Source organism: Alligator mississippiensis, chromosome 6 (assembly GCF_030867095.1).
Source record: "Alligator mississippiensis isolate rAllMis1 chromosome 6, rAllMis1, whole genome shotgun sequence".
In the NCBI taxonomy this organism is placed as follows: domain Eukaryota; kingdom Metazoa; phylum Chordata; order Crocodylia; family Alligatoridae; genus Alligator; species Alligator mississippiensis.
The window spans coordinates 12,242,205-12,303,152 of NC_081829.1; the positions used below are offsets into that span (position 1 = coordinate 12,242,205).

A 60,948-nucleotide genomic window follows, 5' to 3' on the forward strand; every position below is an offset into this window, starting at 1 on the left:
GACATGAAGAGGAAAAATTCCCTTGTCCATTATATTCTCTCCAACAATATTATCTCTCTGCTCAGATGTTATTGGAGATGACCCCTGTACTAGGTAATTGCCTAGCATGTTAACAAAGTTAGTCCACAATTCCAGGTGTGCTTTCAGTCCTTATATCTCTCTTGACTCTATTTCCAGTAAAATCAGGGGAAAAAAATCCTTTTCCCTTGGTCCTGTTGCTATCACATACACACACTTTTATTTATTTATTTATTTATTTATTTTATATAAATAAAATAGTGTGTGTGTGTGCACGCGCACATGCGCGTGTGTTTTAATTAATTCTTTCTTTCCCAAAATAGCCCTTGCTATCAGCACTATTGGTAGTTCACCTAATTGCTTACTTTCTCTTAACTGGTGTGACACCACGGCTAATTTGTAGGTACACTGATAAAAAATAATAGAAGTGCCTGGTGATTAAATTGAAGTTTGACTGCCTGAAAGGTCAGAATGTGATTTCCCTTTGCTGCTGGTTTATTAATATTATGCCTGCTTAAATGGCCTAGTAGCAGAATCCGTGAGTTTTCAAAGAGCACTGAAACACTTTTAGATTGTGCTACCCCCTGGTGCACATCCATGGGTAGATATAAGATTTGAAAAGCAGGGGGGTGCAGATGGCATAACTCATCATTGCATACAACACAACTCACATTTTTCTCTAGTTAAAAAGAAATTAGATACTTTGCTACCATGCTAGGTTTTCACTACATTAGACAGTGTAAGGTCAAAACAAAAACAAATATAACTACTGCAGGTGTGTTAAATTCATCTAGGCCTATAGGCCAAATGAGTGGCATGGAGCTATGAGGTGGGTGAGATCATGGCCACAGACTGGTCCCGCATGCCAGATCCAGAGGAGCTGGAGTGGCGCGTGTCGTGGATCAGCCATTCCTATCTACGCTGCATGTGGTGCTTGCTGTGGCCACTCCAGGACTGTGCTGCATGCAGCACCTGTTCCAGTGCATGTCTGTTCTATTCAAGATCCAGCGTATGCCCTGGGGTGACTCCAGCCACTCTGAGGCCACACGGCACCCTGCTCTGACCACTCTAGGACACATGCTGGATTCAGCATGGAGCAGGAGCATGCCGAAGCAGGTGCCATGGTCCCAGAAGAACTGAACTGTATGCCACATGAAGTGGAAGGAGCCATCTGGTACACTCCAGAGTCTACTCAAGACCCACAGGCAGGCCAGGGGGATGGGTGATAAGTGGCCCACAAGCTTTACCTTTGACACCGTAAACTATGGGAAAGTGCACTTATTTGTTAGATTATATATAAATAAAAAACAGAAGACAAAAATAGTCAAAATAGTCAAAAAATATTGTGCCAGTAGTCCTGTAGTCATATAGTTAGATGTACATCTCTAATTCAGATTCGTAAAACAACATCTAGGTGTCTTGACAGTGGTTCCAATACTTTACTGTCAGTCATTTCTACATCTGAGTTAATATTACCATACCTGAGTTTTTTAGCTAGAGATAAAAACAGTCAGCAGGGCTGTGAAATAGAAGAAAACATTACCTGGAATGGCTGACTGACAGCAAAATTACAGAAGGAAGGGTAGATTGAATAGTGAAACAACAAGGCTATTAAAAAAGATAGGGAGTTGTGAACACCTGTGGAGAGGAGAGAGATTAGCAGGAATCAAGGGGATGATAATGAGCCATGAAGTCAATTGATTCTCTCAGCACTGCCTGAAAAGGAATGTTGCTGCCCCTTCTAGGCAGTTGGTTTTAAAGTTTGGATGGAGCATAAATCGAAGTGCGTGTGCAACTGCTACTCTGCCTCTCCTGGATTTGTCCCTGTGCAAGTTCACCTTTATGTCCAGGTAATTGTGCACACTAATGCCCCATATGCACTGGTGCAGCAAGCATGGGTCATATGTGTGACATGTCTACAGAATGTGTCACATGTCACTCCAATAAAAAGCCTACGTGGAGGACAGAAGCTGACTATGCATCCTAGTATTATTGATATTATAATGGCATCTATTGAGATCACAGCTCCATTGTGTTACACAGTGGACAAAGCCTGGTGCAAAAGGTAGTTCCTGCTCCAATCTAAATGGAGAAGGGGCATGGGGGGAAAGAGATGCAGAAGGAGGTGGACCTGTTATCAAAACTCATGGGTCAGGCCAGCAGCCAAGCCCATAATAGGACCCTTTTTGCCCAACTAAGAGAGCTGTATCTTACAATTTATGCCATTACACTATCAGTTCTCACTCCAGTTGCTATAGGGCTGAGCTCTTGGGTGGAAATGTTGTTTAAAAGTCTATTGGAAGGGTGCAGAGATGTTATCGCAACACTAGTTTTCCAAGGGACAAAGTTTTGGAACAAGGATTCCACTGTTTCTTTGCATGTTCTGGGCATACGAACTAGAGGCAGGGCAGAGCTGCAGAATTCAGATCCAGTTTCGATTCTCCATTTCTATTTCTTCACTGGTTTTAAAGTCAAACAGTTTCTGATGTTGGCCTGAATTGCAGCTCATTCCAGAAAGTGCAATTTAACTCTGGAATTTAGGGTACTTCTATTCTGTCTCTAAAATGAGATAACAACTTATCCTTTGTCAGGCTTGTCTACTTAGTCTGTAAGGGTATAGACTCTCTCTTATTACATCTCTCTACAGCAGTGGTTTTCAACCTGTTGTCCACAGATCCTTGGGGGTCTACCTTGGGGGTCCACAGACTATGTCTAAGGGGTCCATGAAAGAAGATTATGATCAACCAAAAGTATGGTAATACCTACATTTTTTAAGGGTTCTGCACATGAAAAAAGGTTGAAAACCAGTGCTCTACAGGATCTCGTGCAATGAAATATGCTGTCTCCATGTTTCACTTTTACTACAGTATAACCTCATAAATCTGGCAAGCTCAGGACCAAACATCTGCTGGAAATGTCAAAATTCCAGATTTTTTAAACCGGGGTGGCAACCAATCATGGAGTGGAGGGGGTAGTGGTGGCTGGTCCCAGAGCAGCAGCTGCATGTGGAGCAGCAGCACGGGATAGTGGATGGCAGCGTCAGCTGCTGTGTGCAAGCTTCCCCCTCCGCTGCTCCGGGATTGGCCACCACTGGTCCCCGAGCAGCGTATTTAGTATGTGTAGTGTACCTTTCTAGCATAGCGTAGTGTACGTAATCCAGTATAGTATATTTTTTTTAAGTACCAGATTTTTGAGAATCCTGGATTTTTGATATCTGGATTTATGAGGTTATACTGTATTTGTAAAATAGAGCTAACAACATGACCGTTTTGTAAAGTGATTGATATCTACTGATAAATAGAGTACTACAAAGATATGATATAGAAGTAAGGTATTATCATCATCATAGAAGCCAAAGCCTTGAGGGAAGTGGGGAAGTGGGTGACCTAAAGGAAGTAAAGCAGGAAGGGGCAACAGGGGAGGCCTTCTCATTCTTCCTAAGAAAGCAGGGCAATTGGCAAGTTACCCCAGGTGTCTGTCTGGACACAAATGCATGGAGTGGGAATGGCATACTGTTCTCAGTGGTGGCAGATAACTAGAGACCTACCAAATTCATGGCAGAAGTGGGCTGCTTGGAAGCTCCTTTAATCTTGCAGGTCCTCCTCTATCCCTGTCCCCCACAGCTCCATGCCGCCTGGCAGATGGGCCCCACCTCTCACTCCTGTTTGGCAGAGGTGAAAACCATAGTTTTAAATATGGTGCCATTTTTGCTTCCTGACCAGTCAGCAACAAGCAGCAGGGCCCCTGAGCCAATCAGCAGTGGGAGGAAGTGAGCGCAGGAGAACCTGCAAAATTAAACTGGCTGTCGTGCAGTCCACTTCCACTGTGAATTTGGTAGGTCCCTACAAATGACAGAACAAGTAGCAATGGTCTCAAGTTGCAGCAAGGGAAGTTTAGGTTAGATAGTAGGACAAACTTTCTCACCAGGAGGGTGGTAAAGCACTGGAACAGGTTACCCAGAAAGGTTGTGGAATCTCTATCCAGTTTTTAAGACCTGGATAGACAAAGCCTTGGCTGGGATGATATAGGTTGGGATGGTCCTGCTATGAGCAGGAGGCCTAAATGACCTCCTTAGGTCCCTTCCAACTCTAATTTTCTATGATTCTATCATCATCATCATCTCTATTTCCAGCCTAATATACATAATAAATGAAAAAGTGTCACAGAAAATATTCTTCCCCAATATATTTTGTCATTGGCAGAACAATAAAATGCCAGAACTGTTATAACATTTACACAAGAGTTCCCAACTTTACTGTCAATTAAAAACAATTCTAAATAACTTGAGTGAAAGATAAAGCTATTCTAATTTTATCATTAGAGCTCTGACCTGTACAAAGTTCATCATTAAGATAATTACTCATGGCAAAAGAGGGCAATGCAGATGAACTCCCTGTACCATGTGTGGGCTGTTGAATCATTTTTTTTTTCCAGCTAGCCAATCAACGCTAAAACGACAAATAGTAATTTGCACAATCTAAATTTATTAGCGCCTCAAACTGTCCATTTGGTAAATTACCACTGAGAACTGGGACAGGTGAAATATGCTGCTTTTTATAAGGAACAGTGAATTAATGCCAGGCTTGAGACAGGATAAAGTGCATGACATTGGCTGGAGAAAATGATTCTAATGCCTAACCATTCATTAGCAGCAATTATGAAGTGTTAGTGTTACAAGTTGCTATTAAAATCTATTCCCTTGCCAAAAGACTTTGGCTTTAGTTGTAAGTGGTTTTTATTCGATCACAAATGGCCTTTTGTTATAATAGAAATGACTCAAATGAGATAAGCACCTTCCTGCAGGGCATCTGATTGGTGACAGTAACTTTGTTAACACTTGGCTCTTTTACCTAATTTTTGGAGAATGGTGGGATTTTCTCTCTGGGTTGATTTGTCCACATTGTAAGTCAAATCATGAGGGGGTGGAATGATAGGAGTTCCCCCCCTTCATCCCAAGTATGAGGTTAGTATAGAATGCCACAGGTGTTCCTGACTTTTATGATTTTATTGCAAATCTCAATATATTTAATGCTGTATTTAAATCTCCATCTCCTGCAGTCATCTCATTACACAAGAATTTCAGCTTCTAGTCTTTGTGGTTGTAGAAGAAAAGGTTGAAATCAAGTTTTCAGAGTTCCTTATAGGCTTAGAGACTGGAAGGCAAATAAGAAAACCCCTGTAGTATCTAGGAATTCTTTTTTAATCTTACTACTTTAAAGTCAATGTCAGTCTCAATTTGGGGGGCTTGGAGAGGGTAGGTATTGGCTATAATGTATTCCCAAAGTGTTTGCATCAGAGTTCAGTAGAGTTGAATTTATTTCTAAAAGACATGGGGCCAGATTCTTTACTGATCCAAATCCTGCTTGCTTCTTTCCACCAATACAGAGTGTACTCAAGAGGCTACAAGAGGCAGAGCAATAGGAAATCTGACCAGTAGACTAAGGGGACTCACTCTGATTTATTGTAAGGCCCATTTTCTACCACTCATGGGATGTAAAAAAGGCTCTTAGAATCATATACTGTAGTCATAGAAAAGTATGGTTGGAGGGGACCTCAGGAGATCAACTAATGCAACCCTCTATACAAGTGTTTGTCTCCTTTCCTCCAGTACTGAAAAGTTGCACTCCCTTCCTTTGGCCCAACCAACATCCCATGCTGGGTAATGGCTTCTTTACATCCAGGGCAAGCAGAATTGAGGGGGGGAGGGGGGCAGGTCCCTGCACAAACTGATTTGCCCTGGGCCCCACACACTCCTCAGGTCAAGGGTGCGGGGCCCAGGGCTCAGGGCAAATCAGCATACCAAAACAGATATAGCTTTTTCATTATGTTCATTGATCACAGAATTAATTTTCAAAATCTTTCAAGCTCCCTCGTTTTGTTTCGAAGCTGTTTCAAAGGCTTTTGTTTCATTTTGATTTCGCTGTCGAAACACAGTGAAACAGTGTTGAAACTAAATGCCAGGCGAAATTTTGCCCAGCACTAGTATTTATATTTTGCTCATATGTTGATCCAGCCTGCTCTTTGGCTATGCTGGCCAGCCCTGACGCTGGCTCTGATGGTATGGTATGATTTTCAAGACACATAAACTCATTGGCACAGTTTAAGCAAGGCTTTAGCCTGTTGCCTGATCAGGCTGACACATGCATTTCATAAAAGCAAGGATTTTCAAAAGTATTTAGCAATTTGGTGTTCCCAGCATGGACCAGTTTTTTTCATCCTGTGAAAATTCCATTCTGTGAAAATAATCCTCTTTTCCCACTGGATCTCAAACTGCGTGTCTAAAACTGAGTTATTTGAAGGCACTAGTTGCTCTTGATAAACTCTTACTTCAGCCCTTCTTGTCTGCTTTTATGGGCAAATCCATCTTATGGTCTAACAAGTCCTGGAAATCTGAAGGCAAAGTGGGAGCATAGTTAGTTACAGATATCCTTGTATTTAAGCCATGTGGCCAAAATCTCAGGGGCACATGCTCCATTGTGTTTTAGTGGTTTGAGGGAGTGGGCTAGATTACACCCCTATGAGATGATCTGGAGAAAGATTTCAGTAACGCCATTCTTATTACCAGCAGACTGTGAATCCTAGTGGAACAAGGGCTCTTTATACCAAAATGGATATAGCTTTGTCATTGTGTTCATTGATTACAGAATTAAGGCCATGGTGTAAGGATATGGGAGATGCTCTGTCATTTAGAAGGCTCTTTTCTTTAGAGTTCCTCACAGAGGGTTTGATGGTGAATTAGCTGCAGAGCTACCTTCACCTTTAAAGTGAATAGAGACTTCTTGTGAAAGCAAACTATAAGAAGTTTTTTCAGTGGCTTTGATTTTATATTGTACTGCTCATAGCTCTGCTGTTCAATTTTTGCACTGTGCGAGGCTCCCAGAATATGTTCCCCACATAGGAGAAGGAACAGGCAGTCAATCAGAGGGTCTCTACCAGGCAAAGCTGATCATTTTCAGAGGGTCAAATTGCCAAGATAACCCAGAGTAGTACGCATTGTACTGTGGGAGTGTCTGTGGGAAAAGCAATGTTGGCAAGATTTGGGTTGGGGATTGATTTTGGAGGTGGAATTTGATACAAGGAACAGAATTAATGGGGGGCGGGGGGGGGGGGGGAGGGCTAAGGAAACAGAACTCATATCAGATCCTGAGCTCATATTAAGCAAGGCAAACCAGACATGGGTGGATTGACATCAGTTGGATGTAGAAGCTATATCAATGCTGAAGGATTGCAAAGAGGTGGCAGAATTGTCAGGTTCAGTATTAATTGCAGAAATGCAGTATTCATTTGGGAAAGTCTAAAGGGGCAAAACAGACTCCAACACAGCCCCTGCAGCTCTCCTGGGGGTGCGGTCAAGCCCCCGATCTGCCTGCCAGATGAGAGGAGCTGGGTGCTGCCAGCTGGGACCAGCACCAGGAAGATCGCTGCTGTCACTGGTCCCAGGAGGTATCACCCAGCTCCTGTCATCCCACGTGCAGATGGGGGGCCCGCCAGCACCCCCAGGAGGGCTGCAGGGACTGTGATGGAGTCCTCCCAGAGGTGTGTGCCACTGATCTGTACATGGGATGACAGGAGCCACGTGCTGCCATCCGGGGTCAGCGGCAGCAGCAATCTTTCTGGTGCTGGGTGTGGGCTGTCATTTGGCAAGCAGATCAGGGGCCCACACCCCTGGGAGGACTCCGACACAGCTCCCACAGCCCTCCCGGGGGCGCGGGTGAGCCCCCAATCTGCCTGCCTGCTGCATTTTATGTTTCCCCATAATATTACCTATGGGCACAGGAATGAAACAGCAAAACAGGTTCGACTAACGAAACAGAACAGTGCTTTTGAAATGAAACAAAACTCGAAACGAAACACTGTTCTGTCGAATCATCAAAACAGAGCTCGAATTGGAACGGTGCTGTTTCACACACCCCTAAGAAATACATTGGCACCAAACCAGAAGACCAGTAGTACCCAAAGACTTTCTGCTCCCTGTCGGGCTATCACTGTGTACAGACACGGACCTCTGCATCACATTGACATTCACTTGCTGTTCTTATACTGGACAGATGCCAGTCAGCCAGTTAGGTCAGTGCTCCTCTCAGTTCTCACCTGCCACAACTTGATGAATTGGTTGAATTGGGGAGGGATGATGACTCCCTGACCCGGAACTGACTGCCGCCCGTCAGAACGTAAGGATGGGCAAAAGAAAAACAAACAAACCCTCCTTGCAAAACAAAGAAACAACAAAAAAAGACCTGACATGTCTGTTTATCCACCTTTCCCCATGGTGCCAGGGTTCATAGTGGTTGCTATCCCTCCTCTTCTCATTCAGTCTACAAGTTCCTGATCACCGAAGCCGCGATCGGGTATTTTTTTCCTTCGATAATTAGCATCTCGCCAGCTCAATTAACCGCCTACTGCAGTCAGTTAACGCGGAAATGTTTTTTTTGAGATCCTCTAAGCTCTATAGACCCTGTTGGTCTGCTGCCCCATTCCCGGGGACTTCAGTCCTGACCAGCAGGCAGGCACTTGCCTCTCTGCCGGCCCCTTCTTTTTCTCTTTACCTTTCTCCTTGCTGCTGGCATATAGGGCCGGAAATAGCTCCTGGAGACTTAATTAAACCAATCCGGTTCACCTGGCAAGTGTCATAACCCAAAGGTATGATTTTGTGTGTGCTTCGGCACTAGAATTATCCCCGTGGGATTACAGCTTCATTGCACGGTGGAGTTTTGCTGCATAGAGAACCCGCGTGCAAGGGAAAAGTTCCCGCCACTTTGCAGCTGTCTTTGCAGGGTGCATTTTCTTTGCAGCACAGAAATGCACGGTGCAAAGAGTTCCCGCTCTTCGTATGCAAATTTGTTTCCTGCTATTGGCTAGTTCTAAATTATTCCCACGTGGCGGCTAGCGATTGGCCTGCTAGCCGTATAAGAGGCTTGAGCGGTTTCCGCCCAAGCCGAAGAGGACTCCACATCCATCTCGTGGGAACTCTGGGTACACGGCAGGGTAATAGAAACCCTGTGTGAGACTCAGAGGAGTTTGGCGGCCTGATCCACCGCCCACCTCTTCCCGTCTTCATGCGGTAACCTCTCTTAAGATGTATCTACGAGTTTTCTGCTTTGTGGCACGCTTGTCCAGGACATCCGGAGTTCTGTTTGCGTGGAGCCTAGCAAACTCCACGTGATTGTTCACGTTCTTTTGTTTGTAACTGCAACTCAAGCAAGTTTTCCAGCCTGCACCGCGACCATCTCGGTGTAAGTAAACAATCTTAAAATCTACCATTACGCGTCTGTGCCTAATTCTAGCTCGGCGCCCGCCCTCTCCGACCCGGCATGCCCGGGCTGCCGGCCACAGCCCGCGTGCAGCGCGACCAGGGCTGCGGATTCACGCCCGGCCCGCACAGCAAGATGATAAGGCTACGCCTGGGCAGATCAGAAGCTCCCTCTAGAACATGGCCATGCCGCTACTGCTGGACGGGCCCCTTGAGCCAGGGAGTTTCTCTGTACAAGTATCCTCAGTCTTCTCACACTCCCCTAGTCCTTAAATAGGGAAAATGGTCTGTCTGGCATTGCTGGACAGCAGCCAAGCACATCTCAGGGAGGGTGCACCTCATGCATTCTGCTGGTCTTGGGCAAGTCCTGTCCATTTATTAGTAGGTGTGCTGGGAATAGCAGGCCTGGGTAAGCTACTGTGCTGGGATTGTCCATGTCCTGAGTTCAAGGTTATAGGTCTGATGGACCCCTATTGCCAACTCTGGCATAATTGTCTATGTAGGCTTGTGTAGTCTCTGTCTCAGTTCTTTCTTCTGTAAGGAAAAAAAAAGAATCTGTTGTGGGACACAGGAACATGATGACTTGTACGATCATTACATAACCAATGTTTGCAGATGACTGTATATTGCCCCACTGTTCACTCAAACCATCACAACTGAGAAATTTAGTGTTCTTTAAGCTCTTGAATGAGCTCATTGTGGGCGTGTCCACACATACAAGCACATGCACTTGCAGCAGCTCAAATAGAAGCAGTGCAAATTTGGGCTGGGGCTTTTTGCCTCAGCGCACATGCTCGGACATGCTCTTTATTGTGGAGCAAATTGTGCCACTTGGGGCAAAATAACCCTGCCTGGCTCCTCCCGGATCTGCAGCCAGGGGGAGCTAGAGCCTGGGGCCAGCACCTGTGCTGTCCCCGAGTATAAAAAGCTCCCCTGTCCTGGCCCTATCCGTACAAAAAGCTGTCCTGGCAAGCAGATCAGGGCTACTTGCTCTCAGGAGCTTCTGGGGCCCAGGCAATTGGTACCTGGGGACACTGCCCCTTGTGCCAGCCAGACTGCTTTAGCAGCATCCCAAATCCATTTTTAAAAATACCCCAAAATCCATGTTCTTCCATAGTTAAAACAAAAAACCAGTCTACGCACACACACACACACACACACACACACACACACACACACACACACACCTAGAGACAGACAGAGAGAGAGATCAGTTGGGTAATGCTTTATTGGTATATTTACAATGTTCAAGCACTTTGGAAGTCTACCAGTGTCTCTATCATCATGAAAAAATAAATTCTAAATACCTATATGTGTTGATGTGTGCTTTTGGTGTTCTTCACACATGATGGGTTTGTGATGGGGGGATGTGGTGTTTGCAGGAAGGGGGTGAGAAGGGGGAAGATGGGTGGGTGTGTGTGGAGGGATGTGGGTTGGTCTGTGGGTAGGTGTGGGGCAATTGCTGGGGGGACTGTGGGTGTGTGGGACCTTGTGGGGGGCTTTCTCAGGAGGGGTGGGTCCCCCATACAGCACATGGAATTCCCCCCCCCCCCACAGGGCCCCAGCTCCCCCTGGAGGGCCACAGCCCCTATCCCCCACAAGTCTCCAGGCACCCTGGAGGACCCCCCACCCCAGGGTCCCAGCTTCGCCCTGGAGGGCCCCTGCCCCCCTGCCCATGGCTCATAACTTCACAGCAGCAGCAGGGGAACCATGCACGGAGCCCAGCCGGGTCCTGCCAGCCCTGGGGCTGCTCCTGCCACCAAGCTGGCCCAACCAGGTGGCATGAGCAGCCCCAGGGCCAGCAGGACCCAGCTCGGCTCCACACGGTCCCTGCGTCCTGGGCCAGGTCCTGCTGCTATAGGAAGGACCTGGCCAGGTGGCAGGAGACCAAAATTAATCGATGGAATTTTAACATGAACTGGTCAGAACAGTTGTGTAAGTATCTCGTTTCATCAAGGCTGAACTGTTTCATTGAAACATTTCTCATTTTCAATGAAGATTTCTTGAAAAGATTTTGTAAGAGAGACCATTGTCCCATGGTTTATCTGTGGCAGGTTAGGTTGTATGACAGGGTTGATTGTGTAGTTTTAGTAATGGGTTAGATAATATTGTGCACGGGATAGTTTAGATAGAGATAATCCTGCAGGATTTGAACTAAATGGCCTCCAGAGGTCCCTCCAGCCTCTTCTTTAGGATTCTCATCCCTCTGGGATTCTGTGGGCTGAATTGAAGCGATTTGGGATAAAAATATCTCATCTGAACTAGGCACTGCATGGATGAGACTCTCATATCCTAGGCCACTATTTGTTTCTCCTCCCAAAAAATGTTTGAAAATTTGTTTTGTTTCTGAGGTTGCAGCTCTGAAAGTTGTTGAAAAACAGAACAATCTCATTCATGTGAGCGTACACGTGCATACGCCGTGTGGATCTTCAGCCATCCGTAGATAGATAGAAGCTGACTCTGGGCAATCTCTGTAGCAGATGTGGCTTGGGTGATGCCGCCTGGGACCTTTTTGGCTGATATGCCATAAGCCCCAGCTGTCCCTGAGGGCTACTCTGGTCCCTGACCCCAGGCTTGTACCTGATAGAGTTTGCATCCTGGGGCACTAGAATGGAGATGCGGGGGATCAAGCTTTTGGGCCAGACAGACTGGGGACTTGATGCAGTTGCAAGAGAGGTATCACTGTAAAGAAAGAACTAGGTTAATCCTTTCCTAGTCCCACAACCACCAGTTTTGTATGATGGGCAAGGATGCAAAGCTGTGAATTTGGTGGCAGCTGCAGGGTCAAGAAAGGTGTAACTTGGCTCTTGGTGGTAAGACATGAGACTTCTTCTCACAGTCGTGTCATGCCCATGCTCTGCTCCACACAGACAGAGGCTCAAGGCTCCCTGCTTCCATCCCAGAGCCTCCTTTTACTGAGTGCCCAGGTTTCACATGCCACACATAGCAGCTGCCCATGCCACTTTTGGCACCCATACCTCAGGAGGTTCAGTAGTGCACCATTGGCAGAGCACAGCTAGGGCAAAGTTGCCTGTATGCCATCTTTTTACCTCCTCGGTTCTTGGACAAAATGAATCAGAGCTGCATAAGTTAAGAGTGGCTCTGGGAACTATAGGGCACATCTACGTGAGACACTACTGCACAGTCATTACTGCACATTTATTTAGTACTTGTATTAGCAAATACTAAATAAATGTGCAGTAACTGGAGTTACTAATAATAATGCATCCAATAGTAGCCTAATAATACTGAGCAGTAGTGTATTGGTGCTGTCCATGCTGTGATGCACTACTGCATGGCATTTTTCAATTACTGCACAGCCTCATGTAGATGCGCCCACTGTCAGTAGCTTGATCACACCAGTGAGCAGGTATATCCTGCAGACTGGCATTCTGTATATCTAACAGCTTGACTTTTTTCAGAAGTGTATTTCTTCTCAAAATCTTTCACCCAGCCTCACCACTATTTCTGTAATGAATCCCTTTCCCACAATATCAGTTGACATGGCTGAGGATGGAGCTGTCAGGCTCCCCTGGCACTCTGCAGACTGAGAACAATCACAGATGTGTGATTTTCAAGATTTCTTCTTTTACTTCCACTGTTTGTGCAATCTGCTTTTTCTCTGTCTCCCAAAGATCCCTTGTTCCCTGGCATTTGTCTCTTGCCAAGAATTGATTTGCATCTTGAGAACTGGTTTTAGCTCTGTCAGCAAAACTCTGACGTAGCCTGCATGTAGCTGCTATAAAGAGATTATTTTCATTCAGTCCAGAAACCAGTAAAGGCAACAGGAACCTTGGTGACCACCACTGAATATTTGAGGACTTTTGGCCTAGCCTTCAGCCCACAAAAATATGCATTGCAATGCCTGCAAAACTGAACCCACTACTATAGGATGCATGGTTACACACATATGCCATGGATCTGCAGGTATACATACAATTTTGCAAGAACCTTCACATCTCTTTTTTGTGATTCCAGACTGCAGGCCGACTTTGAGGCTGAATGAATATACAGTCTTCCTTATATGATCTCATTTCTTATTTATGCTGTGCTTTAGAAAAAGTTCTAAACTCAATCTCATATCCAAGTGCATGTACACAGACATACAAAAGCTTACGTGGGAGTTTGAAGAAGGAGGAGTCAAACTTGAATCAAAGGTATGTGACAGGTATGAATACTTGGGATAATTAGGATCATTGGGATAAGACAGAATGGGGAAAATTATCTGTATATCAAGAAAATGTTTCTCGTGGCTTGGTTTATTAGGTTATGGAATAGTCTTTTAAGGGACACAGGGAAAATTATTTTCCTTGGGACATTTCTAACTAGATTGTTAAACAATAGGGCTGTGCGAAGCTTCAGGTGCTGATTCGATTCAGAGGAGATTCGGCCTGATTCAGCAGCTAAATCTCCAGATCTAAATCGAATCAGGAGACCAATATAAAGGTCCGAATCAATTTGAAGCTCTCTGAATCAATTTGGAAAAGATTCAGAGAGCTTCAGAGATTCCGGCAGTCCCCACTCGCTACCTCAGGGAGCTGGACCTGGACTCCATGCTGGTAAGTAGGGGGTGGGGATGGAGGAGAAGGGAGGACCATGGGGGGGACCATGCCCTCCTGAGTGTCCCCTGGCCCCCGCTCACTCTCCCAGCCCTCTCAATGGCTGCCCCGCCTGGCTCCAGCTCCTGGCTCTTTAAAAAAAAAAAAAAGCCCCCATTCACCAGCTGCTGCAACAGCCATCAGGGCTTCTGGGGGCTTGTGGCAGAGCCCCCCATGCAGCTCAAGGCAGTGGGGGGCAGTGGGGATTGTCCTCCCCCTTCCCCTCCCCACCCTGACCTGGCAAGAGCCAGCGAGTGCAGGGCTTTTTAATTTTTTAAATTTTTTTTAAGAGCTGGGAGCTGGGACCTGGGGCCGGGCCGGGCAGCCATTGACGGGGCTGGGAGAGTGGACGGGGCATGTGGCCTGTCCAATTTAGAGATTCGGCCGATTCAGCAGCAGCTGAACCTCTGAATCATATTCAACCGAATCATTCAGGACAGTGATTCAAATCACCGAATTGGCCGTATCTGAAGTGAATACTAGCTGCTTTGCACAGGCCTAATAAGCAATGCTTTGTAGTATACAATCTTGCAAGAGGTAGAAAACACAACCTTAAAGGTCTTTCCCTTCTATTTGTAGCTTCAGGTACTTTTTTTCCACTCCTGTGAGTCAGGTTTTCTTTTGAACAATTGTTTGAATCACTTATTAATTGTATCTTTTTTGTCTTCCCAGTAATGCTTTTGCCTACAAAGTGCACGGAAGTCAATGGGTGCCCTTTTCTTTATGTACTAAAGAAATACACAGTAGTTTAAGTAATAAAATGAATATCAAATGCTTTTTCAAAGTTTTCAGAGAACTTTTAATGTTTTTCCTCCATCCAAAAACATCTTCTATGCTGACATTTTTGAATAGGCCAAGTTATTCTGAACAGGCTTTTACATACACTCAAGTATAAATATTCTGATACAAAAAAAAAAAAATATCCAAACCCAACCACTCATGCTCACATTTGGAGGGGCACAGTGGTGACACGCATAACACAGCATGCATCTTTATGACTGGCTGCTTAGCACCATCTTGCATGGAGACTAGGGCTCTTGGTGGCAAGCAGTATTACATGTCTCTCAACCATGCTGCTGCTTTGTATCGATTGGATTTTCATGACCAGGGAGGGTAAGAGTGATGGGTCTAAAGACTGGCATGATGAGATGAGCTGATCAGTTTAAGCAGTGCCTCCAGCTGAGGAGAAAGCCAGTGAGCTCTGTGCAGAGAAGGCACCACAACAATGATGCCACTAAATTTGTTGACAATGTCCCTGAAAGAAGCTTTCTGCACTTTGGGTTTATCTGAGCTTGTGATAAGGTTTCCTTTCAAAGTATAGTTTTGAGAACAATAATGGAGTGAACTATAGAGCTGAATAGTCAGGTAGCAGCAGGTACAAGTCAGTGCTGCTAGCATTGCCTTGTGTGAAGCCATGTAGGGGCAGGATCTCATTGTGCATATCAGGGTTTTGCCATGGATATTAAACATAGGACAAGTGCTGGCTAGCTGAAACATTGTGAGGCTATTGGCTGGCCAGAAGAACTGAGTTTCTTCTGCTGCTGTGGAGTAGCTGTATGAAATGGCCTGAAATGTCCTATTCTAGCACATCTCCAATGCCACACTCAGCGACCACTTCTTTGTTTCACCTGCTTAACAATATATGTATTTTATGTTTGCCAAGATATTTAGATCATCTGTTTTATGTTGTTTATACTCGGGATCTGATCTGTTTCAATCCTGTCTAATTCTTAAACTAAATTATCAAAAGCAGAGAAACAAAACTTGCAGAAGAACACAGTGAGGATTCACAGAACTCATAAAATCAAGTACATATTAACAAATATATATATATATATATATATATTAAGCTTTAGATTAAAAAAAAATCTTTCCAGGTTTTTATATATGCACACTATAGGATGCAAGGAGATAAACATGTTTTGCATACAGTGACTCTCAGTGCTTTGCCCGGTAATATGATGTCTGCTCTACCATTATAATCTTTCCTTTTTAGAAGAATGCAGCTAGACTTTTTTTTTTTTTTTTTTTTTTTAATATAGAAAGCTGGATGTAGCACTGCAACTGAGCTGTTCCTCCATATAAATGAAGGTTTCCTGGTACCATTACATTGTGTTAGGAAGGAGAAGAAGAAAAATAATAGTGCTTTGGGTTCTTAGACAATCTTGTTTTCCAGGGCTGCGATCCTTTTTGTCACAGCTTCCAGTGAATAAGAATTAAGGAAAATGAATGTCATGTTTCAGGGACGCAGGGGTCATATCTAAGCTATCAAAAATCAAAGACAATAGTGCTATCCCATCTGCTCAGGATCTGGCCCATAGACTTTAAGGACAGAAAGGACCACTGTGATAATCTAGCCCTGAATTTCTCACTCTTTCCAGATCAATGACTTCCTATTTGAAGTAAAAGACCAGCTCACAATCCCTCTTTCCCTTCACCATAAAGTAAGAGTAAAAATGTAGCCATGATTTGTGGTGTTTTTCAAGAGATTGATGGAGAATACTTGACCTTGAACTGTAAGGACGTGCAGAGTGTTGGAAAGAGATTTTCTTTGATTTAGATTGCAATGCAATTTTCAAAGCCACAAAATTTTCCTGATACTCTTTTATGACCTGCAGGGGGCTATGACCCACAGGTTCAGAAACACCGATTTAGTTTGACCCCCTGCATAATGTAAGCCATAAAATTTCAGCCACATTATACTAAAAGAAGAGACAGTTTACGTTGCAAGTGACATTGTGGAATCTAGTGTCTTGAGGTTATCCTGAAGTATTTTTTTAAAAGGGCATTCAATCCTGACAACCTAGTGAGTCCAAGTGATGGAGAATGTAACTCATTCTTTGGTGAGCTCTCCCAGTGGTTCATTAATTACCTTTACTTACTGTGAAAATGTTTTGTCTTATTTTCCACTTGACTTTTTCTTGCTTCTACTTTTGGTCATCGGCTCATTATGACCTTGCTGGGTATATTGAAGGACCTCTAAAGCACAACGCATAACACTTGTGCTCTCACAGATATTACCTGTAGCCTTGTCATTGGCTGAGCAGGTGCAGGAATCAATTACATGAGTAATTGAGTAATTACATGAGATCCTGATAGCATCTGGATCTTAAACAGACAGCAAATCTTACCTTACATACTTGGGGTAAACTCTTTGGCAATAACCACAAAGCTTCCGCTGTATCCTCCTTTAAATCCCACGTTAAAGCTTATCTATTTTGAAGTGCCTGCAAGTCATACCGGCTGACACTTGAACAGCAAATGCTACCATTGGCCTCACCCTTATCTGCCCAATAGTGTCTGGCTTGTTCTCTTCCCGTGTCCTGTCAGACATGCAGATGTTGAGCTATCTAGGGCAGGGATTGTCTCCTTTTGTTGCACATCTGTATAGAACTCAAGTGTGTTGAAGCCTACAGTCTCCCAGTTGAACCCGCTCTCTGGTCAGGAGGTTTGCTAATTTGCTATCTCCACAAACTGCAACCCAACCCTGTATGTTCTGGACATGTTCAGCTTCCAAAGGATATATTTCCGTTGCAATGACTTTATGAGATCTTCTACTTTTGTCTGGAACTTCACAATGGCTTTACATTCACATGGGTCTTCCTCTGTGGACCAGAGAACAAAAGTGAAGATGAATCAGACATAAGAGGGAACAACAAAGAATCAAAACTTAAATCATGGGGCAACTGAAATAAAGTAATGCCCATTTTCTTCAGCTACAAGCATGGAGGAAATCCAGATATCCTACTAGATTCTCTGAATGGCTATTGCTTTAAGCTTAAACAGAGGGTTACAGACTTTGCTGGCTCTATACATGCTGAACTGTGCATTATCCAGTTTTACTTATCAGATTAATGATTGTCCTATGTACTTCACAGATTCACAGAGGTTTAGGGCTGGAAGGGACCTCATGAGATCATCATGTCCAGGCCCCCTGCTTTGGGCAGGAATGATTTCTGGGGTCAAAGAATCCCAGCAAAGTATGCATCCAGTGTCCTTTTGAAAATCTCTAGGGTAGGAGCCTGCACCACCCCTGCTGGGAGTCTATTCCAGAGTCTAGTAACATGAACCATGAAGCTTTTCCCTATATCCAGTCTGAAATCTTCTTCTAGCAGTTTATGACCAATGCTCCTCGTTTCCCCCCTAGGGAGTTTTGGTGAAACTTTAGTGAAAGTTTTGGTGAAGCTTTGGTGAAAGTTTGGCTAGTTGCTCACCTAGCCCTGGATGTTCACCACTGATATATTTGTAAGCTTTTAAGAGTATGGTTAAGCAGAAAAGTCTTTTCTGATTTTCAGGAAAAAATAAACAGTGGGTTCTGCTCATGGATAACACAGACCATTCCCTGAGCTTTGGGCTTGATTCCATGCAGTATTTTAAAGCTGTTGTATTACAAAAAGAAAATCTACAGGCAGACAGTCAAATGGTGAGGTTGCATCGAGTTACTTCACTCAGACTACAAGGGGCTCATCCATACCACTTCAGTAGGCACGTTCCAGGAAGGGTAGGACACCCAGGCCTAGCCCATCTGTGTCTGCTGGCATGCTCCTAAGTTTGACATTCACCAGGATGGCCACTCTAGGCTTGCTCCTAGCACCTGCTCTCAAGCCCTTAGTCTTCAGGGGCTCTAAGAGTGGGCACTGGGAAGGAGGCTAGAGCAATCTCAATGATGATTTTCTCACTCTGCAACAGGTCAGCAGATGCAAATGGAAGGAATATCCTTGTTGATGCAGAACCAACAAGCCCTAGGAGAGATAGTGCCTCTGAGAGAGATATGACATGGTGAGGGACACAAAAATGATGTCTGCAGGGTTCCTGCGGGAAGTTGCATTGGGCACCTTCACCTAGGCCAGTGCTCTGTGCGTGTCAGGAGGCTTTTTGTTCTGTCAAACCTGGAGGATCTCACATGCACTCTTAGTCCTCCCTTTGTTAGGAAAATATAGACAGAACACAACCCTGGTAGGGACAAAGTGTGTGGGGAACTAAGTAAAATGGGATGCAAGATGGTGGCTTAGGCAAGGATCTCATGCTCTACCTCCTTTCAAATTTCTTCTCTCCATTCTCAAGGTGCCTGAAGACATGAGCCCCTTCTCCTCACAGCCCACTTCTCTGCTAGGTACATGAAATACTAGATGACTGGGAGGAGAGAGATGGAAGGAGCTGTGGAAGTGTCCCTCTCCTCTCTGTTTTCCCTCACCAGTGCTAATAGTGACACCATGGGGAAAATATGTAAAAAAAAAACCAAAACATTTAAATATTAGTTCACCCTGGGACCCCAAGAACTAATAGCTGTCCTTCATAACTGGATAGGAAATGTCTATTTTTCATTGTGCCATTTTCAGTCCCATAGTTAAAGCTGCAGTGAATTTTTCTCCATTAGTAATGTAGGCCAAGCTCTCCGTATTAGTGAACTTTTAATACTGCATTAATAATTTACCAACATACCTTTACAATTCTGATTAAGTGGAAGAGCCATTTCTATTTGAGAGAGATGAAATCAAACTGAATAACTGCAGAGGAGGGCTACTAGGAGGATCAGAGAAATGGAAAACTGATTGTATGGAAGAAGATTAAAAGAGCTTTACTTGTTTAGCCTGGCAAAACAAAGGCCCAGGGGGGATATGATTGCTGTCTATAAATACATCAGTGGAGTAAAATACAAAATAGAGCAAATGACTGTTCAAACTAGATGAGAATATTGACACAAAAGCAAAGAGGTATAAAGTAGCCATGAATACATGTAGGTTGGAAATGTGATGTCTCTAATCATCAGAGAAGTGCTGTTCTCAAACAAACTTCCATTAGGAATCAGAAGGTAGCTCAAAGGTCTGCCCATGGCTCCTGAAGGTGGTTCTTTCAGATTGCAAACTGGTGGCCCTAACCACTGGGCTATCCTGTTTCCATGAGGTAAAAAGGAAAATGAAACAGCTGCAGCTAATTTGTCAACATTAACAAGAGGAACTGCATTGCATTTTGGCAAAAAGGTGACAATGTTACTTGAATGGCTGCATTTTTGCATCTGCAACAATACTAAATGAATCCCTACAGGAAGAATGAGTCTGGACAGCCCGAGCAGTACATCATCTTTACAGCTACTGCATATTCCAAAAGCACATCACGTCTCACTCTGAGGCTCTGACTCTCCCAGGGCTTGCAGACCAAGGGTGGGCAAAATGCAGCCCGCGGGCTGGATGCAGCCCACCAGGCCATTCCATCAGGCCTGTGGGGCCCCTAAAACATTTAGAAAATGAATATTTATCTACCCCTGGCTCTGTCATGGTTTGCCAAAACTCAGTCAGCAGCCCTTCACCCGAAATAATTGCCTGCCCCTGTTGTAGACTGTACCTCGGTAGAGATCCCTGGGGTTTGAACCAGTTCATTTACGGCTTTGTGCTCACTAGGTCTCTATACCAATGAAAATATATTTTCCTAGTAGTAGTATAAATCAACACAGGCCTATACAACTGGTTTTGGAAAGAAAATGCCACATTGTTACAGTGTTAGGAAGAGCCTTTCATTGTAGCTTTCTAATATATTGAGAGCTAATACTATATTGCTCAAACATCTGGAAGCCCAGCCATTTGTTCACTGGGGTACAGTGGGGTCTGCTGAGTTGAAGGGATGATACCAAGTGCTATAGTCATTCTTCAGGAACCCCTGTTTATTCTTCCCTTCAAAGGCTCCATGTTTTGGACTGACTTATAATACCCCCCCCCCCCCCAAATAACTTGGATACAATTTTGCCCCAAAACCCCCTTTATTGGCTGGGAAAAGTCACTTATGATTATGAGAAACGGCCTCCTCAGAAGCACAAAATACTGAATCTTCCTGGTGCTTCTTTGAAGGAAAATGGCCTCCTTGGTTTTCAGGAGGCCCGGAAGATCAGGGAAAACACCTTACATGGAGCAAGGTGATATCTATATCTCCCAGTGCTTCTAGATACCTTCTGATGCATTCAGGGGAAGGAGTGCCATGGAGGAAAGAAAGAAAGAGAAGCACATTTGAAAGCACAAGAGAGAGGGTTGCTCTGGTTCAGATAAACTCAAGATCAACACAAAAAGTTTGGCTGCTGACATGACCAGTCTGGGGACTCTACAGAGCTGTAGGATACACACTTGGGGTAGAAAGCAAGGGAGAGAAGATTTCCAGCACTTTTTGCCTTAAGCAAAGCTAGATACCTCATGGACCAAGTGCATATTTGCTTCTCTGCTTGCAGAATGAGGGGGTTTTTTTGTGTCTAATTCCTATCATTGTAAATAGGCTCCCACATTCTTTCCTTACTCACCAACACAGATTTTCTTTTGCAGTTTCTTCCCAATCTTGTTGATGGCTTTGAAATCAGCAGTGTAGAAGTAGTGCTCTGCCACAGGCTCTGAAGCGATTTCCCTTAATTCGTCTTCCACAGCATTGCCCACTCCCACAGCGAACATCCTAAATCCTGCAGACAACAAGGATTGTTAACCCTGCTCCCATTTTCTGCCCTGGAACAGCTGCAGAAATGTAACCAACTTGTACATCCTTCCTTGCCTTTACCATAATCAACATATGCCTCACCCCTTGGATGTTCAGCATAGGTGTCCCCCAAGTGTATGGAGATGTGGCTGTAATAGTACCACATGTTCAAAGAAGATCATTTGAGAACACCCATGCTGTCTGGACATGCAGTTATAGTGCTGTCAAATTTCCCCGCTATAGGATCATCTGAAATGGAAGCTATTACAGCCTACTGAATAAAGAACACACATCCTGTAGACATGCCATGTAAACTATGAGAGCCCACCTTGAGCTGTCTCAGAAAGCCAAGAAAAAGATAAAATTAAAAACTAAATTCCCTGTAACTCTAGGAAAACTCAGCTCTGGATTTATAGCCGAGATTGCCTCTAGTGTATTTTTTCCCCTGTAAGTTCTTGTTTAACAACTGGTGATAGAGAGAAGAAAAAGAATGCAAATACAACATAAATCAATGCTCCACATACTACCATTATGTGGATGAGGCTTTTAAATACTAGCTTAATGCATTTTGTGCTTTACACCCCATGTGCATGATAAACATGCTTCTAAAATGTCAGTTATTTGTGCCCTTGTGTTTGATCTTTATTATTATACCCCAGCCCTCAAACAGGTCCAGTGGTCATAACAAATGATGAAAGGAGGTGAAAGATTTAGCAGTTCACAAGCAGATCCACAAGGGCTGCAACCATTTCATGCAGTAAAGAAGGGATACGAGGAACGTGTTCAGCAGTAGGCTAGCAAAGGGGCACCTCTCCAGACACTTAAGCTTCAAGATTCTTTAAAAATTTCTTTTTATTTTAGTTATAAACCCTCACTGGAAGTGGAAAAGGGGTCCCCTGCCTATCCCCCATCATATGTGTTGATAGCAAAGGTTTGTTGAGGTTAAGTGTATTCTACTGGATCTCGCCCATGTGGGAAGAGGCCAGAAAATAGCCCAACCATCACTTAAATTTTATTTCAGGTCAATTGGGGGTTTTAACTTGGATTAAGTGATGGTGCAAAGTCCTTGTACAGGGGTGTTTTGGTTTGTAACTATATAATTTGGTTGTATGCAAGGACTTGGGATAAAAGGTTGGGGTGTAAGAAAAAGCTTCCCTGTATCTTCTTGCAAAAACAGTTTGTCCCTTAATCTGTGATGCTATTTTGTAGGCCTGTGCAAAGCGGCTAGTATTCACTTCGGATTTAGCCGATTCAGGGGACAGTGATTCGTTTTGGTGATTCGAATCACTGTCCCAAGTCAATTCGGCCGAATCAGCCAGGCCCATCCCCCCAGCCTGGCAATGGCTGCCCTGCCAGCCACTGCTCCCGGCACTTGGAAAAAAAAAGTCCCGCCTAACTGGGTGCTGCCGGGAGGGGGGGTGATCCCCGCTGTCCCCCAATGCTGCATGGGGGGCTCTGCCATGAGCCCCCCCGAGCCTTCCCTCTGTCCCAGTCCCCCCCCATGGCTCCGGCCCTTTAAGAAAAAAAAAATGAGAAAACCCCCGCACTTACTGGTTCCTGCCTGGTGGGGGGTGATGCCCGCTGCCCCCCGCTGCCCCACGCCATGTGAGCAGCTCTTCCATGAACCTCCTGAAGCCCCAAGGCCACTGCACGAGTGGTGTATCCCTGGGCTTTTCTCCATTTTTTTTTCTTAAAGGGCTGGAGCTGCAGCAAGCAGGGCAGCCATGGGGGGGGGGGGATCTGGGGGGCTCATGTAGAGCCCTTCATGCAGCGTGGGGCAGTGGGGGGAAGCAGGGATGGACCCCCGCCCAGCAGCACCTGATGAGTCAAAGCTTTTTTTTCAGAGCTGGGGTGGGTGGGGCAGCCAGGGGGGGCTGTGGGAGCAGGCGGGGGTCGGGGGGACTGGAGAAGCATGGAGGGGCTGGAGGCTGGCAGGGTCCTCCCATGGTCCCCTTCCCTTTCCCTACTTACCAGCTCCAAGTCCGGCTGCAGCTCCCTGCTGCAGCCACCAGGGACTGCCCAAATTATCAAAGCTCTCCGAATCTTTTCTGAAGATTCGGAGAGCTTTGAATCAGTTCAAACCTTTTAATTGGTCCTCTGATTCAGTTAGAATTTGGAGATTCAGCCACTGAATCAGGCCGAATCTCCTCCATATCTAATCAGGACCCGAAGCTTCACACAGCCCTACTATTTTGTTTATTCCCTTGATGCTCTTTTCTTTTTATGGTCCTTAATGCTGAGATGCCATGATCCATAGTTCTATCGGACTGTGGAACCTGAGCCATGTTGCTCATCGCAAGCTCAGAGATGCTCTCTCTTTCCTTATCAGGAAGGGAAGTCATGATGAAAATTACTTTTATTACCAATAGAAGCCAGGCTACATTTGAACCACATAAACTATCCAAAGTGTGGGTATGTACGTGTGTAAATATGTATGTGTGTGTGTGTATGTATAGCATATCAGATGAAGTGAGCTTCATATATATATCTACTTTGGTTAGTTCATAAAATTCAAATCTACCCTGACTTCTACTTGACTCAGACTAAGATAGCTATCTATGTCTCTGTTTTATTACAAATATAAGGCTAGGACAGGAGAAGGAACAGGGTTGAAAAGGCTCACACACAATTGAAAAGGGTCACATGCAACATCTCCATCCTTGCATAAACTAATTGCCTCCTTTGTTGAAAGCCTCAGCTGAGAGACCAGTGTTTCACTTGGAAGAAAAACCATAGGGTGAGGTTTTTATGCCATGCATGGAATTAGACATTAGATGACATGTCCCTGTCCAACTCTCAGCCCGAACTACCCCATCGAATGTAGAAAACAGAAACCCCCTCAGCCAGTATAGAAACCTCTGGGTACAGTAGAAGTAATGTATGGGAAACTTGGTTCTATTGCTGCCCATGTTTTATAATGAATGAAGGACTTTGTCTTTTGGGATTATCAATCCAGTGGCATCACTTATGACTTCATCACAACTATAGATGAACCAGCACCAGATAGAGTATTTGACCCAAAGAAAAAACAATCACATGAATTTGGGGGGCCTACCTAGCTCCTTCGCTTTCTTGGAAGCATCAGTGATGTAATCTTGTGATCGCCCATCAGTGAAAACAATGCCCACCTTGGGGACACCAGGCCTTGCTCCATTAGAGACAGCAAAGGAATTGTCAACAAGGTATTTCAGAGCTTGGCCTGTCATGGTTCCTTTCTCCATGTAGGCCATCCTTTTCACTGCTGTCTTGATGTCCTTCTTGTTGTTGTATCGCCCCAGAGGGAACTCCTGCCTGACCGAACTAGAGTATTGAACCAGGCCAACATGGGCAAGTGTATCTGACACTTCCAATGAGTCCACAATCTGGTTGATGAACTTCTTCACCAGCTCAAAGTTTTCAGGTCGTACACTCTTCGAGCCATCAATCAGGAAAACAAGATCAAGGGCAGCTCCTCCACCCCCACTGCATGCTAGAGAGAAATAAGAGAGGGCAAAAGGTGAATGTGAAAAGCTCAGGTCCCAATTAACTAGACAGGAGGCTAGCTGCAGAGGGACTTTATTAATGGCAACATATAAAGGGTTGGTCAAAAGAAGACAACTGTTTTTAATGTTTTTATTTTTTCATTTTTTAAAAGTTGTTGTGGTTATTTTTACAAAATAAGTTTAAAAACCAGTTTTCAAAAATGAGAAGTGTGCGTTTCAAACAAGATTTGCTTTTATCAGCTGCTACCCCCTGCCTCATATTTTTTTATTAAATGATTTTAGATAGAAATGTGTGTGTGTGTGTGTGTGTGTGTGTGTGTGTGTGTGTGTGTGTAACCAGAAACTTTTAGCAAAAATGATGAGGGCAGGGGGTTTGGGTTGTAGCCGTGTTGGTTTAAGGACACAGGCAGGGGGTAGCAGCTGATAAAAGAAAATCTTGTTCACAAGCATTCAGTTAACACTAAAACTAACAGGGGTTGAATTTCATAGATGGACTCACAGGGCCATTCACCTCTATGTCACAAAATGTTGTTAAAATATCAATTCATTAATCCTCTCTAGGATCTTAGTGAGTGGTATTAACTGACCTTGGGAGGTGTTGTAAAGTGTCCTCCCAGGCTTTGCATGAGGTGGGTGATTTGAGTTTAGGGTAATGCATGGCACAAGAACATTTTAATTTGTAAGCACTAGGGAATTTTAATGATGGATGCCATAGGTTTAATTTCTATTGGTGCCATGGGACTTCCCCAAACCTTGACTCACAAAATGCATCTTTTGTGAGGGAGTGATTAGATCCCAGGAGCTCAGGGTTAGGCAGAATTCCTGTGGCCAAATGTTTTTTCCTCGGCTCGGCAATGACGGTTGCACTGATACAGCCAGAGGTAGGTTTAAGCAGCTGGGTTCTGTTGCCAGCTTGGCTACTGACTGTCTTCTTGTTTCAGCTGACTGAGTTCACAGCCCCCAGTTCATTTCAGTACATCTCTTGTTCCAGCAGGCAATGGCCAGGATAAAGAAAAAAAAAAGACAACTTTGGATATAGCCCAGATATCAAAATATTTTGCTCTGCTGGAAATCCTAAAGGCCATAAAGCAATTGAAACTGGTACAGAAAGTCTCTTTGTTTCCTGAATGGCAGAGACCCCCCCACAAAAATAATTGGAGCCTGTCCCACAAAATCTAATAGGAAGCAGTCCCTGAGGGACTCCTTCTCATGTTTCCTTGGCAGGTCATTTTAGACACCTCATCATGGCCACCCAAGCATGGGATAGGGCAGGGATGGACAAAATGCAGCCTGTGGGCCAGATGTGGCCCACCAAGCCATTCTATCAGGCCCGCGGGGCCCCTAAAAATTTAGAAAATTAATATTTATCTGCCCCTGGCTGCCTGTCATGCAGCTCTCAATGGCTTGCCAAAACTCAGTAAGTGGCCCACCCCCCAAAATAATTGCCTGCCCCTGGGATAGGATATGTGCTGAAAGGCAAAGAGATCAAATACTTGGAAGTGGAACGTGTAGGTAAGACGGTTCAGGTAGTTTGGGCAGAAGTCTGGAATAACATTACCCACCTGGTGGAATTCTCAATGCCACCTTAGAGAAGTTTATACCCTCAGCTACATCTGGAGAGAATTGTTAGCTCAACATTTACATTTTTTGGAAACTACAGATTTTGTGCCAGTGAGCAAAAATAAGAATATTTCCAAATATTTTAAATGGAAGCTTTTAATTTTAAAATTCAAAAAACCCTTTTGGTTTCAAAATTCCTTATATTTTATTTCAAAAGGAAAAATTAAACAACAGTCAAATCAGAATAACTTTTTAAAAAATCTGAAGCAATATTTTGGTTTGCTAACAATTTTGAAAAAGGTTTCCCTTTGAGTCAACCCAAAATTAATTTTAAAATTAGTTTTCAAAACTAAATGAATTGAAAAATCATTTATTCACACCATTCTGGAAACTCCCATTAGAACTTCAGTGGTATGGCTTATTGTGTGGCTGTCCTGTGCAGTGAGAAGAGCTGAACAGAGCAGGATTTTCCTCCATCAGAGGGAAGAGAAGGCAGTTTTACTGCAGCATTTCCTGTTTGGGCCTTTGGCCACAGTTCTTGGCTTGCTGCATCCTTCTGCCACTCACTACCTTTTATCTTTGAATTTGGTACAGTGTTTTTGACATCATGCCCCATACAAAGTGGAAGGCAGCCTGTTTAATTCAGAAGAGGCAAACAAATGCTTACCTAAATCTTGGACTCTTGCACCTCCCAATCCCATACATTTTCAGCAGAGAATCCCAAATGAGTCTCTTGCTTCATTAGTTCTGGCACCTAAAGCTAAGGCTCAGACCAACAGGCCAGTCAGACCTGAGATTTCATCTGTCCCATCTCGGGACCATCAGTCTAAGAGTCTAATCTTAGGAATTACTTCAATAATTTTAAATCTGGCTCTGCAATGGGAGACCTACTCTTCTGATTCTCAGTGGTGAGCAACCTGTAGTGTGAGATGTAGGTACCATCATTCTGCTATGCTTTCATCCTATCACTTTTCTGAGCAGGGCAGTGTTGCTGGTGGAATAATCCAGCACCCTGTCATCATGCTCACACTCAACTTCATGCCGGGCTTGAAAACATTATTTACCACTGCAGGTTTTCCCATCGCTGTTCAGGGTGAAGCCTTCTTTACAAGCACACTTGTAGGACCCGGGTGTGCTGACACAGATCTGCTCACAGTCGTGGTCTCCCGTGGCACACAGATCTGACACCACTGTAAGAAATGAGGTAGATTAACATTTTGTTGAATCTCAGTGTGGAAGTGTCAAAGGGAGCTCAAACCAAAGTCTGCACTAGGTTTGTGTTCCTCTGTCTGCAAGAACCGTGTAGAGCAAATATTCTTCAGTGTCTTCCCCCTCTATAAACTAAAAATGAATGAATAATAAAACTGGATTCTTTTCTTCTGCAGCCCTTAAAGCAAAATGGGATGTTTCAAGCCGAGCACCCAAAAAAGTAAGGTATCCCTGTTACCTTTGGAAATGTGTCTCTCTTACAAGACAGCCCTCTCTCTTATCCACTTAAATATAATCTTTCCAAAACAGTGTGCTTGGTTATCCTGTCCCTGATGAGCTACTGCTTTAACCATTACATTAATTGTCAGTCTGGATTAAAACATAGTATTTTCTAGATTGGGAAGTTGAAGCACTGAGGAAGAAGCAACATGAATAAGTCACATAACTCACTGGTAGGTCCTCAAATGCAGCCCAGATCTCCAAACTCAGGCTCCAGTACCCCAGCCCCTGGGACCAATACTGGCCCCTACTGTCTGTAGAAGGAGGCCAGTATTTACTTCATTATCTGAAGTTACTGACTGCTAGTTCTTGTACTTTTGTAACTCTTTAGATCATGAATGTCCTCCTGAGTCTAGCCAGCATTTGCTTTTCCAGTGTGTAGGTAAATTGTGATTAGTTAGAAGAATCACAAGGCATTGTTTCCATTGACAGATTAGTTTAGCATGCAGGCAAACATTAAATTCAGTTTACAGAAGTATGTACAGCACTCAGATTTGCTCTCTGCAAACATTTGAGCCATTTGAATTCAATCGGAGTCTGATGTTGAGCAAAAATATCTTGATCTGAAGTCAACATGCACTAGTGGAGCTTAGCCTCTCTTAAAACCAGGCCAAAGTGCATGAGTGGCAGCAAAAGCAAACTAAAAAGTAAGACAGACTTGCTAGAAACAAATTCATGCACAAAGAAAGTGAGTCTTAAGGGGAAAACAACGTCAGGATTTGCCTGGATATACTGCAAATATGGCTCTGGTTCAAAGTCCACTGAAGTTACCAGCAGTCTTTTTATTGACCTCACTGGATTTTGGAGCTGGTCTGGTTCATGTATACATGTAGATTTACATATGTGTGTGTATGTAAATATGAGTATACATACACATATGTACTGAGACAGAGACTATACTCAAGCTTTCTGATTGCTCTAAATAATATAGTGCTAACTCCTAGCAGTTGCGAGCAACACTAGAATAATAAATCAGTTGGCACATGCCCAATGTGGAAAAAGGTCTGCAAGAGTGAAACTGAGCCCTGTATGGATGTTACAGGCAATAATTGTGGGTTCAGACTGAAGTGCAGTTCCCTGCTGCAACACAGGAGGCTTCACAGGAAGTGATCTGAGTTACAACAACTCCCTGCACCAAACAGAAGTTCACTGTTAGGTCCAGGGAGGAGGGAAATCTAGCTGCTGGCTATGAGCTTGCAGCCAGCTTCCAGGAGCAATGACCCCCTCCTCCCTGCCTGCCCCTGCTGTTCTCAGAATGGGAGGGGGGAAAGGGAGCAGAGGGAGCTCATCCTAGGGGTTCCCCAGCCAGCGCTGGAGGGTGGGTGGGTGAATTGGATCCCCCCATCTTGGGGGGCTTTAATACCCCAGCCGCATCCTCCATCTCGATTGAAAAAACCCCAGATCAAACTCCCTCCACTCCCTTTCCCCACTCCCATTCTGAAAACAGCTCAGAGGCTGGCAGGTGGGCAGACACAAGTTACAGAAGACATTGTTTTGAAACATCTTCATCTGAAACCCTAATGCATTCAATGAGGGTTCAGATTTTCATGCAATCGGCCATTTTTGAAGCAGTATGCAGCCACGTGCTTCTGTTTGGTTATGGCTATAGACCACTTTCTGTGGCCATATCAGGCAAAAATTGCCACTTCTGTCTGCATCCATTTTATATGCCATTTAAGTCTCACTTGTGTGCTCAGAAGAGGTCCTAAGTGTTGTGTATGCCTTATGCCAGGTTATTATGCTAAGAATTCCATGGCTGGGAAAGTTTATAAAGACATTTGAGGGTTTACCACCTTCTCATAGGTGGGGTTTTTTGTTGATCGCTGATGTTCAGACATTGCTGAATATTTTTATCTGGTCTTATTAGCCATGCACCTGCTTTTCAGTGGATAATTTCATATACAGTTGCTGATGTGTTCATATGGCAGTTTTGCTTAATCACACTTATGATCCATTTGGCCAACTGATGATTGACCAGACATTGTTGCCATAAAGAAGGAAAAGTATCACCATCTGTGCATTACTAATGGAGAAAATGAGACTGAGAGAGGTGGAAATAAACCATGCCTGCTTTGTTTTGTTTTTTTTAACTTTTAATGGCTGTTGATATTCTGACTCCATTGAAGCCAATGTCAAAACCCCTCTTAACTAGAATGAACCAAGGATTTCACCTTAGCATTTCACTTTGGCACCCATTCTCTTTGTATGTTGCACGTCTCCCATGTGGGTATTTACACTGGAGCAGAAAATGTATGTCTCCTTCTCATCTCAGTACTGATTTGAGTCTTACACAGACTTCCTATCACATCACTCTTAGTTACCAACCAGCATTTTCAGTAGAAAAAAGTTAAATCATGAAAGTTTACACCTTCTAAAGGAATTGGTCTCAGTGAGCATATCTACACATGTACTTTACCATGCAGTAGATTAATTTGCTGAGCAGTAAAGCATCATCATGTACACATGGATGGCAATTAGGTTGTCGTAGATTAATTTACTGTGATGTCAGATAGTACAGTCAGACACAAGTACTATCCATGGCAAAGTGAATTACTGTGCTTAAATGCACATGCAGATGGTGATGTCTGGATTAGTTTAATTTGCATTAATTGCACATGTAGATGTACCTAGTGGATGTATCTACACATGCAATTAATGCAAAGCAATAAACTCTGGAGCTATCTTAGCTACAGCAAACTATTCCAGGGTGCAGCATCTATATGTGCACCTGGGATGGCAGCCATTTGAACTGGGGTAAAGCAGGCCCAGGTTGGCAAGAGGCGCCGGGAGTCAGCCCCAGGCTCTGGATGGCAGCATCGAGTAGCAGAGTGGCTGGGCTGGACATGAGGGTGCTGAAAGTGCAGAGCTTTATGGCTAGGCAGCAGGCAGAAGTCTGGCCCCACACTGGCTGGGCTGACTGGGCACAATTTACACGTGTGGCCAGCATCTACATGTGAGTTCATTAATTAGTTTACTGTGGCCTAACATCATTGCACATGTAAATGGTGATGCTTTACTCTGCAGCTAATTAGTCTTCTTTGCAGTTAAATATTTGTAGACATGGCCAGGTTCTCTCTCAATTCTCTGTCTACTAGTGTCTGTTGGGACTTTATTTTGTCACACCTCTTAAAAATTGTTGCTACACAGCTGTGTCTTAGCAAAATAGCATCTGAGGCCCCATGGCCCATTTATCTGACCTAGAAAACAAATATTTATGAGGTTCTTTCTTCAGTCTTGTCAGTTTAGTTTAAAATGGAAAAGCCCTTCTACTTGGTTCAGTGTTACTTGTAGGTGTGAACATGAGTTTGCAAGAGACTCAGAGTCTTATTAGGTGTATTACAGTTGCTCCAAGGGGCATCGATGTATTAGACACTGTAAAAACATGTGACAAACTCTGCTATAAAGTAGTTACGATTGAAGTAGACAAACATAGTAGAGGAAGGGGAAACAGAGCCTGAAAATGTCTTGCCCCAGGTTACTTGGTAGGTCAATAGCTTATCTGGGAATGGAAGCAATATCTCCACAAACCCATGTAGATCCCTAGGCTGTCTCCTTGTCTAAAGGCTTTTTTGGGGTCGGGGGAGAGAGAGGTATCTGAAGCACTTGAGGAATTGTGAAGTAACAATAGGCTATCATATAAATTGGGGTGGTGGTGGTGGGGGTGTTAGCTTCTCTCAAAGCAACAAGACCCGTTTTTGTTTCATCACGATTTTTGATTACAGTATTGCTAACACAAAGCTTGCATCAGGCTCCCTGAAGTCATGAGATTAGCTTAGAACTTATAATGATTTATTTTAATAATAAATTTAACTTTCATTTTCATTGCCTTCTGGTTTCTGAGCCACTATGGTGCACCTGGGTCACATTTTCAAGCCTCTCTCAGCCACTGTAAGGGCCAGAAATTTACTTGTTTTTATTTAACATAAACCAGAATCTAGTACATTGCACCTATGTAATCCATGGCTAAGTACAGACATTCAAAAAGCCGGAGGCAGAAGTGCTCTAAGTATCGCACTTTATTGAAAGTGCTCTAGATTAGGACAGGAGTGAACAGAACAGACATTTGCTGTTCAGTGGATGGGGCTCAGAGCCTGCCTGCACTGGCTGAGGCCAGCAGGCTGGGGACACTCCCTGCTTGCAGGCTCCCGAAGAAAGCAGAGTCCAGCCAACCCCAGCCAAGCAGCCAATCGCCCTTGATTGGCCAAAGTGGCCCTGCCCCCCCCCCAGCTGTTGGGGGATGGGGGCAGGGAACAGAGACCCCTTGACATGTGGGTTGCTGACTCAGGTCTTGGGGGTGAGGCTGGGGCAGGCCCATGTAGCAGGGGGCTCTGTTCCTCCCCCCCCCAGTTCTTGGCACAGTGAAAAGCAGTGCACAGCTCTGAGCTGCAACCATTAGGAGGCTGGGGAGCTGGTGCAGGGGGAACGAAGCCCCCTGCTACATGGACCTACGCCAGCCCTCACCCCCAAGACCTGAGCCAGTAACCTGGGAGGAACCCACATGTCAAGGGGGCTCTGTTCCCCGCCCTCATCCCCCAATCACCAGAACTGACAACAGCCAGTTGGTGGGGGCGGGGGGGGGGGCAGGGCCTCACTGGCCAATCAGGGCTGGCTGACTGTGCAACACCCCTGAGCTTGCTGGCTTGCATCTTGTGTGGGAGGCAGGCTGGGCCTGTGTGGCGGGTGGTGGGGAACTCTGTTCTCCCCAAACCTGTTCCAATCTCCCGACAGCTGTAGCTTGGATCACATGCAGCTTTTCACTGTGCAGGGAACTAGGGGCAGGTGGGTGGAGGAACAAAGCCCCCCCTGCCTTGCAGATCTCTGCCCCCTCCCTGGACCCAAGCCAGCAAGCAGTGGGTGGCCTAGACAGCAGGGAGGCCCCATTTCTACTACCCGCTCCCCACACCTGCCTGGCCACTCAGGGAGGAGACAGCCTATTCTGTCTCCTCTCTGGGACAGCACAGGGGCAGAGCTGGGCCAATGCTTGCCCAGAGCAGAAAAGCACTGGCCAAGACTAGCACACTGCCCTGCAAGGGGCCCCCTGGGATACCACCAGACTACAACCTGGTACAGATGTTACATAAAGCCCCCCCTAAAACCTAAAACACTTTAATCTGATACCACATCTACCCAGGGTTAACTTAGAGCAGGATCCACATTTTTAAGTGTTTTATGTGCCATAAACATCTGTTTGGTTATGGCTGTAGAGTACTTACAATTATTGTGCAATAAGTGTAACATCTGTACTCAGCTAATATGTCATGGTCCACTCCTTTGTTTTGCTGTTTCTGTTTTTTACACTGCTCTAAAAGCAATTTATACTGGTATACATGCGTTGTATGTTCGTGAGATCAAGCTTCCTAAACCAAATCTTTTTTTCATTCTTTGCTATATCTATATCTATTTGGGTTGGTCTAATAAAAGATATCAAATTCACCCAAGGAACCTTGTCTGCCTATGTCCTTAGACCAACACGGCTACAACCTAAAACCCTTGCTATATCTATAGCATTTTCCCTGGTTTGGCTTGCCTCAGACAGAAATGCATTTCATTAGGGGCATACGTTTGCCTGTTCCAGGAGCAACTTTCACTTGTTGCCACCTATTGCAGCTGGGGCTGCTTGGGGATTCTGGGGCTTTGCTCTTCCTTTCATGTTGTTTTCATCCCTGTGTCTAAGCATCTGCCCTAGAGAGACAGGGTTTCTCTGCTGCTGTCAATAAATGTCCATATGTATTTCAAAAGGGTATATTTCTGTTCATCTCTGTTTCTCTTCCTGGGCAGGGTCACAGTATCAGCTGTTTGTGGTGGGTGGTATAGTAAGAGGAAGAAAGATAACAGAGAAGAAGAAAATGAAAGAGGGAGAGATCCTCACAGAGATGAGCCGGGTTCACAGAGTCCTAATCTAAATAACAGATTCCCCAAGTCCTTGGGGCATTTGGAGTGGGTGTTTGTGTTGGCTCCACCACTAGAAAATATCTCTTTTGTGAGAGACAATATGACATTAGTTTCCCCATCTCTAAGCTGGAGATAATGATTCCTACCATTCCTTACGAAGTGCTTTGGTATTTAGCCAGGAAAAGTCCCTTATGGTCCTGATCCACCACCAGCAAAGTCAATGGAAAGACTTCCATTGACTTCAGTGAGCTCTGAAGACCTTTGAAGAGCAGTATATTATTATCATCATAGAGGTGCCTGGCAGAATTTCCCCAGATAAGCTTCATGTTTAAGGAGTTTATATTGCAAAGGCTTTGTCACAAGGCAACCTGCCCATCTCTCTACCTTCCTTCATTGAGTTTGTGTATTTGCTCGTATGGGAGGGAAAAGCACACAGATCCAAAAAGCTAACTTGTTTCATCTCCATTTGTCATTGACCCTGTTGCTAGCTAGGAACAGACACAATTCTAACTGATTTCCCTCCTAGTTCTGTCCTTCTGCATCTAGCTCATGCATTCAAGGAATATTTTTTAGGAAAGACCAACGTGTGTTCAGTCCCTTGTTTGTCACTCTTGAAAAGATACAGAATCACACTGGTAACCACTCTGCTATGCACCCACGGCTGAGGTTGTGGTCCTGTGGTCAGAGTGTGCCCAGCCTAGGTTCAGACACATAGGCCCAGATCCTTAATTAGATGTCTAACTCCTACTGACTGATTTTAATGGAAGTTGGACATATTTGATTTGGGATTTGGGCTTGAACCTTTTCATAAGTGAAGCTATCTTCTGGAGCCATTATAACAATGAGAAGAATCTGAGGCCATTTGTGGCTCTGTGGATTTCTTTATAGGTAGGGTGCCTGTATTCTTAAGGGGTGTATATCCATGTGTGCTTTAATGTGAAGTAGACTTTTATTGTGCATTGAAGTGTCACATTAAAAAAGTGACATTATGCTAATATGAAGTAAAATAGTCTACTGCGCATTAAGGTCACTAAAAAACTGTGCAATTGTGCTGCTGCTCATTAGCACAGTGCAATGTGCATTAATTTAATACCTTACATTGGCAGTACTAAATTGAATGCACGTTAGCAAAGGCACAACGATGCATGTATAGATGCACCCAGGAAGGTCTCTGAGAAGTCTTATTGGATCATTTTGCTCCCATCCCCCTCCCTACCCTAGCAGGTCAACATGTAGATGCTGTAGGTAATCAAGTGGACCAACTGTGTAAGAGCAGAGGTAACAGGATTTAAAAAGGGATTTTTTTTTTTTAAATAGAAACATTATAAACTAAAACTAAGAGGCGTTAGAAAGAGATTTCTCTTAGAGGAAGCCTGTGTGGGGTTTATTGCACCTTCCTCTGAAAGAGCTGGCACTGGCTGCTGTTGGGAAGAGTGTACTAGACCAGCTAATTTTCTGCTCTAAACCAATGTGGAAATCTTCTGCCCTGTGTATCTTGGGTACTGTCTGTTAACCAAGGAGTATCTTCATCCTGTGTCTGCTCACCCTGAGGAAGTCCCTGGCCAGTCAGCTTTGACCCTTTTAGTGCTTCTGTAGGTCTGTGTGGTAATGTGGTGAATGAGGTTGTGGGAAATAAGGCTGTGGTTGGACACAAAACATGAATGTAACACCTGAGGACTCTGTAGAGCTTTGCTTGATTGCTAGGAGTCACTGCGAAGCGTTCATTCAAATGCCAGCGGTTGGGCAAGGACTGGGAGAAGAACAAACTCGGTTGCCAGCGCCCGGTTGTTTTTTGGGGGATTCTGAGTTCGGTGCCAGAGAAAGTCTCTCAAGAACCCACTGATCAGTTCATAAGGGGTGGAAGGAGTCTGGTTTATGTGGCATTGACTCAAGTTCAGAGGACCCAGCAGTTTTTGAGAAGGATGCCTGACCTGGATTTTGAAACAAGACAACTCTATGCTCAAGCCGATAAAGAAGTCACCTCCGAATGCACAGTAAATGAGAGCTGCCTTTGTTTTTAACTGTAAATAATCAAGTGAGTGTTGTTTAATCAGGACTGGCTTTTCCTGCACCTGCCCTTGAAAAACACTCACCACTTGTATCAGCAAGGTCCCATCCATAGGAACCGTGTCTTGGTAAAAAGGGAATTGAATGAGAGGTGCAAGCTTATATGCAAGCTGTTTGAGAAGCTTTCTGATGGCAGCAGTTACCCAAACCCATAGCACAGAAATCTTGGGATCATGACCAAGACTTACCGCAGAAGGCCTCTTGAAACTTTTGGGTCAGCTTCTCAATGACGCTGTAGCTCTCCACGTAGTCAACGTGATCATCCAGAGGCTCGCTAGCAATTTGCCGAAGGATATTCTTGTCCACTCGGCCCACCCCGATGGCAAAGATTTCAATGCCCGCAGCTTTTGCTCTAGTCGACACATCCTTTACACCATCTTGGGGGCGTCCATCAGTCACAACAATTGCCACCTAAGAAACACGGGAGGGGAGCACAGAAACCAGGTAACAGACTCTCTCTTTGCACTCTTTAGAGCAGCTGACATGTAATGAGCCTCTGACCCTTTTTGCCTCACTGGAATTCGTTCATTTGTCCATATCTATATGTCTTCAAATCACTGGAATTAAAGGCAAAAGCAAATCCCCGCTCCCCACAGCACACCACCACAGCAGAATAGTCTATTTTCGGTTCTCAGGTGGTTTGTTCTCCATCAAAAGAGATGACTGAGTTACACTGGTGTTATCCTGAGTACTTGAAATAAGGAATGAAAAGTTGGTGCCAGCTTTAAGAAAACTAGGGCAGAGGTAGCAATTTTAACATGTAACATTAATGCTGGGCCAAGTTCAGTTCTTTACTCAAGTGAAACTCCTAATGAGGTTAACAAGTCCTCTGACTAAACAAAACACTGAAGATTTTGGCTCTGCCATATGAATTTTTATACTGTGGCACTTTTTTAACCTGAGGATCTCAGAGCACTGCAAAAAAGTCCATGGTTAGTGTTTATGTCCATTTTATAGATGGGAAAACCAGGGCACATAACAGGGAGGTAACTTACTCAGGGTCACCCAGTAACTTGGTGACAGTTAATGTTTCTGAATCTCAGACCCTGCTAGAAAAGCAGCGGGGGGTGGGAATTTCTGGCCCTGCCATAGAAAATAGAAAAAAAATTACAATGGATTCCAATGGGACAGGATTTCACTCTGGATCGTGCTTCTTTCTCAGCTTTGGAAAGCTTCACAAAGATCTGCTGTTGGTAGATTGCCAATTGTCCTTATTATTTCCTTGATTGGGGACATTTTCAGAAAAAAAAAACCCACAGGATCTTTGCTTTTTGACAAATCATCTGTTCCTGCTGATTTTCCCTAAAACAGCTTTATTCTGACACTGTTATCCACTCCAAAAGCAACTCAGGATGTCACACAGGAGGGTGAAATATAATCAGTAGGAGCAGGTGAACTGCCAAAAACAACAATCTGTATCACAGACAAAAATGTGCTCCGCTACACAGGAAGTAAAGAAGCAGCCGCAGACAAGTGTAGTAAATAGCCAAGGCAGCACCAGCAGGATGTTGAGTCACCTGTCAAGAGGCTACGAAGGCTAAACTGAGAAACGGTATTTACCACCATGTGCTGGCCCTTCTACATTTCCACTCTGCGTGCTTACACAGTTGAAATCACAAAGGAGTTGTACGGAGACTCTCCAGTTGTCCAGATTTAGTAGCTTTAAGGCTGCTGCATAATGCTAGGGTGAGACAAAGCAATCTCAGTTGGGGCCAGGATGTAGCTCTTAGGATGCACTGATCTCAAAGGTATGGAGCCTGCATTCTGCTAAGTGCCCTTGTATTTAAGTGCTTATCTGAACTTCCTGAAGGCTGCAAAATTGGGTTCAAACCATGAGAGGAGTATAAGCATTTTGGAACTTATGCTTTCCAACTGTGATACAAATATTGCAGATCAAGTCCTAGGAGCCAGGTCTTATCCACCTATTACATGCCTAAATGCAATCCTCTTCCACCCTGCTCAAGTCCCTGAAAAACAAATTAATGCTCCTATTTTGGTAGCATGCCAACATCTTAGCTTTGAGATTAAGTCACAAAAAGTAGAGAGATGGTGTTAACGGTTTAGTATTTAGTATTAATATTTTTTCAGGCAGGGTGGAAGAAGATCAACACTTAGGTGGCCTAAATCCAGTTAGGTACCTCGTGGATGGAATAGGATCTGGCCCCTAGGCTGCATCTCAGCACTTCTTTTTCTAATCAGAATCAGGGAAAGAGGGCATGAAAATGCTTAATCAATGAAAACTTGCCAGTGTGGGCTGCAAGATTAATCATTGTGAGGAAAGAAATAAAGATGAATTTCAAATATTTACAAGTGTAACTTTCTTTTCCCCTTTATTGACCTGCAGCATCAACAGACACATCGGTCAGGGTCATGGAGGTCTCCCTCCCATTGTCTTCAGAATCCAGCCATGCAATCCACGCTTTTTGCCAGAAGAGAGAGCCATTGATTCAGCAACTCCGGGTGAAAAATGCCACTTGGCAAAAGCCAGAGCTAATGGCTTTGCTTTCATGCATACACTACAGTGGCGGGGATAGGGGCTGCTGCCAATTAGAACTTATCAAACCCTACCTGTCATGAAACAAGATACACTATCAAATAGCTTTAGTAAGAAACACTACCCTGTGAACAGGCTTCTGTCAGTAGTTAACTATGTCTCTAACAGCATCTGTCACCAGTACAGGCTTGCTGGATGCCCTCCTTGCACTTTCTCTGTCTGAATCAGTTAAGTGAAGTGAAGCTCCCAGCTTAATCAGTACTTCTAATTTTTTAACATAACTGACTTTAAGCCCACTGATCTTCATATTTTAGATATGAACTTGAGCCAAACCCCCAGATCCAATCCCAGGAGCTGTCTGATATCCAAACCCAGGTCTGAATCCAATGGAAGCTATATTCAAAATGGCTCTGTACAAAAATCTTACACGGGGGGGATGCACGGGACTCAAAATTCACATCTGTTTCTCAGCTTTTGTGCTTCAGCCTAAGTTTAAGCAGGTCAAATTTCAGAACGAAGTTTTACACTATAGATGTACAATGGTTTAGTGAACAGAGTGTTAGCCCCATAAGTCAGGGGACTTATGGTCTGTCCCCAGCTCTGCCACTGATCTGCAATTTGGCCTTGGGCAGACCACTTTCTCTCTCATTCCTCATCTCCCCTTTCTCTATCAGGACAGGAATTGCCTTTCACACTATAGATGTATGCACCCAGATTCTATTCCACTTCTATATCTTTCCCACAAATCGTGCACAAATCATGCATCCTGCTTTGCAGTACAACCCAGATCCACAAAGAAAGATACACAGCTCTCCTATTCTCTCAGTTACAGTTTAGTACACACACAGGCCACGTCCAGACGAGTGCGGCCGTGTGGTATGTGGTGCTGCAAAAACGTCTGTAACGCGACATACTGCCCGTTCAGATGTTGTCTGCACGGCAAGGGAGCACTGCCTGTGTACGCGCTGCTCTGTTTTTTTTTTTTCCCCATGGGCTTTTTGACCTCTGGGTATCCACAAATCAAAAAAAAAAACCCAGCAGCACATGCACAGGCAGCACGGGCCACTCGAAAGTGGAGCTGGGCCACCCAGAGCTGCGCTGCGGCTGCTGCCTAGAATTACTGCTGCTGCTGCAGCCCCGGGAGGATCCCGGGACCCCAGGTAAGGCTACTGGGGCCAGCACAGTGCTGGCTCCAGGCTCCCCTACCCCACCTGGGGTAACTTGCTGCATACCAAAGCACATGGCAAGGTGCACCGCCGGTAGGAAACTAAACGTCCACATTTGTGTGGACACGGCTACAGAAGCCCATTCAATCCACCAGGAAAGACCACAACTATCCTTTTCTTTCAGTAGGGAATCCACCTGCCTTTGTTGTTCAGAGTTTTAGCCCTTCAGCCCTACAGGCTACCCTGGGTACCACCAAAGGCAGGTTTCGGCTCACAAGATGGGGAAACAAGACTTCCAGGTGTCAAAAGCAAACAAGCAAAATGTGAAAAAGAACAAGGAGTGAATGAGGTATTAAAAAGTATAAAAAGTCTCTCTTTCCTGACAGCATGGTAAACTCACCATGGTGAACACAGTAACCATGGAAACTGAGAAGGGAAGGCCTGTGGTGAATCAAAAAGCTGGTTAAGAGAGACACAGGAAGATAAAAGGACCAGTTAAATGGCCAGTTCTCTGCTAAGTAGAATGCTCTGAACTCAGGACTACAAAACTGCGCTGACCCCCTAATAGAGCAAATTAGCATTACGCTTTTAGATTACTCAATCTAAAAGTAACAAAAAAATGTGAGGATCTGCAGATTTCTTGGGTGTTATGGAAAGCAAGGACAGGTACCATTTAAACTATATGGGATTTATTATTTAGAAAAAGATCCATACACTTTTATGGCCAACTTAATGAGCATGTCTGGTCAGTCTTCAGTAGTCGAGGCAGCATGCAAGATGACAGGCTGTATTAGGAAAAGGAATCAGGAATGATACCAAATGTTATAATAGCATTGCATAAATCAGCAATGCATCCTCACCTTGACACAAGCTCAGTTACCTCATCCTTAAATGTACAGAAATGAATTTGAAGAGGAGCCAGAGAAGACAGAGAAAAGGGATGAGATGTCTGTGGAACAAGGATAGCTTGAATAACTGGGCGTGGGTTCTGTGCAAAACTGGACTACAACACCATAATTATTTACTAAATATGAAAGGTGTGAAGAAAAGAAAGTTAAGATAGAGGTATAGAAAATAATGATACAGAGAAGGCCACTCAGGTAGGAATGCAATGCATACTGAGACCAGAAATCCATATTCATGCAATGTTTGACTAACCGGAGGAACCACCCACGACAAGAAACAACTAAGACAAAATGGTCAGTAAGGTTTAGGAACACAGGACAGGGACCTCCTGGCTCAACAAGTCCATCTTGCTGCCACCATAAACCACCATAGCATATAAGCCCTTTCACACACTGATTAAATGCCATCTTAAAACCAGTTAGATTATTTGGCTTCTGCTCCACCAGTGGGAAGGTTGTTCCAGGATTTCACTGTTCTGATGTTTAAAACATTTATTCTAACCACTAGCCTAAATTTATAAGAGGATGCATCTTTTAGGGGCCACAAAATCTATTAATTAGAAACAACACTTAGGCCCAAATCCAATTATATAGGCAATTACTACATCAGTCAAAAGGACTTTTAAATGTTTCAAACGGAAGCAAAAGCAAAGCACTGGATCTTGTCCTATTGTCTTTAATGGGATTTTTCTTGGGTGTAAGAGGAAATACTGGGTGCATCTACATGTGCATTAGATCCGGAAGCAGTTTACTCACAAGTAAATTACTCACAAATAAATGCTCCCAGGCAGGTGTCCACACGTACAGGGAAGCTGAAGCAGATTTGCAGCTAATGGCAGCAAACTGCTCCCACTTCCTAGACCCATGCAATGGGCCCCTGGTGCCACCAGGAGGAGCTCTAGGCTCGCTCAGGGACTGGTAGGGAGCACAGGGCCAGGAGACTCCTAGTGGGGACTGGGACACTGCCCCCTGCCCCCAAGGGGGCTGCCTATTGCTGACAATGTCCCCCTGCTCTGGAAGCAGGGAGCTCCTGGCCCTGGCAGACAAGGATCTCCCAGGCACCGCTCCTTGATCATGATTTGGAGTAAGGATCTTGGAGCTGCCTGCTGCTGGAGCAGGGAGACATAGCCCCCGTGCGGTCTCCAGTGGCACAGCCCGCCTTGGCAGCAGGTAGCTCCCAGGGGCAGGGAGCAATCTCCTGCACCCTGGTAGCTGACTGTCCTGGAGCAAATCTTCTCCTGGTCAGGCGTCTATATGAGTGCTACTGTACAGTTAGTAATCACAAGTAAATTTACTACTTGCATTTGTAGGTAGCCAAATTTACTCACGATTAGCGAGGTTTACTGTGCAGTAAGCATGTGCACGTGTAGATGCACATGCTTACTGTGCAGTAAACTATGCTACTGCGTAGTAAAGCATCTTGCATAGATGCACCCACTGAGAAACATCATCAGGACTTGGCCCAGAGTGAATGCCAGAGGCCTAGATTACCTGTCTGTAGACGTATGGGTCCTAGATCTTTCCACCTTGATATTGTTGGTTTGAAATCAATTGATGATGGCTGAAGGTTTTCACCATATGATAGCCATATTCTGGCCCACACAGGACATGTTTGCTGGGTCTCATTCTACATTATATAAACCTCCAACACAGTTTGTCATTCACTGGCCACCAGGCTAGCACTTATTTAAAACAAACAAAAAAGCTACGGGCTGAATTGTCAGGCATTCAGCCACCTTTCCCATTAGCATGGTGACAGGCTGGCAAGAGTCAGTATAGGGAAAGCTTGCTCTGCCAATCCCCATGCCATTCTGTGGCTGAATGGAGTTTAACCCACCAATTCAGCCACAACTCTTGCAAACAACTTGGGGGTGGGGAAGGAGTCCAAGCATATTTTAAACAGTGATCATCAGGGCTAGAAAATGATATAGTTCCAACCACTGCAGATACAAAAGCTGCTTTGCCCAGATAAGATTTGCATAGGATTGACACAAAAAAACAAACACTTTCGATTCAATATTGGAAAGCAGATGTACTAAGTCCCAGATGGTAGGTGCTAAAGATGGGAATCAGTTAGGAAAAGCAAGGGTATCATCTCTAAAATATGCTGTTATAAAATAATTTGATTTGGGAGATGAGGATTTCAGCAATAATTTATAGCAGCCAGCTTGAGAAAGAGCAAGGAGGAGAGGTGAAATGAACTCCTCCCTCTGGAAATACAATGAAATAAATAGAGCTACTAGGGCTCCACAATGCTCAAAACCCAGAGCACTTATGTGGGTCCCTCAGTATGGATTTAGGTGCCTTGTTTTAGACACCCCTTTTGGAATATGTAGACCTTATTTTTTCTGTTTCTTAGTTTCCTTCCTCTATTAAATGAGCAGTCTGATCCATAATAATCTTGAGGAACTCTGTGGGCTCAGATGGAGTTACAGTGGAGTTGGTCTCAGCCCAGAAGTGTTTATCAGCATCCTAGACTGAGCACAAGTTTGAATTCATTAATATTTTGAAGTGGCATCTTACAACCTGACTAGGAGATGCCACAGAAATCCAGAACTACTATCAAACCCCACTGCAGTTTCTTTGTCCTCCCAATGCTCCTGTGCCCTTCCTTAGGCTGAAGAGCCAAGATCTATCATGCTGGATCTCAGACACCAAACTCAGAAGAAACTGGGGTTACATTCAACCAGTGATTCTCACCTAGGGTGCCATGGCACCCTGGGGTGCCTTCACATCCTCACAAGGGTGCCGCAGGGCACAATGCATCGTTAGGTGAACAAATGCGATTCATAAGATGAACGCAGAGTTTTCAAATAACAATCCATAGTGTTAAAAACCTTCTGACCTATTATGATCTTTATGAGTTTCCTGCAACAGAAGAACTTTTCTATTATTTTTCTGTAGTCAAAAAAAAAAAAAAGAAAAAGAAAAAAGATGGCATTTTCTGAGAGGAGCCTCCAGTCTAGAAGAGGTAAGAACTGCTGAATTAAACAGCACATTAGGAAAATGGTTTCAGCTAGTCTGCACACCTGACATCTTTCTTTAGGCAAATGTAGTCCCATGACGTTGGCTAAGAAAACACCATTCTGGGGAAGAGGCTGGTTGCAGTAGCCTCTTGCTGGCTTGAACTGCTAGGCCGCGGTGAACAAATACCCTCTGAAGAATCTGCCCATCAGATTCTATGCAGTAAGTGCCCTCATATAACATGTTGCAGGGGTTAAGTTGTAGCCGTGTTGGTCTAAGGACATAGGCAGACAAGGTTCCTTGGGTGAATCTGATATCTTTTATTAGACCAACCCAAATGGTTGGAGAATAGTTATTAAGCAAGCTTTCGGGTTCAAAAACCCTTCGTCGGGCTAAGGAAGCTTCAGCAGGAAGAGCACACACCAACAGCTGAAGCTTCCTTAGCCTGACGAAGGGTTTTGAACCCAAAAGTTTGCTTAATAACTATTCTCCAACCATTTGGGTTGGTCTAATAAAAGATATCAAATTCACCCAAGGAACCTTGTCTGCACATATAACATGCTATTTCTGTTTTGAACAAGGTATTGGTCAGTGATTCAGATACACACACACAAAATGAGCTGATATGTCTGTCATGCACAAAGTGCATTTATACCCTTAAAACTGAAGTATGGTTACCGTTGGAAAGGGGACTGTAAAACAAGACTTACTTGCATGTCTTGAAACAAAGTGACCCCTGGCATGACTCACTCTACTGCCTAGAAGAGAGTTAAACCAACAGTGAATCTGCCTGCTGACTGCCCATGCAAGAGCAAATAGTATTTCCATCAGCCCAGTAGAAATTGCTTGGGAAAGGAGCTTGCTTGAGTTCTGTCTCATGCACTTATAACTCTGCTTCCCTACCAGGATGCCATGAGATCCTTTTAAGGATGCCCTGGGGGGCTGTGCAATATCAGCACTCTTAGGGGCCCAAGCATCTACACACAATTCACAAGATAGACCCAGACATTTCAAATAGACATCCATGGGGTTGAAACCATCCTTCCCTGTTGTGGTCTTCTTGAGTTCTTTGTAACACAAGAATTTCTCTGTTTTTTTTTTTTCCATAGCCAAAAAATAAGTGAGATAAGAGCTGGCATTTTCCAAAAAGTGCCTTGAATCTAATGAGGTTAAGAACCAGGATTTAACCACCTGTTCAAGAGGAGGCTAGATAGACATCCCTCTGGGATGGTTCAGGAACAGCACATTCTGCATCTGAGCAGGCAGCTGGATGAGAGGACCCTCAGAGTCCCTTCCATCTTCAAGGTGCTGTGATGGTTTGGTTCTAGTGCAGAATCCTGATTATCAGTGAAAGGCTCTGAAGTGGGACAAACCCAGCTGAATTGTTCACTTCTAGGGAATTTGTGGCCCTTTTGCCCATTAATCAATGTACCTTAGGCTGCATTGAATAAGAACTGGCTCCAGAACCAGCTGAAATGGAGTAAGAAATGTTAATTTTGTATGTGGTTGCTTTTAAATAGCAGATATTTAAAAGATTTCCCAGCATGTTTTGCTTGTTTTCAAGAAATAAACCAAATCAAACACATTTTGCATTCTGAAATCCAAAAACTTACTTATTTTCCCCAGCAGCTCACATTTTTATCAAAACCTTTTTTGGGGGAAGATCTTGCTATTCACTGAGCAAAGAATTCATTCAAAATGATTTTTTTGGACAACCCAAATTTGATCTTTTTCCCCTGAAATTCCAATGAAAGCTTTTGAGTTGGTTGGGTTATTTTTGTTTTTGGTTTTTTTTGTTTTTTTTTGGGGGGGGGGGTTGGTTAAAAAAACAGAAATGTTTCAAATTAAATAAACATTCTCCAGTGAATAATAAAGCCATTTCTCTTTGAATAAGCATTAGATAAAAATGATTCTCTTAATCAGATTCATCATTTATTCAGAATTTGTCAGAATATAGAAGGAAAATATCATTTTTATTAAAGGGAAATATAAATTGACAGCCCCTATCTTCTCAGTCACAAACATTGCTCCAAACTCCTCCTTAGAATAACAGATACATCGAACACCTGCGTCTCTGATTCACACAAAAACAAATCTGGCTTCCATTGCTTTTTTCTGGGCTTTTGCAATGGCTGTTCCCAAGACCAGACACAAATACAACTGCATGTTGATGCTTTTTATCATTACTGGTACTTATTCAATAATCATCAGCAGCAAACCCTTGCAGTTGAGGATGATTGTCTTTCATGATTGCCTTATTTATAAGTCTGAAGATGGCTGACAAGGCTAATCTGGGATCCACAGGTTCTACTGCAACTTGGGCACATGTTCCTATGTGGGGCGGGTGGCTCTGGATTCTTGGTTCAGTCCACAACTTGCCGTTTCTGCTGCTCCCACTTTTTCATCTTCTGTAGTTATCATGAGATTTCAAAGTTCTGAAATTCTTGCAGCAAACACTTCCTCCATTTGGGGTGGGCCTGAGTGATAGTCTCCCATGAGTTGATGTCGATGTTGCATTTGGTTTTGAGGATGTCCTTGAAGTGCTTTCTCTGCCCTCCTCTTGAGCGCACACCTTGACTGAGCTGGGAGAATAAAACTTGCTTTGGGAGCCTGGAGTCGGGCATCTGGATGACATGGACAGCCTAGCAAAGTTGATGTTGGGTGATCACCTTGATGCTTGTGGTGTTTGCTTGCAAATGGAAACACTGTGTCTGTCTTCCCACTGGATTTCAAGGATCTTCTGCAGTCAGCATTGATTGTACTTCTCCAGTGACTTGAGATATCTCCTGCACGTTGTCCATATCCCAGCTCCGTACAGTAAGGTAGGGATCACAGCAGCTTGACAAACCATGAATTTGGTTTCAAATCCAATGTCACAGTCTTCAAACACCTGTTTCCTCAGGTGTCTGAAGGCTGCAATTGCACATTTAAGGTGGTGTTGGATTTCTTCCTCGATGTTAGTCTTCTGCAAGAGATGGTTTCTCAGGTGTGGGAAATAACGTTCTCTAGTCTCAGCTTAAATCTGAATGACCAGAGCTGGAGACTGCTCATAAAGAGTTTGTTGATGGAGGACCTTAGTCTTTTGAATTTTAAGTGTCAATCCCATTTTCTTGTATGCCTCAGTGAAGATGGTGACAATTGCCTGAAGGTCTGCTTCCGAGTGAGCACACACTACTGCATCATCAGTGTATTGGAGCTCATTGATTGAGGTTGGGTAATCTTGGTTTTGGCTCAGAGTCAGCTGAGATTAAACAGTTTACCATCCAGTACAAGCAAACTAGCAGGAATGTGAAGATATGGCGGGGGGTTTCTTCCCAAAGGCTGGTGTTAGACAATATAGCATAGTATTCTCTACTGCATAATACAGAAAAATCATATTACACTGAGCAGAAAACTACCCAATAGTTTGGAATATGTCCAGCTCTCTCATAATGAAATGAAAACTATTTGCTGGAGAACTGGGTGACTACATGAAAAGACCATGCCTTTGTCTTTATCTGATCAAGTTGTCACAATCCAGCTTGCTTCTTCCAGGCTGCAGAGACTTGCTAGCAAACTGACAAAAGCGTTCTGTTGGAAATATTACCTTCCCTTTTGCCCCCTGCTCCTACTGCTGCCGCTCTCCTTGGAAAGGGCTGATTGCAGAAAAAGTCTCTCGTTCAAGATCTGAAAGTGCTCTTTAGGGGGTCAGCAGCAGGTCAGCTTTGGGGAAACAAGGGAGGCTTGAACCTGCCTTAGAAAAAGTTTCGTCCATAGCCACGAGGTCTACCGGAGCATTGCCAATCCACTTGCGATGTTCAGCTTCTTGGATCAAGCTCTGGAGCTTTGAAGCACTGTAACCCAGGCCTTGAGTTCAAAAGCAGCCTTCAAGCAATGGAGATGTAAGTTGTGAGGCTATGTCATCACTAATACAGAGAGATCCCATCTGCCCCATCTCTCGATAGTAGCAATGCAAGGCAGCCTGAGGCAGGTTGCACTCAGGGTACCGGCACATGTACACAATACTGTGATGCAAGGTAAAGTGGGGTTTTCCTGCACATCAATTGCTTTATAACTGTTTGCATACCCAACTGTATGTGAAAGCTAATCCGGGATCTGGGACAGACTTTGCATAAATTGGATTGACCTCTGTCAGTTAAGTCTGATACTACATGCAGGTTTATCTCAAACTGATTTCAGCCATTTTCAAACTGGTTTATGTGCACTGAATGTCTGTTCTGTTACAGGTTTAAACCAGTTTTTGGTCATTTGAACGAGTGTATGTGTAATATCTGTCCCTAGCCTGGGAGCTAAGTACCTCAGATTGGCTTTTATTTGACATGAGATAAGAGTATACACACAAGCAATTACCATGGAGCAACTGATGAGTTGTAACACTCCCATTCCCTGCTGCCCCCTCTTTCTAGCCCCATTTGCTTTGCAGTAACTGGTTCATGAACTGCCTCTAACACTGTCAGCAACTATAGGGCAGAAAAGGGAAGTAAAATTTCTTGGCAATTTAAAATGGATATTCTTAAACAACACAGGAAGAAAATACTGAGTCCAATAGCTGAAAATATTTACATTTTGAACTAAAGTATTTTTGGATCATTGACCAAAATAAATGGACTTCGTCAATATTTTTTTTGCAAAGGGAAAAAATAATAACTTCCTGATAAGTTATACATTGCCATTGCCAATGAGAAATTGAGAAATGATGTGCCCCAAATAGCAAAAACGTGAGAAAATCTATGCTTGTGGGGAGGGAGAGGTCTGTGCGTGGAAAGGCGGAGGGTGAAACTACTAGTGGGCTTCCTGCATCTTCAAAACACCAGTGGATCTTGTTTTAATCCATCGTGGTTTCATAGTTTCATAGTAGCTAGGGTCAGGAGGGACCTGAACAGATCATCTAGCCTGACCCCCTGCCATAAAGGCACTAGAAAGGTGCAGAAGACGACTGTATTGCTGAGCAGTGGACAGACTCCAAATGGCACAGGGGAGGTTTAGTTCTGAATAAACTCAGCAGAGTTTGAGAAGACCTTTGGGTCTAAAGCACCAGGCTGCAGATATCATTGAATCAGCACCTCACTGCCATGCTTCAGTGACTGGTGCTCTATAAACATGATAGAGAGGTTTCTTGTTTCTAAGAGAGATAGATATACTTCCCTGCGCTGCCTCTCTGGGAGCTTTTATACCATTCCTGCTTCCAAGAGTAATATGTGAAAGCAGAGAGAAATGAAATATGCCTTCTTAATAATGTGAACCCTTTTGAACCTCCAAAAAAAACAGTCCCAGTGAGAGCCAGGGCTATTCTTAATGTGTTTGAACTAGCCTGGTCAAAATAATGATATAATTAGCCTTTCAGCCTTGGTTTGCCAACCTTAAATCACAATTGTAACAACCATAACCCCTAGGGGTCATAGCGTACTTTTCACACACACATCTCAAAGCACCTTGCCAAAGAAGCAAATCTTACTACTTCAAGCATCAGTCCCTTACAATTAGGTCTCACACCATGACTGCAAGGGAGAAAACACTTATTTTATATTAAACCATTTTATACATGGCTACCCTCAGCCACAGAGAATGCAGAAAAAAAAGGGTGGCCTTGTAATTATGACTCCATGCTGAGATTCAGAAGATCTAGGTTCACATATTTAGGGTGATATTTCCAAAATTGTTCAGTGTGGGCCTAATTCTCCTCCCATTTACATCAGAATTATTTTTCCCCATTAACTTCAGCAGGAGGGGAATTAGATCTAAATATTGAATGCTTTTGAAAATCCTGACTTTAATGTCTTAGTGTCTCAATTCCCATATTTATCAGTATGTATTTTAGGTCTCTCTCAAGCTTTTGTTGCTTGTGGCTGCTTCAACCCCGTCATTTTGTACACAGCTTCACAGCTGTGGCTTACCTATTCCTTTGCTAGCAGTTGAGGGGAAAGGAAAAGGTGTGATGTTCCCAAAAATGTATAGCTGAGAAAAAAAATTCAAAACCTTCCCACTTCAAGCAGCTGGTTCCCTGCCCAGGTGGGAGGGAAGTATCTGTTGCTTGCATGAAGCCTTTGCTTATTTTTCTGCTCCCATCTTGCTACAGAGAGGCAAAGCAGCCAGCTTTGGGCACAAGGGCCTAGGAAGTGCCATCATCTATGGTTAGTTATAACACAAGCTGTTAATACAACAAGCTTTCCGCACAAACTGAAGAGAGCATTTCCCTGCTGATTCCCATGGAGCTGAGGTCTGGCAACACTCAGCTGAATACAGAGGTAATGCGTGGAGTATCAGGATAATTCAGGGGACCCAGATGAACAGGCTGAGTTGGGTGCTGGACCACTCTGTTGTTCTTATGCACAGCCTTAAAAAACAGACACAGAATAAAGCAGACTGATTGCAAGCTCCTTAAGCATAGAGAGATTGTTGATTTGAACACTTCAGAATAGCAGGAACTAAGGAAGTACCATGAGGCAGGAGAAAGGAGCAGTTATGTGCTCTCTGGGCCAGAGAAAAACAACCAAGGGAAGTTTACTCACGCTTCACTTTATATCTGCATTCAGAAGTAGCCCTATTTTGCAGGGGCTGGTTTTGAATCACTTCTAGCACAACACGGAAAGGATGGGGGGAAAGTGCAAGTTGCTGCTGTTACCAATATGGAAGTGCTCTCTGCCCCAGCAGTATTTAGAGTCTCAATCCAACAAACCCCTGACATATGCACAGCAAGAGGCGATCCCTGCCCCAAGGTGACTACACTGTTGACAGTCCAGATAGGCTATTCATGGGATATGGAGGAAAGGGGTAGGATGACTTTTGAGTGGGCAACTTTAATTGCAACATTTCTTGGAAGCCATTTTCAAAGGTATAGCGTGAAACAAGAGAGGAGAACAGGGATATGGTAGGGAGAATTTCCTTGAATCCTTCCATCATTAGAGATGAACATATAGTGCACTTACCTTATTAATACCAGGAGACCGCACTCTGGCCCCTTCTGAGTCACTAAATGCCCTATTTATGGCATACTGGATAGCCAAACCAGTCATGGTTCCTGTGGAGAGAGGCTCGATCTTGCGGACTGCTTGCAACAGGCTGGCTTTGGTCTGGTAGGTCTTGAGGGAAAACTCGCTCTTGACCGCACTGGCATAATTGATTACACCCACCCGAGTGGCATTGAGACCAACATCCAGGGCCTCAATTACTTGGGACATGAAGACTTTGACCTTCTCAAATTCATTTGGGCGCACACTTCGAGAGCTGTCTATGATGAACACCAGGTCTGTGGGTCTTGTCCTACACAGGGTGCCTGCAAAAGAAAAGAGGGAAGAGAAAGATGAAGAAAAGACAAGGACAATGAGTCTCTCAAAAACAGAGATGCATTGTGGGATTAGAGAGGCAGGGTGTTGGTTCAGCACTGATGAATTATATTCCAGGGACTTAAAAGGAAGAAGGGAGCAGGTTACTATGGATTATAGAAGACAACTGGGAGTCAGGATGCTTGAGTTGTATTCATGGCTCTTGTGGAAAGGCAAGAAGTGGGGTCTAATGTCTTGAAATAGGGATTTACGGACTCTATATATGGATTGTTGGAGCACTCGGGGAGTGGACCCTAGTGGCCAGTGTAAGAGACCGAGACTTGGGATGACTCGATTGTTTTCATGACTTGTCATGCGGGAAGATACTGAACTTCCCTGTGCCTCACTTTCCCCATCTGTCAAATCAGTATGATAGTATTTGCCTGCCTCAAAGGGACACAGTGACTTAATTCAAAAACTCTTATAAATGTTCATTGTTTAATTTCAACATAAGGTATAAAGAAAGTATTTTTATCGGTTGACAAAATGTACTGATATTCCACAGAGAGGGCGGGATAGTAAACGTTTGCATTTGTAGAACTGGACGCTCCATAGTGTTACTCTACGTAAGTCACATTAGTGTAAAAACTAAGTAAAGCAGCAGTGAACCAAATGAATGGCATGCGCACTTGTATCAGATGACCTTCAGAAGCTTCCCCCAAAATAATAAATTCTTACAGCACCTCTGTCTAATAGGCACTGCCCATCTTGGAGATGTATAAACAAAGCTCACAGCTATTAATTAATGTCCTGAAAACGATATGTTGTTCCAGGAAAAGGGAGCATAAAACCCAGGAGTCCCGACTCCACTACTCCTGTTCAAACCACCAAAATTCAATCTTTTTGTTATAACATAGATAACAGCGATGAAGTACCAGAGAGTTCACAGTATAGAACAATGCTGCAAAATGGAAGAGAACTGAGAGAGTGTAAAAGTAACTGGTCTAAGACTACATATCTTCCATTTAACTTTCATGAGTCCATTGTAAGATCATGGCTGGCTGTTACCAAAAATCAATGTACAGAAAAATATCGTTGAGAAAAAGGACAAAATTTGCAAAAACAACAGTTTAGATGACAGGCTTCATCCACATTTTTAAATTGAGGCAAAGACTAAAAAGCATCCATATTTTTATGGCTTTTAAAATAAATGCTCCTATTTTTCAGTAAGCTCTACTGTATGCTGTTGTTTTATTTTTTTCCAGCTACCTTCCCTGCCTCTCTGATTTTAGCAAATGCTCTGTTAATCTTTGATTTTCACATGGAAGGAAATTATAGATTTTGTAAAATGCAGGTGGGGGAGGAGCTCTGTGAACAGTTTTGTATATGTACATTTTTTGGCCTGCAAGTTTGAAATTAAAACATTAATATTACAGTTAGCCATCCCTAAAATCCAACTGAACTTTCAGTCCTTTAGGTAGATGAAAATAACTATCCTTCCACATAACTATGAAGAAATGCCATAAGGTTAATTTCCTGAGAGAATCTAGGGCTGAATAAATCTCTGACTTCCAAAAAATGTACAGTATCTCTAAACAAAACGGTGTGTAGAAAAGTGATTCAGGAAGCAGTTAGCCTATTATACAATGTGGTTGCCGCTAAAACAGATCTGCTTATCTTAATGGGTTGGTTTCAGCTCAGTGCCATCATTCTTTATTGACAGTGAAAAATCTCAACACAGAGTCAAGTGTTCATGGGATTTTAATACCTTGATTGTAAAGCATTTTACAAAGTTTTCATTATATCTATTTTACAGGCAGGGAAACAGGAACAGAGATGCCCCAGATTATAAAGTCTTTAACTGATGCTAGAGCAAGGAATGCAAGTTAGGTTGCCTAAGTCCTCTTTCAGTGACCCATCCACTGGGGTCTATTTTATCAGCAGCTACTAGACATAAGGAAATATGGTGCCAATGCATTCAAATCTGGTCTAAGGACTGCTCAAGCCAATAAAAGTTTTGCAATATAACTTTTAAGTTGTGGCTCAATATAACAATGTGCATCTCTTCTCATGAAATTTGAATGTGTTTACCTATACTTATATATAGATGGCTACCTAGCCTTAGCCTTTGTCTGTAAAAGGATTTCTATAGGAACAGCTATTCAGGAATGAGCTGCAACTGAGTAACAACATGTATGGATATTCTTATTCCAAATTTAGAATGACTTTTTTTTTTCCAAATTAGTTTATTCTACCTGGATTAAGCTAAACCAGGAATGGAATAGGAACATAGAAGTATGTTTCTGCATTAATCAATAGAAGTAGAAAAGGTATTAGTAAGTCAAAATTAAAGGGTTTCAATAATGGAAACAGCACTTGGTTACACTATGACTTTTGTGGTTTGGACAACCAGTCTAATTTCCTGCTTAGTCTACATAATCTATTCTCCCGCCTGTAGCACTATCTAGTATTTGTCACAAGGCATGCCCAAGCAACCAGGCAGTCTGAGGGAAAATTTCCTTTCTCTAAGGAAGTATATGCTCTGAAGCATGCAGCCACATTATATTTGTTGTTGCTGTGATCTGTACAAAAAAGCATTACAGATGGGTCACAGAAAAAAGAGACCCAGGAAAAAACATCTGTCTTCAGCAACTCTTCCTACAGTGATTTCCATAGATTGGATACGCACTATTGCCAATGGCATCGTGCTGTCCCTACTAGAGGAGTTAAGGGCTTGTTTTCCTTACCATGCTATAAATCTTCTCATGGTCAGCATTTTTCTTCCATTTTCTATTCTGAATTTGCTGGTTCTAATTGAGAATGGAGCTTTACAGACATCAAAACTATACATTGGGCATCCCTAAAGAAAAATGGTTACTCCTTGGGAAGCTTGCCTGCGGTAGTACTGAGCTAAATTCCATTATTCTTGTTCAGGCAAAATCTATTCACTTAAATAAAATAAAAGTAGAGAAGAATTTATGGTAATTTTATTCAAGTGGAGATTGAGTAGAAGCTTCATTAGAACCAAACCTCAGGAACTAGGCCTTTCTTCTCTATGCAGGCAGGTTAACTATAGCTAGGGACTCCAGTTTTCTCTTTTAATTGTCAAGCAAAAGAAGCCCTTTGAGGAACATCTTGAAAGTACGAGAAAATTCTCTTTAGGAGGCATGGGGAAGCTGCTTTAATTTAATGAGTCTGTCTCCCCTGGCACTGGACCAGCTGCTGAAGCTATACTAAAGGGTCTATTAAAAATGAACTGAACCAGCCCTCTGTTTGAAACAAGCATGAGAAAGCAGCACAAACCTAAGGACTTGGATGCCTCTGTAAGAGAGTTGAAAAAGATTCTTTATAAAGTCCCACAACCTGCTTGTTTTCTTTCTCTTTCCTTTTCCTCAGTTGCATTCACATTTTCCTGGTGCAGGCTGACTTGGGTATGCAAAGGTGGGATTGCAAATGAATGGACCATTTTGCTTACCTCTTGGCTGAGGTGGAGCCCCATAAACTCCGTGGTTCTGGAAGAGAAGTAGCACAGAGAGCAAGAAGCCAGAGAAAATCCTGTCCATGGTTGCTCAGAAGCTGGAGGCAGAGTGCAGAATGGCAGGCAGAAGCGCTGGCCCAGAGGTATTAACATGCCACTCCCCATGGAGGCACCAGGCCAACCTCTGACACGTGTGAAGTACCTGGGGGGCAGTGGGTGGCAGGGGAAAGAAGGAGAAGAAGAAGAAAACTTTCAATGGAAGAGTGTGTAGGGGGAGATGGATATCCACATGAAGGGTCTCCGATCCCTGCCCAGCCCCCAGACTCTCCACAATGGGTTCATTGCTTGGCTTAGAAGATGGGAAGTAATAAAGGGACCAGCGACTGCCTGGAATGTGGAGAATCTGAGACCTGAACAGTGGGACCAGTGAAACCAGCCTGGGGAAAAGGGTTAACCTGTCAATCACTGGCTTTAATCTGCATAGCCTGGTGTTTACACAGTAAGTAAATGGGCCGTGGTGTATCAGACTAGTGTCCTTCCTGAGCCTGAAAACTGGGGGGGGGGAGGGATGGAGGTGGTGAGGGGTGGGGATGTGATCAGGGTCATACAAATCATCCTGTAGACACCTAGGTACATGAAACACAAACCTCGCCGTTTAGGAAAACCAAGCTTGGTGTATTGGGGGGGTTGTTATATTTTAATCATTTCCAGGCAAAAATAACATACTGCTCAGGGAGGAGTAGACAGAAGCAACTAGAGGGGAAGCAAGGCTTAGTGAGATGCAGTTAAAGGAATCTGGTAGAGAATGAATTAGTGCAGGAGGGAAACTGTTACACCTACTACAGTACCCTTTGGGAGACCATGGAAGAGAAAAAGTGAGAGCTAAGTCAATAGCAGAGAATATCAGCAGCACAGGATGGACACATCAACACCTAAATCAAAATTAAAAGAAACAAATAAAAAACCCTAAGTAAATCAAGACCGGCAGACAGGAAGAGTGCAAACCTGATCTCTTTTTTCAGAGCGTACAATCATAAAAGAAGACAACCTTCAGCCATAACCACCTAGAGTAGACAAAAAAGACTCATGATGTACTGAGTGAACAAATATCAGATATTCATTTAGGATGCTCCAGTGATGATAAGAATTAATGATGTATTTATCCCTAAGCAATGAAATACTGTAATACTGGTAACAGCAAAAGCAAACACTTTCGGGATGACTGACCAATGCTATCAAGTTGTACATCATCTTGGGAACTCACCTATCCAGCTACCTATCCCCAACTTTAAGCTTTCACTCCCTCACCTGCATTACTTTGTCCCAGAACCACTGAAAACTACTGCCCGTTCTAAGACATTTCTGCCAACCTTATTCTGAACAGCTTCCTACCTCAACTCTCATTGATATCCACAGGGCATTACACAGAGTATGGTACTACACAAGTGAATAAGAGAAGTACAATCCAGCCAGAGTAATGTGGTCCACACATTTCAAAATCATTGTGATTCCTATTAAAAATAAATAGATTTTGTCCCCTCCAGCTTTCAAACAGTTCTATAGCTGCTTTGAAAATAAATATAGAAACAAATATAGAAACAAATTCCATCTTTTCTCCTGCTCCTTTTCAACTTGCTCTGTTGCTGAGGCTCTGACACTGCTCCCCTGATTCAAGCAGAGTAGTATCATATTTCGGTAATAATTTCAGCCTGTTGAGATCAGTGATGGTGACTCACAAAGTAAGGACCTACTTTAAAATGAGGAAAGTGGAAAATCTTACTTATAAGAAACATACATACAAATTACATACATCCACCATCTACTAAATACATTCTACACACATAAACTGCATTGTAAAATCTGGGTATGGTGTAAATATACCATCTATCTATCTATTCATCCATCCACACATACTACTCATGCCCATATATATCCTAATATACCTACATACATATACACCCACAGACACATATGCATAAACAAGCATATAGGCACATGTAACCATGCATGTAAAACAGTATATAAAAACTATGTATTTTTCATATATATATATATATATATATATATATATATATATATATATGAAATTCCATATGTGGGTGTGTGTGTGTGCATGCATGCATGCTTGCACATGTATAGGTATGTCTGCATGTGAATATATAAACATGCACACAAGCATGGACAATGTTCATATGCAGATATACACTTACACATGTCTGTGTAACATAAATTAGATAGCTAGATAAAGTATATAGACATATATTATATGTATCCACACATGCACGCCCCCCCCCCACACACACAACTGCAAATATATTGGGGACCAAAATGAAATTAAAATATAAAATAATGGTGATTTTTTTCTTCACCCTAGCTGTATATAACATGGGATTTCTCCTTGTGCTCTGCTGTGTGTACAAAGATCTATTGGTGCAGACAGTGTTGCTGGCCATGAATAGGGATCATTCAGACCTTCCATAAATGAAGTCTCTATGGCTGTTCTTGCTGAGGAAAATATAAAGTTTCTCTGTGTCATTTTCCTGCTAATTAGCAAAGAAAGATAAATACATTTCGGGTGAGTTTTTTTTTTTACTAGCAGAGGTCGGGGCACACAAGCAACATTAAAGCTTTGAAAAGCGGCGAGAGGCAAAGGTGCAATGGGTACTATACCTCCGCGTTTATAGAGCTTTAAAAGAAGTGTTTATTTTTTAAATATGAAACATAACTTTTCCCCAGGCCGCCAAAAGCTAAAACACTGGATCCAATATTTTGAGAGTAAAATATGCATTTAGGGCTCTTCCTAAGTCCACTTGCAACATAAACAGACAAACCACTAATGGATTAGGCTGGCCTCAGAGCAGTTATGCCATTCTGTAGGACAGCTATTGTAGGTTTCACATTTCTAGAAGTAAGCATGGAAGGTTGTTTTCTCTCCTTTCTTTACTAAAGAAACACTTGTTTCAAATATCAGACCCAGCTCATTCCTTCCATTTTTGGGGAGCATTGAATTGAGCTACTATATTGGGACCAAGAATTCTCCCAGTGAAGTCAACTGGCTCGAGGCAATTAGTGCCCAGTCATGGAATAGGACCCCACCATGCAAGATACCTTAAAAACACAGAATAAAATAAGGTCTCTGACCTGATATTTAGCAATGTAAGTATGAACAAGAAGTATAGGGGAAAAGAGCAAAGGGGAAAAGACAAAAGCAAAATGGTCTTTTGTGGTCTGCATCTGCAAATCTTGCTTAGGTATAGCAAACTCGTGGGTCAGCATAGAAAGAACCATGCCATGCAAGAGGCAAACAACTGCTTTAATGCATGTTTCCAACTTCCTCAGGAGTTCACAAACTACATCTGGGGCCTGTGGTCCTTGAGGATAAAACAGAAATTTTTTAACAAGACAGAAGCAAAACCAGTGATGCAGGCACAGATCTTCATGGGCCCTTTACACTTCCTAAAGACATTTTTTCTACAGAGAGGCCCAACACCTTTGTCCCAAAATCATCACAAAAGGTGTTTTCCCAAGGACGCCAACATTGCAGTTGACACCTAAGAAATCCTGGCCCCACCACATGAATGGCCCAGCCTCCTTCACACACTCATTAGTTTCAAACAAGTACCTCCATGTTTTCCCCCACACTATTCCTTATACTCAGAAGAAACATCTCATAGACATGAGACATTAAGACAGAACTCTGTTACACTTTACATACCCAAATGGGACTTTCCCACCACATAACTCCCATTTTTGGCACTTACACACAGTTAGCAATCCTATCCCACAAGTAGTATGGACATGTAGGCACACAACCCCATACATCAGTAAGTCCCCAACTTGTAGCATACTCTTGAGGTTGACCCACTGCACCTTATATTTAAATCATGGGATAAGATGGATGAAGAGGAATAAAGTAGCAAGCAATGGGAGCAAGTGTCTGGGCTCTTCCCATCCAAGGTAGCAGCCATCTCACTGAGCTGCACATCTTCTAGCTTGCTCTTTTCCTCCTGGTCCTACATCTCCCCCTCCTGAGGGCCGTGCTGTTCTGGTAAGTCATAAATAATGTTGTTTCAAACCCCTATGAATAAGTGGGGCCTAGAACCTGGATCTTATGGTTCTTTTGCAAGTGTCCTAATTATTGGGATAAAACATGGTAGGGCCCTGTCTAACTCTCAGGGAACCTGGGTGGTTACTGGACTAGTCACAAGCCAAGAACAGAGTCCTCCAGGGAAGGGGAACAAATACATGGATGATCCCACTGGAGAAAAGGATGAAGAGAGTCTGAACAGCTCTGGATGGGAAGCTATTCAGCTGTCAGGGATGAAACTGGGACATAGGTGATCATGACTTGATGCTGAAGGGTCACAACCCAAGGGATCAGGAACAAACAAGGTCAGGGAAGCAAGGGTCCCAACTAGAATTAGGGAGTCAGGAGAGGGAGGCCAAGGTCTACGTGGGCCCAAGATGTAGGCAATCACTCTGGGTAGAGCCACAAGTCAGGAGGAATTCAGGAACAGGAGGCAGGGATCCAGACTGGAGTGATTGGTCAGGGGGATCCAGAACAGGCAGTGGTAAAGCATATAGGACCAGGATGCAGGCAGTCACCAAGTTAAGTCAGGAGGTGACTATCAAAGCACAGTTTGGAGCATGGCAGCCTGGAAACCTGGCCGGAGTCTGGAAAAAGGAGTCAGCAGGGAGGAACCAAGAACAGATGGGCAGGAACCAGGAACAAGGATGAAGCCAGAAAGCCAACAAGCAGGGCTGCGGGAACAAGAAACCAGGAACAAAGAAGCAGGACTAAGGGACTTGAAAACCAAGAATAAAAGTTATAAACTGGGAAACTAAGAACAAGGAGTTAGAATCCCAAGGCTAGACAGAGAAACTTCTTTTCCATTGAGCAGCCTGCTGCCCTTGAGCAAGATGTTGCTTATTAGCAAGTACATGCAGCAACTGAGACCAGCTGGGACCAATTAGCCTGCTAGCAGCCAGGCTTATTCAGTAATCAGGGCTAGCTAGGGGCACTTCAGCCTGCCTGTTACCCTGATTCCTGACACTAACTTCCATTAGTCATGGGGGTTTTGCCCAGCTACAGTGACAGCGCTGCTTACCTGCCCAGCCAAAACAGTTTATTGTGCATGCTCAATAGCACCTACACTATACATGGAATAAGATCATTAGCTGTAAGTACCAAAAATGGTAGTTATGCAGCTGGTTAAGTGTTATTTGGGTATGTTTTGGGGGTGTTGGTTATAGCCGTGTTGACCTAAGGACATAGACAAACAACGTTCTTTGGGTAAATGTGATATCTTTTATTAGACGAACTAAATAGTTGGAAAAAAATGTTTTATTTGTGCCGGAAAGCTTGTTAAGAACAATTTTACCAGCTATTAAGTTGGTCTAATAAAAAATATCACATATAAAGTTAAATAGGATCCTGTCATTAGTTCTTGAACAATACGTATCGCAATGGACTCCAGTTCCATGATGGAGGCACCAAGGATCTACAGTCTAGATCAGGGGTGATCAACCTGTGGCCTGAAGGCCAAATTCAGCCCATGGGAGCCATGGCATCCAGCCCGTGGTACTCCCCAGAGGTCAGGAAACTTGGTGGCGACCAAGCAAAGGTAATTAACAGCATCACTCACTCCCACTGCCGATTCCCAAACCCCAAGCCCTGAAAGGTGGTTCAGAGCTGTCCCCTTTTCCCTGCATGGAGAAGCTATGCCCTCTCCCTCCTCACAGCTGAATTGGGGCATGGCCAGCACCCTCCCTCCCCACATGGCCAGATTGAAGCTGGGCCATGACCCCTTGCCCTATGGGCCTGGATCCAGGTCCCCTACACAGTGCGTGGGGAGATGGAGGTCATGTCTCCTTTCCTCCTCCTTGCCTCACTGCAGGGCCAGGCCTAGTCCCTTTCTTCACACAGCTGGATCAGGGCTGGGCTGTCCCCTGTGGGGCTGGATGGAGCCTCAGGATCACCAGTCTCTCTGTGTGGTTGGATAGGGCCCCAGGATCACCAGCCAGATCTAGCCTGCAGAAGGACAGGGCACCACCCATCTGGCCCATTGGGCTAAAACATTGAGCCCTACCAGTTAGATCCACAGAAGGATTTAGATGGCTAATTACTGTCTAATTGCTACTTTAGGAATCTAAGTCTAAAAATGGATACCCTCAAAACCCCCAATCAGCAGCCACCTGACAGTGAAGGAACTTAATTCCCTAGGCATCTAAATGTCCACTAGTAATCCCTAGGCACCTCAGAGCTTAACTCCTGCCTCAGCCCCATTAAGTTCATGAACAAGACATCCCTCTGCCTATCTCACATATGAGACTACTCTGGTCAGCCTTTGCTTGTGCCAGAATGAAGGATACATTCAAAAGCTTGTCTAACTCTATCCCAACTATGCAGCTGGTCCAATACAATATCTCTCCTTAAGAAATCCTTGCCTCCCTCTAAAAGAATAGGCACTGAACAAAAAGAGCTAGAGGAGAAGGCAGTGTCTTCCCCATTTTTTAAATAGCAAGCAGCTGAATAGAGCATTCAGTTCAGTTTTGAGAAATTTAGGGTCACAGGCCTCCTTTGCTTGAGGGGATTTAGATCCACCTTCCCAGATGAGTGCCCTAATTAGTAGTCCCATGAAAAGTCGAGCAGTTTCAACAGGGTGGACTTTCAACAAAGGCCTATGAAAGAATACTCTATAATCCAATGCTTGGTGTACTCTGATGGGCAATGTGGTAGATCCCCTCAGACCAGGCTCTAATCCTGTCTCTCTCTCACCCTAACTCAGGGGTGGGCAAAATGCGGCCCGCCCCTGCCCTAACTGCTGGAGTTTTAAGTAAAAAATAGCAGTAGTGGAATTTTGTGGGAAATGCCT

The 60,948-nt window shown here is 43.8% G+C and overlaps 1 protein-coding gene across 1 annotated transcript; it reads right to left on the reverse strand.

The window, feature by feature from the left end:
* Positions 1–14,641: 14,641 nt before the first annotated feature.
* MATN1 (matrilin 1) lies at positions 14,642–54,230 on the reverse strand. The gene is made up of 8 exons (XM_014605060.3): positions 54,071–54,230; positions 50,260–50,606; positions 35,993–36,215; positions 27,422–27,547; positions 24,371–24,784; positions 21,149–21,301; positions 17,391–17,471; positions 14,642–16,071 (listed from the first exon to the last, which is right to left on the reverse strand). The coding sequence occupies exons 1-8, from the start codon at positions 54,156–54,158 to the stop codon at positions 16,022–16,024; spliced, it is 1,482 nt and encodes a 493-aa protein (XP_014460546.1). The 5' UTR covers positions 54,159–54,230; the 3' UTR covers positions 14,642–16,021.
* Between the last annotated feature and the right edge of the window lie 6,718 nt (positions 54,231–60,948).

Bases quoted from the DNA above. Each gene is read 5' to 3' on its own strand.
- MATN1 (XM_014605060.3), bottom strand. From the start codon at position 54,158: ATGGACAGGATTTTCTCTGGCTTCTTGCTCTCTGTGCTACTTCTCTTC. The intron at 50,607-54,070 runs GTAAGCAAAATG...TTTCTTTTGCAG, and splicing joins GGCTCCACCTCAGCCAAGAG to GCACCCTGTGTAGGACAAGA. The intron at 36,216-50,259 runs GTAAGTGCACTA...CGTGTTTCTTAG, and splicing joins GGTCTCCTGGTATTAATAAG to GTGGCAATTGTTGTGACTGA.